General features: G+C 44.3%; 2 protein-coding genes across 2 annotated transcripts; one reads left to right on the forward strand and one right to left on the reverse strand.

Annotated features, from left to right (window-relative positions):
* Positions 1-1,498: 1,498 nt before the first annotated feature.
* mov10l1 (Mov10 like RNA helicase 1) lies at positions 1,499-33,430 on the reverse strand (the record flags this gene model as incomplete). Its single annotated transcript, XM_080002887.1, has 17 exons — positions 1,499-1,504; positions 2,838-2,984; positions 3,393-3,492; positions 4,791-4,912; positions 11,397-11,543; positions 12,965-13,146; positions 15,102-15,279; positions 15,938-16,052; positions 21,329-21,532; positions 21,641-21,943; positions 22,167-22,307; positions 22,654-22,841; positions 23,610-23,722; positions 25,133-25,292; positions 25,862-26,049; positions 31,688-31,790; positions 33,371-33,430. 17 exons carry the CDS (start codon positions 33,428-33,430, stop codon positions 1,499-1,501), a joined length of 2,457 nt encoding a protein of 818 aa, XP_079859013.1.
* Positions 33,431-36,845: 3,415 nt separating this feature from the next.
* nuak1b (NUAK family, SNF1-like kinase, 1b) lies at positions 36,846-58,510 on the forward strand. The gene is made up of 7 exons (XM_080002630.1): positions 36,846-38,014; positions 43,205-43,325; positions 48,324-48,475; positions 49,725-49,790; positions 50,313-50,432; positions 53,042-53,174; positions 53,370-58,510. Exons 1-7 carry the CDS (start codon positions 37,718-37,720, stop codon positions 54,437-54,439), a joined length of 1,959 nt encoding a protein of 652 aa, XP_079858756.1. The 5' UTR covers positions 36,846-37,717; the 3' UTR covers positions 54,440-58,510.
* Positions 58,511-72,089: the final 13,579 nt, after the last annotated feature.

Below are 72,089 nucleotides of genomic sequence, written 5' to 3' on the forward strand. Positions count from 1 at the left end.
ATGGGATGGCCACAAACTCTTGAACCATCCCCATCCTGTGTACCTTGGAGTCACTCTCGACAGGACACTCTTTCAAAACCCACCTTCAGAACACCAAAGCCAAGGTCAACACCCGCAATAACATCCTGCGCAAACTGGTCAACTCAAAGTGGGGCGCTGATCCACCAACCATCCGTGCAACGGCCTTAGCCCTGTGCTTCTCCACAGCTGAGTATGCATGTTCAAGCTGGAGCCGCTCCCACCACACCAAACTGGTGGACACGGCCCTCAACGACACCTGCCGCATCATCACGGGCTGCATAAAGACAACGCCAGTCCTGTGCCTCTATGCACTAGCCGGCATTGCCCCCTCTCCCATCAGACGGTCCACCGTCGCCCGAGATGAGCGGAGAGCACAGGGGTCTGACATGAGGCACCCCCTGTACGGACACACAGCACCCCCATCCAGACTGAAATCCAGAGCCAGTTTCCTGCATATAGTCCCCCCTCTCCAGTCCACCAAAGAAACGGCACAGACCAACATCTGGAGTGTTGAATGGCACCAACTCAACACCCGAGCCCAAGAATGGATGGAGAGAGGAATAACACCAACTCGCCAGCGGACACAACCTCCCATGGAAGACCTGGAAGACCCTCAACAGACTGGGGGTGGAGCAGGGGAGGTGCAAAGCACTGTTGAAGACATGGAACTACCACACAGAGGACATGTGTGGCTGTGGAGCGGTACAGACAATGTCCCACCTGCTGGAATGTGTCGACGCCCCCCAGTGCAGCCCCCAGGACCTAGCTGAACCGACTCCATCAGCTGTGTCCTGCGCCAGATACTGGCAGAATGACATCTAAGATTGCAAAGGACTCGAAGAAGAACAATACAAAGAAGTCCTGAGGGAAGGATCTGAATAACTAGAAAAGAGCAGCAAAATTTAAATAGAAAGCGTTAACTGCATGTATATTTATTGCAGGTTTTTATATATATATATATATATATATATATATATATATATATATATATATATATATATATATATATATATATATATATATATATATATATATATATATATATATATATATATATATATATATATATATATATATATTAGTCGGGACTTTGTGGAAATTGTCAGTGTAAACATTACAAAGAAGTCCCGAGGTATTAAAAGAGATGACACTATCTCCTTCCATGAATTCAACACCATCTGGTTAGACTGATCTCACAGATTGTAGGGGGGTACGGAGGGTGGCACAGAGTGCCCCCATAATGCACGGGCACTAATTACGGATAGCAGGAGACAGGTCCTAATCCATACCTGACCTAAGGTCTCCTATAGCCTTTTCCCCTCTCCTCCCGTGATGGGCACGACACAGCCACTTTCACTTTTGTAGCGTCCGACTAAGTATTGATCTTGATAACACACTTAGTATTTTATAAATCACATTTTTTTTTTTCCATTTGATGAACCTTGGCGCTGCCACATGAAAATGAACTAAATGGGGTTTATTTCTATAGAGAGAAAATCGAAAATAAATGAAGCACAATGACGGTGGGCAAGTAATGAAATCGGTATACGGCCGAACAGCATTTAACCGCGGCGACCCTAGTAAGCAACTAACACAGGGTTTCTGCAGGTTTCAACAAGTTACACTGAAGACTTTTAAAGACCTCTTTAAGGCTATTATAAATGCAATTTAAGACCTATTTCAAGTCCAGACTGGCAAAAAAAGTACGAAGGATATGAAGGAACATCGGAAAATCACTTTCTTCCTGCTGTGGAGCACTTTCAACCACAGTCCTCTAATGTAATACTAGAGAATGACTCCACGTGTTAATCGCTCGCGGATGGCCTCGTTCTCTCTGACGAATAAAAAAAAAACTAAATGGGTGAAAAAAAACAAAAAAACCTCTTTGAATCTGGGCGATTCACATAAGTCACCCAAATTGACATGAAAAATGTAGTTGTTTGCGTCCCTAAACTTCATAATCCAATCAATTTTTAAGACCGGTCAAAATCGTATTTAAGACATTTTAAGGCATAAAATGTGATTATTGGATTTTAGACTTCACACTTCATGAAGGACCGAGGAAACCCTGTAACATTGACAGACCTGCCAACCATAGACCGTGGTGTTTGAGTTACTGCGGGTAGTAAATGACTCCATCAGTTATTCACAGCCTAGCCATCTCGTAACAAGGCCAATCACATCGTATGCAAGCTACTACAGCTTACTATATATAGTCATTTATCTCATTAGGAAATATCCCTTGAAATGTATAATCTCGTAGAGAGACTGAACATGTTTACCAACTAGAGATGCACCGATTGCAATTTTCTTGGCCGACTGCTATTTCCATTTCTAAGTCTGACCTGCAGATTCCGATTTGCTGCACATCGATGACAAATACATCCTGTGATCTGATCACGCTCACATGATTGGAAAGCTGCACATATGGACTTCTGAATAAATGTACAGTATTGTTTTGTGTTGATTGACTTCCGTCATTAAATTACAATAATAATATTTTGTGTGTGTATATATATATATATATATATATACGCGTAGTTTCAGCTGGCATTTCGTACCTGCGTATTTTGACTAAGAATTGTGTAGTTGGTACACAAAATGCATGCAGGATGGCAGGTTTACATTGCACCAGGGAACACAGGTGATGGTGCTTCTAGTCAAAATAACTTTAAGTGCTAACCTTCAACAATTATTCATTCTTGAAAAAAAACAAGTACAGTACAGCAGATATTAAGTAGAGGTGAAGTATTGTACTTATGAGCCATGGAGTGCTTAATATGTATGCATGTACTGTATGTCCACTGTGAACCAACCAGTCTAGGATTGTATCCCCAGTCCTGTCTGGAGTAGAGCGGGCAAGCCATCAGCCTCTCCAGCAGGGACACCCCCAGGCCGAAGGCTGAGGCCAGCTTGGACTTCAGCACAGGCCCCAGCTGACAGGGGTCTCCAGACAAGAGTATCTGTGTAGGGAAGGAAAGGCAACACTTAGACTGTACTGAGGCGTTGAGTCCATCTCAAAGAGAATATTTAGGTTGTCTGCAGGCATCACAGGTTTAAATTACATACTTAAGAGATTTTTTGATAAATCACCTCTCATATTAAATAAGTAGAATTGCATGCAATTACAAAGGTCCAAACGTACAAAGGTAAGGTATATTTTGTATAGAGCAGTAATATTAAGTTTTAGGTACAAACAGGGTCTGTTATGAACTAGATGATTCTACGAGGTATTTAGGATAGGCATTTTTCCAACAGGTTTTCCAACATTTTTCATTTCATTTTTCCACTTTCCAACCTTCAAATGCAAGTCTAGATAATGGCTTGCCATGGAATTACAAGGTAGGTGCATATTTATTGTTTATTCACACCTGTCCGTTTTGCTCTGACACAAGCGTTATGGGGATGAGGGCTTCAGGCTCAGTGGCCTGTCCGGCTTCATCCAGGAACACGTGAGTGAAATGGCCGATTCTGTAAAGTGACACAAATAGTGTTAGCTCCTAAAGAGCAGAGAGCAAAAAATCTTTCTACCTCTACTGTTGCCCCCAGTGGTTCTAAACATGGGGTCCAGAATAGGGATGTAATGGTATACCTTTTTAAGGTATACTGTGGTATCAAGCAACCACGGTTCTTGAGTCTTTCCCTGTAATACTGTGCCCAGGGTATAAATTTGTTGAAAAATTGAAGATGTAAAGTTTAATTGACCCTCACCTTAGCAGATGCGTTCCACCATCTTTGTTTACAGCGGCAGTAGAACTGCTTTACGTCAATTTTTTTACGATGCGGTGCTTGCGTGCATGGGAGCGAGTGTTAACAAACCTGGCAGAACGAGACTTCTGGAAATTACTCATTAGATTATAACAACATTTGCCCGTCTGCTACTGGGCAGCGGCAACATAATGTGAGGTGAATTAATGATTACATCTTAAATTTTGCAAATAAGTCGTATTTTGATATACAAGTCATTATTTTGCCTGCCCTGTGAATTTGAGAGCCCTGACAAGTGCCTTCCTGTGCTGTGCAGTGTCGTTGCCATGTATTTCTTTTTTAATATGAACTTACTATTAATTGAATACACAGAAAACAAAGAGGGAATATTAATACCATGAAATACCGGATATTGCAGTATTTGGTCGATACCGTACTGTACTATCAAATTTCATACCACTACATCTCTAGTCGAGAAATTACAATAAGGATTCAGTAAAGTGGATAGAAGAAACTTACCAGTATTAGTATAGTGTTCCTAATAAAGTGCTGACTGAATATATAATTTATTAACTAAATCAGGGGTCTCGAACTACAGAGTCCAAAACTGGCCTGCAAGACAACTTAATGCGTCCCACTACATGTTTATAAGTTAATATATTGTTAAATCTGGGCGCAAATTCATAAAACAAAAAAATTAGTTTGTTGCCAAGGTTTAGAACAAAGCAGAAAAAAATAGAAAAATAACTATTTTATTCTGATAATTATGTTGTTTAACTGACATTGGGAGGCAATTCAACAATGAATAACAGCTTGTTTTTTTCCCCCTCAGTGTTCAATGCAGCCAACTTAAGAGAATACAACCTGGCCAGGTACTCTCAGGTAATTTGAGTTTGAGACCCCTGAACTAAATGATATCGAACAATAAGGACCTTTTCAGATTGGGATCCCAGAGACAGAGTGTGATTAAATTGGGTCCTTGGCCTAATGCATGTGAAATTGAGGGACCATGATGTGAAAACTTTGAGGATCACGGTCATGTGATGTGGTCCAGGCCTTACTGCAGTCCCACATGGTGAAGCATGCCGGCGCTGGAGCAGGTGCTGACCACAATCCTGTGGAAGGAGGCGAGGCGAATGTCCTCCCCCGCTCTGGAGTACTGCCTCAGCTCTTCTGGAATGGACTGAAGAGAGTAACACCATGTGAGATGGAATTTTTATAGGGCGGGAGGGCATCAAGGAATGAAGAAAACTGCCCTGGCAGCAACTTGTTGGAAAAAATAAGCCTGCACCCTGACTGGAAAGGGGATGTGTCGAATAATATATGTACATACATATATTACAGTGTATATATATATATATATATATTCTCATCTCTGCAGAAATACCAGTTAGAACAGGTTAAGTGAACCAAGACCATGGAAAGAAAGCCAAAGAGAACAAAAAGGACTGGAGTCAAATTACGTTTCAGCCAATTTACAGCACTAGTCAGCACACACATTTGTATCATTACCCCTGGTCATTTTTCTGATGATAGCTTACGTTTTTAGATTTTTAATATTGTCTCTATAGTCAGGTTTTGGAAAAGACGAACACTATGGTAAGTAGGGCTGGGTCGGTCATGAAAGTTCTGCTGCTAATTGACTGTCACCCAATAATCGAATCGAACTGCATTATCGTCTCGCTTGAGGGTGGGGGGTGTTTTTTTTTTTTGGTTTTTTTTTTAAATGGGCATCGAGATTTCATTGGAAACAAACCAGCTGTATATTGACTAAAAGAGGTGTCCCCAACGCGACAGATTTTTTGTCAGGCGGTTGGAAGGATGGGAACGGGCAATTTCTTCCTGAGAGACGTGCAAAGGCAGAGCGGAGTTGAGAGGGAAGCAGTTTTCTTTTTTTTCTTTTTTTTAATTTTTTTTAAATCGGAATCTCAATTGTCAACATTGGATAAAATTCATAATTTAAGCCCAAATAATAGCCATATTTAAGCGGGCTCCCCTGAGGGGTTTCAACAGGGAGAAAAAAAAAAAACAATAAGTACTTTCCCAACATTTGTTTTTAAAATCACGGCAGGAGAATAACATGGCAACAATACTGTTTTAATGAGTCCCATATTCCAGCATAAATAACTTTATTTATGCCGGTAGGAAATAGAACAGGAAGTCCAGACGATGAGCAGGTAGGATATTTATTTTCTGGACAAAATATGAATATTCATGAGCGTACATGGGTACTCGTTCTGAACGCGTACTCATTAGGGATCCAGCCCGCAGACTGCATACTTGGGAAAAATTCAGAATTTTTCAAGCTAATACTATTAGAAACAGAAGAACGGCAGAAGCTACAAACACAGTTAAAGTCTCGTTGGAACCAGTATGTCACATACATCTCGTGGTTTAAGTTTCATCCAAGATGGCGGTGCGCTAGTGGCAGCCTGTTGCAGTAGTTCTGTCAACAACTTGTTTTTTATATTTTCTTGTGTTTATATTGCGCTTTCGTTTCTGTCAAAACACTGCATGCAGTTGATTTTTCAGGCTAATAGGGATACTGTGTGCCTTAACGGATTTCTGCTGATACGCATGGCACTAACCCTAACACACTAGGGTTAGCGTGGATAACACCATTCCCACCAGGATAGATGCGATATTTCCGCAATACCAAGCCCTGGATCACCAGTGACCTGCAAGAGCGGCTGAATAAGAAGAAGAGAGCCTTCAGGGACGGGGACAGCAATTACTGAGGAGCATGCAGGGAGAGCTGAAAGTGAGGCAGAGGGAGAGCAAGGAGGCATATAGGCAAAAGATGGAGGGGCAAGCTCCAGCAAAACATGTGGGATGTGTGGTCAGGAATGAAAAAGATTGCGGGCTTCAAGGTGAAGGGGGATAAGGCTGGGGGAAGCCTAGAAAGAGCCAATGAGTTGAACATGTTCTTCAACAGGCTCAGCACAGGAGCCTCAGCTGCCTTCTCCCCTACCCCCAGCAACACAGGCCCCACAGCTGCTCCTCTCTCACACCTCCCCAGTCATCAAGACCATGGACTCACTGTGCCACCCCTCAACCCCAAAACCCCACTATGGACTGCAATATAGCCTCATCAACGCCCCCCCAGGTCAAGAAACATAGAGCACCCCTCTACCTCCCCCATCCGCCTGTCCGTTTCCTGAAGTCAGGTGAAGAGGCAGCTGGAGAGACTGCACCAGAACAAAGCTGCAGGTCCGGATGGTATCAGCCCCAGGGTTCTAAGGGCCTGCGCGAACCAGCTATGTGGGATTCTACAGCACCTCTTTAACCTCAGCCTGAGCCAGGAAAAGGTTCCAGTGCTGTGGAAGACATCCTGCCTTGTTCAAGTACCTGAGAAGCCTAAGAAGTCTTCTCCATCTGACCTCAAGGACTACAGACCAGTTTCCCTCACATCACAAATCAAAGTCCTGGAGAGACTGATATTGGTCCATCTCACACCTCAGGTGAGCACCGCTGGACGCACTGCAGATTGCCTACCACACGAGGTTGGAGTTGAAGACGCGATCACCTACCGGCTTCAGCAAGCTCACTCTCACCTGAACAAAGCAGCACTGTGAGGATCATGTTTTTTGATTTCTCCAGTGCTTTCAACACGATCCAGCCTGCACTGCTGTGAGAGAAGTTCCAAGAGATGCAGGTGGACGCCTCCACAACCTCCTGGATTATTGACTACCTGACAGACAGACCAGTTTGTGCGGCTGAGGGAATGCGTGTCTGAGCAGTTGGTGAGCAACACAGGAGCACCTCAGAGGACTGTATCCTCACCTTTACTCTTCACCCTGTATAACAGAGGCTTGAAATACAACTTGGAGTCCTGTTATCTGCAGAAATTTTCGGATGACTCTGCAGTTGTGGAGTGCATCACTGGTGGACAGGAGACTGAGTACAGGGAACTTGTGGACTGCTTTGTGGCATAGTGTGGGAACAACCACCTCCTCTTGAATGCGACCAAGACGAAGGAGATGGTTGTGCATCTCGGGAGGACCAGGACTAGGCCGAACACTATTTCCATCCTGGGGTAAAAGGTGGAGGTCTTGGAGGGTTACAGGTACCTGGGTGTTTACCAGGACAACAGACACGACTAGAAATAAAACACTGAGGCGGTCTACAGGAAGGGACAGAGCAGACTCTACTTCTTGAGGAAGCTCAGGTTCTTCAATGTCAGCAGAAAGATGTTGCATATCTTCTACTAGCCTGGTGTGGCTAGTGCAATTTCTTTGCAGTCATCTGTTGGGGCAGCAGCATTAGAGGCAGCAACTCCAAGAAACTGAACAAACTGCTAAGGAAGGCTGGCTCTGTGCTGGGGACTGCTCTGGAGCCCCTAGAGCTGGGTGTGGAGAGAAGGATGTTGCACAAGCTGCTCAGCATAATGGACAACACTGCACACCCCTTACACAACCTACTGGTCAGACAGAGTGTCTTCAGCCAGAGGTTTCTTCAGCCCCACTGCAATAAGGACCGTGACAAGATGTCATTCCTGCCCACCGAAATAGCCACCTACAATGACTCCCCCCCTGTGCTAGGAGAGGAAACTCCTCTTCTGAATGGCAATGCAAGGCACATTTTACATTTACTTCACATTAAGTTTCCACTTTCAAGCTGTACCTTGCACTAAGTTAAATTCTATTTAAATTCTATTTTTATATAGTACAGTAGTTGTTTTATATGTACATACACATGTGTATGTATGAGTGTATCCATCTGTCTATACATCTATCTATCTATCTATCTATATATATATATATATATATATATATATATATAAATATATATATATATATAAATATGTATGTGTATGTATGTATGTATGTATACGTATGTGTATATGCATATATGTATGTATGTATGTATTGTAATTTATTTATAAAAAAAAAACTACTTCATTGTGTGTTTTTGTAAGTTGTGTGTTCTGTCATGTATCTCATTGCTGCTGCAACATTGGAATTTCCCTTTGGGATTAATACAGTTTTTTTTTTATCTTATCGTATCGTATCAAATAGATCCACATACGGAGCAGAAATTTGGGAAAAACAGAGCAAACTTGACCCCAAGTATTCAGGTGGTCGTGCTTGACAAACACACCAGTGCTTGTAAACAAAATGAAGGAGATGAAATTTACAGTAGACGCTTTATGACGTCATCATACCATTTACTATGAATGAAAAGGTTCTGATACAGAATGTACATTGGCACCGTGTCCAGTCCGCGGTGTAGATTGTTGCTCTGGAGTGGGTAGAGATTACAAACAAGGCATTTTTGTGTATGTTTATGTATCTCCTTACCTGATCGGTGTGGATCTGTTCGATTGATATATTATCCATTTGGTCCCCATTACTTTTCTGGATTAATGAAAAATACGAAAAACAGTAGCCCACAAAAACTTGTGACAACGTTGAGTTGTCACAAGTTGTATGACAGTGATGTGTTCAAGATCTAGCAAGGGGTCGAAACAATAGAAGCCGTGATATGGTTATTACTCACGGAACGTTCTTCGTATTTCATGGAAACGTGAGTTATTGAAGATGTAATTCAAGGAAAAATTTCACCAGTAAAATAACATAAGTTCGATTACCTTCATAAATCTCCGTAAACACTTAACCCATGTATATACGTCATAAATTAAGTACATGAGACCCAATTTCACCTGCCGTCACTGAGACTGCACATGTACTCACACACAAGTTGTTAAAAGGTAACAGGGTAAGTAATAACAATGACATGGTTTGGTGTAAATAAATAAAGTAAAAACACATGTTGCACTGTTAACTACAATACTGAACAGAATTAAAAAAAAAAAAAAAAAAAAGACTAAAATATAAAAAAATACAAAAGTGTTTACAATGAAGGGCATGTAGGAAAGAACAAGGAAAAAATAATTATGTAATTAATAAACAAAAGACAATAATTGAAAAAAATAATAAAAAGGAATTACATTTGTTAGAGAACAATTTAGACAAAATATAAGTACTGGTCCAGAATATGTATTTGCAGTCTGCGATCAAGAACTTTCTCAACATCAAAGTTATACATTTCCAAAAGAAGAATATCTTAAAGAAGGAAAAATAATTGCCTCAAACTCTATTGGTTGTATAACAAACATATTTACACAAACGCACAACAATTTGTAAAGACAATTGTTTTTGCAAATTGGACCTTCCGGTCCACTATTGATTTGTTTCACATGTCACAGGAAAATTATTTCAGGTAAAGTTCCAAAGGAAAATACTTTAAACAATTTGACTTTAAATCCTATTACACCAGAAATAAACGGCTTAAACTCAGTGGAACAGCACTTAACTGCAAGAAATATTCCATTCATGACAACACTAGCTTTACCAAAAGGTGGACAAAATGGTATTCCAGGACCAGTCACATGTGTACCTTCAAATATTACCAATGGAACAAATGTACTTCCAAGATCTGTGGATAATGACCTTGTGATTTGTGTCAAATTGAAGAGGAAGTTACCTTACAAAGACATAAATATCAATATGTTCAAACAGATAAAATAAAAACAGCATTAGGGTATTTGAGAATACATAAGTGGTATAAGGATTTAGAATTTAACAATGAATGGTCGTCTTTCAAAAATTGAAGAATTGAAGAATCCGCAAGAATCCAAAAACCACAAACAATAATGAAATTATTAATTGAAAATGCAGATATAAGTTCAGAAGATATAAATACTTATAAAACATTAACTGATGAATACAACATGGAATGTTTATGGGCAGGTTAGGGTTGATATTGTACAGGAAGTATTAGAGCAGCACTTTGATGACATTTTGTCTGTAGCACCAGCAGAAGGGAACAACCTTGCACCAATATTGGCAGATGTTTCTCACTTCTTTTCCCAACAATGGGAAGGTTTCATACATGTTCTCACGCCGATCTACATTTGTATCAGGAAATATTGATAAAACTTTACAAACCCGCCGAAAATTGAAGAACATTGGCGTAACCTTGAGAACAGTCACTTTGTGACATCATGAATCATTGCCATATAAATCCACAGTTCATCTCTGAGTGGTTGTAAAAATTGAAAAATTGTAACTCCTGCTACATTGGACAGAATCGAGAGAACTGTAAGTATCTACCATGACTAAACTAGACCCTGTGTATTGCTGCTTGCAGCTATATTTATTATTATTACATAGTCTTCTGCAAAAGAGAAAAAAAAAACAATGCTTGCTTTGCAATGCATGGTAAACTCCAAACACAGCGCACTTTAGAGACAGCGCGATCGTTGCAGTTTGTTTAAGCATACATACAATTATTTACGTATATTTATAGGAAAGGTACGATTATTTTATATATTTTAGAAAAACAATCGATAGACAGTTTTTTGTGTGTTTTTGTGTGTCGATGACTGCCAATCGCCTGATTATGAAATAACTGGCCCAGTCTCAATGGTGAGGAGCCTACCTTCACCTTAACACAAAATGTGGAAAATTTAAGTAACTTTGAAAAGGGACCGGGGGATCATTTGAAGGTAGATTTATCATATATCATTGAGACAATATGAAAAAAATAAAAAAAATATGAGGTATCATCAGAGGAATGATGTAATTTAAAATTTGACAGTATTCATCCACAAAAGACCTACATCCTGACCTATGTCCTGAGTCGTCACCAATTCTGTACAATACCTCTTCCTGCCTGTTGGAGGCGTTGACACGTGCCAAACTGGCAGTGTGCAAGAAGCCACTATGATGCAGACGGATGCAGATGAGGTCGGCGGCGCTGTTGGAGGGCGTGCACACCAGTAAGCGGCTGCTGGGAACAAAATGGTACACCTTGGAGGTGTAAAATAGGAAATGGGAAGTGGTCACACGAGGTTGGGACATCATGTGGCATGTTAACACTGGTATCAAGCAATGGTGGAGCACAAGACGCACAAGTACTTTGTTACAGTACTTAAAGCAGCACTATGTTACTTGTGGTATTTGGCGCCTCTACAGTTTGCCTTTGAACTGTGGTAAAACTCAGTCCGGTGTCCGAAAATAATTTATTTTACCGGACAAATTTGAACCTTATCAGTCACATTTCAATGACAGTCTGTTAGAAACACGTAATGTACACCTAGGTTACAGCAGCTTTTGCCACTGCAGCGAGCACTCAGCCCACGGGACGACGACGACATGAAAGTGAGGGCCAGCGGGTGCCGGCACTAGGTGCCAATGGCCCGTCTCGCCCACGCCGTCGGGAAGGTGGAGTGGCTACGTTTTGTATGAGCATTATTACCGGACAAGTTTTATTGCCACCAAGTCTTTACTTTGTCGTTTTTTTTTTTGTTTTTGTTTTTTTTTATATATAAATTTTACCAGGCAAAAAACGGCAATTACTAGAGCCCGACATTAAGTAAGTGACGTAGTGCCGACAAGTCAAACGCACTTTTCCCACGGTTTCGGTACCCGAACACAGAAGTGACAGTGCAAGGACAGGTGTTCGGGGAGGTGCGTAGGAATGAAAGAGGTGCCATTCTTCATATTACAAGTAAGTGTAACATCCCAATTATTTTGAAGCTGCTATTTTAAAGGTAAAAAAAGTTCCATAGTGTGGCTTTAAGTATAATTCTAACTGGGTTATAAGAAAAAAATGTGGCTCCAATGACTCCAAACAGATGTCTATGTGCACTGTTTAATAATATTAATGAAATGGAACTCAATATTGGTTGATACAGCATTGGCAGTGAAAATCATGGTTCTGTAATTGCCCTACTGTATACAATGGTGAGTAGGGCTGGTTATAAAAATGTGATAATTTAATGGGATTCATCAAATCACTTCAGTAATGGTGAGCCAAAATGAAATGAATGGTTTGTACAGATGTGAATGAATGTGTAATGTAATTATCTTTCTTATACGCTAGGTTGAGTTCTATTTTAAACTGTGATTGCATGCAAAAATGGATTGAATGATTTATTTTTCAAACCACAAAATTGCAGTTTTAATAATCTGAATTAAAATACCAGGAATTCCTTATTTATCTTATTGTTTCCAAATTAGTTGAATGAAATATTAACATTAAAATATATACAGAATTAGAAATAAAAAATAAAACAAATCTTTAAGTTTGGTAATTTTGGACCCATCAGGGTTAAAACAATATATGGCGTTCCACTCTGTAATCTGCATAAAAAAAGGGATTGTTTAGGAACAATTATTTAAATTGAGGGACTGAAATGAGAACTTGCGCCAACAATATATATGTGTACCTGCAGTATGGCCTCTATGAGGGTGAGGGTCTTCCCGGTGCCGGGGGGTCCATACAGAACATAGGGCGTGGGCCGACACTCCCCAGCCAGGACGGCCTTCACCGCCTCCCTCTGAGACGGGTTGAGTTGGGGGTTGAAGAAGTTCCCCTCACTGGGAATGGCTTTAGAAGGCAACCTGCCACCTGGAAGCACACACACAACTTTCAGTGGTCAAAGAAGCAGAGTGCACGTCCTAAGCAAAGTCCAGATTTAAAGTCAAAATGAGGGGACACCACCATCTCTGGTTGAACATGCGTTACTACAACTGCTTAATCCGCAATATGGCTGTAATGGCTCTGTTTCAGACTGGTTTGCCCACCACTGTAATGACTGGGCTTCTCTGCGTAGATGGCGCTATTATTGATTTGTTACTTTTTAAAATACCTTTGGTTTGTGTCGACTTTGACTTCACGTCAATGGAGATACTTGACTCCTCCAAATTGTCCACGTTCTTCACCTGATGTTCAAATACAAATACTGAATGAAAAGCTCTGAATAATAAATTCCATGTGCCTTCTGTCCCTTATTTTTGCCATCCACCTCGTTGTCCTCATCTGTTGTCCCATCCTTGTGTGTTTCCTTCGTCCAGCTTCCCATCCACTGAGGAGCTTGGAGCGTTATTTTGGTGGGGAACAGAACTAGACAGCACAGGGAAGGAACAATTGTGAAACTTAACATTTAAATCCTCATGAGCGAAATGCTCAATCCCCATTGTGCAGAACGCAATGGAATATTTATTAATATGAATTACCATATTAAATATAACATTCCCCCCAGAGATTCTCAGCCTATGGGGTCACTTGATATGCACACAAAGCTGCAAGTCATTTCTAAGAATGATATATTGATTCAACGGGATATTCACATCAAACGGCTTCCTAATTTGCGTTGTGATTAAGAAAGTTATAAAGTTGCTTATAGTCCTGAATGCAAATTGTACCACATAGAATTAGTAGTTCTGTGTCCAAAATATCAATCAAAGGAAATAAGAAACTCTCCACACTTTCTTATTGCCATTATCAAAAATAAATGCTATTATAGAGAATTTTGGGACCTAAAAACAAGGTCATGGGCTAAAAATGGGTTTAAAAACCCTGCTTCAAGTGATATATAGGCAGGCTGCTGTTACGTAATAAAATGTTAAACTGCATAAACAATTACGATTTGGGCCTAGCCACTCACCGCTTCCCACAATTAAAATACACTTACCATTTCCAAAATGTTTGGCCTGGTCAAGTGCATGGTGAGACCGCCTCATGGTCACCCTGGTAACAGGTATAATTTCATACAGAACATTTCTACTTTCACCACTTGTCATATTTAGCTATTCACATTCAAATAGTCTCCTGCGAAGCGATAAGTGAAATATTAATCACAGCCATCTGCTTTCTTACCTATTGTAAGAGAATTCGACATCCAAAGGCTCCCCCATGTAGCGCTTCTGAAACTCTGCATTGACTCTCAAACTCACTTCGTCATCATTGATCTCAGGGCCAAAAGAAATAATGTAACATTTTATCACATTGTGATGGAAAAAAGAAATAGTTAAACTGTGTAAAATTAATCTTTACCTCTGACACATAGGCAATATACTCCATTACAATTCCCTCAGACTGTGGCCCCCTCAATGAAATTCTGTCACCTGCGAGGTGGGACAAATATTCTCATATGAACCATAAATACAAACATTAAGAGATTTGCAAAAGGCGAAAAGAAACGATTGATGCCTTCAGTTGAGGGGTGAATAGAGATGTTGCAATCGACTGATTTCACTATTAACCGCATCCAAAATGGTATGCAGGGCTCGACCATGCTGTGGTTGCCCAGGTAGACAATGGCCCAGATTTGGGAAACCCTTAGAGTTGACAATCGTATGTTTCCATCCAACTTGAAGGGCAATTTTAAACTGTTGTTTAGGAAATGTGTCAACTAATAAAAAGGGGAATTTGGTGTGTTGAAGGAAAATAACTCACTGTATTTTTAAGTTCCAAAGCTCAATGTCAATAAATATCTGTTCTTCATATAAACCTATTATGAGCTTATCAACTAAAATTAATCGTCACCTAAAATGTCACAAACGTGACCAACACCTCCTCACCGATAAAAAGACTGGGCCTGCCTTCAGCCAGACCAAGCACCTGCAGGTACAAGTAGACGGCTCCTTTCCTGAGCAGTGCTCCGTGGATACTGAACTCTTTCAGCTCCCACACCGCCTGCAGTTCCTCCAGCCACAGAAGAGCAGAGAAACGCGAATGCATGTTTGACGGGGACAGGAGCTGAGAGAGAAGAGAGCATTTTGGGAATAGCAATTTGACTAGCCATCCTCATAGAGCTATTGTTTCTTTTTCTTTACTGCTGGAATTTATTTATTTATTTCTTATGAATAAAGACAACAGTAATCAAAAAATCTGCTACTCAAACAGCATATTATATCAGATATAGATATGTATGTTTGGAAGTTATGTGCACAATTATTTATTTATTTATTTTTTACATGGATATTTACAAAAAATTTAAATGGAAAAAAAAACACTTTTACACAATGTGTAAAAGAGGGTATTGTATTTCAGTTTTATATATTTAAAAATTTCTTATAAAAAGAAAGTTACACACAATGACAATGGGTGAGTAAAAATATGTTCAACTCCCAAAATAAATTGGAATTTAAATATTTAGTGGACTGAATATTTTCTGTGAAATATTTTTGTAATGCACATCAGATCATATACTGAGAAGTTGGTTCCAATTTCCATTATGTATAAAATGTCAATATAACAATATGGAATGGTATCGTGATCATTTGTATCAAAATGTGCAATTATGTAATGTCTGTTCGACAGCTCTTCTCATTGTGACAAAATATTTAGTGTAAGGGGTTTTCTGATGAATTACTTAATGTAATGTAGAGTGCGATGTGCCTCTGCAGCACCTCACCTCTCCAAGGGAGGGCTGGACCACCAGCACATCTCCCTGGGCCTCCACACAGTCCCTTAGAGACTGGGGGACCAAGTAGGATGCCAGGAAATTAGGCAGCCGCCGCTTGGTTACCCTGAGGGTAGAACAGATGCTTCTCAAAACAGAAAATTTCAGCATTCAGAATCTTGGGTTGGAACAGGTGAACAAGAATCAAGATGACAAAGTCAATTGTGGAACAATATATTCTGACAAATTAAAACATTTTTTGCAAACGGGCGTATCGGTGAGATCGGGCGTTTTCAGCGTGGTATGGCCGTAGGCAAATACTGCAGCAAAAACTCTTGGTTAAATACATGCCACTCCCTGGCAAATATATCACAGTTATGGACATTTTTGTCAGTGACGTTTGCCCAACATCTGAGGCCCTGCTCTCAGGTTCCTGACGGGTGTGTCAATGCCGAAGTTGAGGCGATGTCAGTGTTTTCAACAAGCGCTGCCTTACTTGTCCACATGAATACACGCAAACTGAGTTCTGAAAAATCTCCACCATGGAAGGCGTATTCCAAAAGCATTGTTTTCTGTGACCTAAAACGCAGTGTTCTTGGAAACAGGAGGCCAAACAGAGAAAAAAAACAAAACCGTTTTCAAAAACATCAATATATGCTTGGACAGTGCCTGAGTCTGTAATTCATGTGATCCATGCAGTACTTTATCCTGTCGTCATTATCACATGGAACAATGCTGCGGCGCTCTCACTGCCAACAATCCCCAATTCAGTAGTACTGCCAGATAATTGGGCTGGTGGGAAAATAGTTTGCAAGCACTGCTGTATGTTCCGGTCTCCATTTACGTAGCAATAGATAGTGTCTCCCACAGGTCGCAAGAAAAAAAAAAAAAGGCTTACAGCACCTGGTATTCCCAGGCGGTCTCCCATCCAAGTACTAACCAGGCCCGACCCTGCTTAGCTTCCGAGATCAGACGAGATCGGGCGTATTCAGCGTGGTATGGCCGTAAGCAAATACTGCAGCAAAAACTCCCGGTTAAATCCATGCCACTGTCAGTAACGTTTGCCCAACATCTGAGGCCCTGTCCACACATGCAACTTTTCTACAAATGCAATATTCCCCACTCTGTTTGCAGACAGAAATCTCCTTCCACACGAAAATGCAAAAACTGTATGAAATGTTCACATAAGCGTTCCAGGGTAGGGGGCAGTGATATCTCATGAAATTAGATGTCAAACACCACAGAAGAATATTAGGAACATGCGTATTGAGCTTCTTGAGCGCCGCGATCAGAATATTCATAAACAATACTCTAGGTTGCCCTTCCAAAAGTTGGAGAGTCTTAAAACTTTTGATGGCAACACGGAAAACAAAACAATGGTCGTCGGCCATCGCTCTAAGGTTTCTGACGCGTGTGTCAATGCCGAAGTTGAGGCGATGTCAGTGTTTTCAACAAGTGCTGCCTTACCTGTCCACATGAATACACGCAAACTGAGTTCTGAAAAATCTCCACCATGGAAGGCGTATTCCAAAAGCATTGTTTTCTGTGACCTAAAACGCAGTTTTCTTGGAAACGGGAGGCCAAACACACAGGGGAAAAAAAAATACTTTTTCAAAAACATCAATATATGCTTGGACAGTGCCTGAGTCTGAAATTCATGTGATCCATGCAGTACTTTATCCTGTCGTCATTATTACATGGAACAATGCTGCGGCGCTCTCACTGCCAACAATCCCCAATTCAGTTGTATCGCAAGGTACTGTATTTTGGCTGGTGGGAAAGTCGTTTGCAAGCACTGCTGTATGTTCCGGTCTCCATTGATGGAGCAATAGTGTCTCCTACAGGTCGCAAGAAAAAAAGGCTTACAGCACCTGGTATTCCCAGGCGGTCTCCCATCCAAGTACTAACCAGGCCCGACCCTGCTTAGCTTCCGAGATCAGACGAGATCGGGCGTATTCAGCGTGGTATGGCCGTAAGCAAATACTGCAGCAAAAACTCTCGTTTAAATACATGCCACTTCCTGGCAAATATATCACAGTAATGCAAATTTTTGTCAGAAACGTTTGCCCAACATCTGAGGCCCTGACCACACATGCACAGATTTTCTACAAACACAATATTCCCCACTTTGTTTACAAATAGAAATCTCCTTCCACACAAGAATGCAAAAACTGTTTGAAAACGTTCACATAAGCATTACAGGGTCGGGAGCAATATCTCATGAAATTAGATGTCAAACACCAGAACAACAGACAGAAGAACATTAGGAAGATGCATATTGAGCTTCTTAAGCGCCGCGATCAGAATATTCATAAATGCTCGGCGCGCCGCAGGGGTCGCTGGGCACATGCTGCTACGTCTATGGGCACTTGGCACTCACGCCGGGTGGGGCGTCTGATCGGCTGCATGTTCTCCCCGTGCTCACATGGGGTTTCCTCCACCTCACGTCAGTAAGGACCCCCCTCAAAAACATGCACCCATCATCGTCTGACCAGCGATGGACATTTATCACCTGGTCCCCGGGTGCGTCCACGTATGCTGCCCACTGCTCCTGGCTGTGCCCCCGGAGGGAGGACAAGCCAGGATGGGTCAAAAGCAGAGAATCCATTTCACCGGCCACCCTCAAAGCATGTGCATGTGTGTGTGTGTGTGTGCAAGCATGTGTTATAGTGTGGTGTGTTGCGTGATGAATAAAGACTTTCTGTTTTCTTTCTTCCAGTATTCCAGTTGTCTTAACCACTGACAACCGAGTAAACATCGTCTCGGCAGTCCAAGAGCTGAAATGGCCATGGCTCAACTGCTTTGGGCATAATTTGAATGTGGTCATCAATAAAGCCCTGGATGCCGAAAAAGATCGTACTAGCCGTGCTTTTGGATTATGTCTCACCATCAATGGATCTTTTTCACACAGATAGCAAATGAGGGAGCTACACAAAGCTCAGACAGAACAAAACATTACCGAACATTCCCTTATTACGGTAGGCATTATGTGCGGTTTCTTTTTGCCTTACGGGAAATTATTATATTCTTTATTATTACTCATGATCCTATTAGTTTGGAGATTTTATTCTCAAAACAAATCTAAAAGTAATCCACAAGTAACCATCATATTTTAATCATCAGTAAATATTAAAATTTTTTGTTAACTGTAAGTGATTACAGTTAAATCTTTTGTATTTTCAATGCGTAACGCTGGTACATGTATTCCCTTACTCCCCACTCTGTGTTTGGCCTAGGTTATTGTGTTTATATTCAGACGGGGAAATCATCTGAAGGTATTATATGTAATTATTATATTTTAAACAGGACTGTGCAACACGCGGTCTCCTCCCAATCTGATCTGGCAGGATGAATCCGAACTGAGGCTGTGAACGCTGCACTGCGACCCCTCGCTGAATTCACAGACATTCTTTCGAGACCTCTTGCTTGGAGAGTCTTGAACTTTTGATGGCAACACGGAGAACAACACAATGGTCGTCGAGCATCTTGCTTGCTGCCAACCCCCTGCTTGCTTTTCGAGAATGTGTTGGTGGAGGACGAAGGGGATACCCAACTGACAGCAATAATAAAACAAGGGGTTCTTACAGAGCTTGGAAACAAATACTCCAAATAATGCCTCTCAAGAACTGATGCGCATGTCCATGCTGCTTGATATGCAGTACAAGGCTGACTATCTCACCACCAGTCCTGGAGGCAAGCAGAGCCAGAGTGGAGGATGAGATGGTGATGTCTTGGGTAAAGCAAATTGCAGCCACAGAACATGCACCTGTCAGAATTGAAGCCATAAAAGACAACGTGTCTCCCCCTGCCAAGAAAAAAATTCACCCTTGGTCTTCTGCTTGGCAAGGTGAGGCTTCTTGTCTCTGTCTGCCGAATAAAAGGCAAAGTCTGAGGTAGAAAGGTATCCACACAAGGTGACCAATGTTGAAGATGCTGATCCTCTCCTCTGGTCGAAAGTAAATGAGAGCGGCTTCCCCATGATGGCCAGGGTAGCAATTAAATGCCTTTGCATTTGTGCTACAAGTACACTGTCAGAACGTGTGTTTAGAAAAGCAGGGAAAGTTGTCACGCTGCAAAAGCGCCTGCTGAAATCGGAGAAGGTCAATACGTTGGTCTTTTTGGTCAGAAACTTAGTTAAGCTTTCCAACATTTTCTTATATTCATTACCTTATAATACATTTGTTTTAAGTCTTTCTTTGAAATGGGTCTCCAGTAGGAGATATTATTATTAATAACAACTTATAATCATCATCATCATCATCATCAATAATAATAATAACAATTAAATCTCCCTCTGGAAGATTGTATTATTTATCAGCAGGGTGGACAGTTCACGGTTTATGTAATATAGTCCTAATGTATAGTGCTGTATACATATCCTATAGGTTACTGTTGTATATATCTTTCTCTCCAATAAAATGTGATAACAAAAAAAGTGTTTAATATCTTGTCAATCTTTTTTTAATGTCCAGTGTTTTTGTGGGCTACATAATGACTAACCGCAATTGTGTCCATATCAAATGCATATTATCTTCTCCCTGACGTTCCTATGTACCCTAGCGGGTAACTTCCTTGCGTGGTCTTCCTGTTGCTGGTCTCACGTTGTTGTTATGCCAACAAATAAACAACGAGATCAAAATCCCTTCAACTCACAACTGAACTCGCCGTCTCTATCCCTCAACTCCCACACGCAACATGGTTTCAATAGAGTAATTAGCCACAAGCCATTGCGCAGGATAATCTACGCCCCGTAGATGGGGCTAGATGGGGAAAATGAAATTCTGCCCTCGTAAAGGTAGGGTACAGGCCATGAACGTTTGCAATATTTAATATGAAAGTGATATGTTATTATTTCTCGTATTGCTGCAACGCAATGGGTAGTTAAAGTTTGCAAATGTTGAAACGGAACTTAAAATCGAATACACCTCTTTGTTAAACATGGACTATGATTGAACACGGTAAACTGCATTTACACCGTATCAATGCGTGATGGGATTTTTCCTGGCAGATTTTAAAAAATCGTCTGTCGGCCCAAGCCTACTGGAGTAAATTAAAATAAAATGGAGTACATTAAGCACAATAAAAAGTGGAGATATTTTCTTTGAAATGTGGTGAACTAAAAGTCTCAGAAATTCTAAAATAAGTACAGCTATTTGAAAAATGCACTCAAGCACGCTAACAACTACAAGTAATTTGTTACTTTCTGCCACTGGTGAGTACCGAGTTCAGATATTAAAATAATTGGTAGATGCTACTGTACAGAATCAATTAATAAATGTTTACAATAATGCTATACAGTAATCGAAGACAGGTATTAATGATTAATTATTGGTCTGTTAAGTATGGATGTAAATTATTTTAATATATTGCACTTTTGTTGTGGGTTGTCCATGGTGGTCGTACCTCGGAGTGATGCGTGGCGCATTTACGGTGACCACATGCGCTGCTGGTGCAGGGTGCTTGGTGGACAAGGGGTCACGGCTGCTGTAGGGCGCAGAGGGCTGCAACAGGCGCTCCTCCCTGCTGCCCACCGTGACTTCTAGCCGCCTCCCGATGGTGAAGGTGGAGAAGTGCAGCAGCAGCAGCTCAGCGCAGCTGCCCAGGTTCCTGAGTGCAAATCAGAGGTCATAAGGTAAGGGTTTTAAATACCAGCCAATGTGTAGATATATGATTTTTCATGGTAGCATTTATTGGGGGATTTTATTGGGTGCTTACTTGGCTGTGCAGCACACTATGACAGAAAGCCTCTCCCCTGGTGAGATATCCACCTCCTTCACCACTTCAGAGCTGGTCGCACTGTGCAGGTGAGCGCCGCGGTTCTCAGAGTCCAGCTCTTTTTCACTGTCAACTTGTTGTTCTGTGGAACGGATCTCAGAGTCGCCTTTCAAGCAAGCCAAAGATGAGGTGTGCGATTTCTGTCTCAGAGGGACAGTGATATTGTTCAGGGTGAATTGCTCTCCCGAGTCCCAGCCGGCAAACTCGTAGCATTTCAGCCTGTGGGTCTCTGAACTGTTGTTCCTGTTCGAGAGAAAGGGAAATCATTAAAAAAAATTAAAAATAAAAACATCCTGTTACAGAGGAAAAAACACATTTTTTTGCTATAAAATTGCGGGAATTTGTTAAAATTGCAAGTTCAAGAAAAAAGGGAAAAAATTAAAAAAACCTTTCCAGGTGATTATTTCCTAACTCAACACTTGACAAATTGGACTTTCGTCTTCAAAATGACTCTGTTTTTACTCACTGGATCCATACGACAAACTTTTGGCTTTCCCCCAGCTGCAGGTCATCAAAGTGGCCAAAATCTGAGACAACCATTCCTCCTTTGTCCTGCAGGAGACTGTGGAGCTCGGTCTCTGGGAAACACCAGGTAGAGCTGTTCACACTGCGAACAGGTAAACATAACAACGCACTTCCATTAGGTTAAGGAGAAAGTAAAAGAAATTCACTTAAAAGGGTAGATTCACAAGACTTTAAAAATTGGTTCCTGTGTTAATATACATAGCATATTGTTAAAAAAAATGTCTTACATTTTTTTTCTATCTATCCATCCATTTATCAATAGTACCATAATTTTTCCACAATTGCACAGCAAAAAACACTAAATTGCAGATGGTGAAACTTGGGTTAAACTATATGTACTATATGTATCAAAGGAACACAATTTAACCCCTGGTTGTAATGCTAATGCTATCGCTGTCTATGAGCTGCTTCAAAGGCTGGTGGCTAACCAGTTGTTGCTAGGCGCCATGCACAGAGCCCTCCAGCAGTAGAAGGACTGGGTGCTCTCCACCATGACCAGGTTCACCAGGTCCCCCGGGGAGGGCTGATAGTGGGCGGGCAGCATCAGAGAGTCCAGGCTGAAGAACACGTTGTCCTCCACCACCCCGGTTTTTCCGTGGACACCGGACACGTGAACCTGGAAGGAAGGGAGTGCCGCAGAGGAGGAGAGAAGAGTGAGAGACGTTATCAAATTTGGACTACAGTGTGCTACAGATATCTCCACTGGCCTAGCCTCAGAATCCACATTTGTTCTTAATAGTGCTGGGTAATTTTTTTTATTTCAATAAATCCCTATTATGATGTAATTTTATTCTATCATTTAAATTTTTGAATCGATTAGAAAACTTTAATATCGACACTTTTTAAAGTCATGCAACCATTTGGCACTTAAAATAATGTCACCATAGACACCAATAAATTGAAATATTTAATTTCTGTGTAAGAGTGAATTTGTTCAGTGAAATGTTTTTGTAATGCACATCAGACTGAATAGTTGGTGGCAATTCTCATTATGTACAAAATCTCAATATAGATTTGCATTGTGAGCCATCTAATCCATTTTGGATTAAATAGATAATGAATTGAATAGATGGCCCTTGCATTTCAATTAAATTGTAAGATGCTGCCCAATACCCACCCCTAGTCATCATGACCAATAATTTAAGATTTGAACCACTGGTATTTATTTCACAAAATTAATAGCGCAGTAACCCACAATGATGATGTGTAAAGTTAGCTTTGATATGGAGAGAATAAAATTCACTTTGATGACAGCATCAAAAAATTTGGTACACTTTAAGAGACCCAGTTTTGGAATACATATTCGGGAATTAAATGCTGTAAACAATGATCAAGGACAGCAGCCTTTTCGGTGAGCATCTGATGCTACGGGCAAGACCGTTACCTGGTCCAGGCGGCGGTAGCGCAAGGGGGCCACGGACTGAACCTGGCTGCTCCACATGGTGGGATTAACATAATACTGGGCTTGGACCCAGTCTCCCATCATTGGCGTATAACCTAACAGGCAGGAAAATAAACATAAGATAGGTTCAAACTCTAACCATTAGCCAAACGCTTTTCCACATAAAAGCAGCAGTGATATTTTCTAATGAATACTAACCTGATAGAGTATTCAAATGTGTTCTTTTAGCCTTGCGTATTTTATTTTGAATTAACAGTACCTTACCTTTCACGTACCTTCAGGTTATCAGGTATCATGTGATTTCAAAAGGTGCCTTTCAGGCCTGAGCATTTTTTATTAAATATTCTATTTTATTTAATTGTACCGTGTATTTCATGTACATTTAAGTTACCGGGTATCTGGTGAGAATGTGAGAAGGAATTGTGTGTGCCTTGAAAGGTTCATGTGTTCTATCATTAGAAGGTTTAATGGTCTACCAATAATAGCAATGACTGGTAAAAAGTTTAATGTGGAATGATTTCAAACGCTCCGTTAAGAGATTTGGTGCCATATATTAAAATCGAAGGGAAGAGTTCTCAAAAGGATTGTGCAGCTTTTGCAGCTGCAAAACCTGCACAAATAAGACAAAAAGCAATAGTGTCATTTTCAAGGCACCCGCAAAGGGCGAAATGCACCTCTAACCACACAAATAGCATCTTGGCTCACCATATGTGCAGTATTCGTACATTTTTAAATTTGGTTTTATTCATAGATTTCACACAAAATTGGCCCTCAATGCAAATGAGTCTCATTGCAAAAAACATCCAATTCACAAACACCAGCACTAATAGCCGCACAGAGTGAAATTATTTCCGTCTTCAGAGAGCTAGTAGTAACTGCGCAGGGAAAAAAGGCAGCAGTGCCTCTGCTCCCTGTGCAATCAAACCTGTCAACATTGGCATTTTAAATTAAATTAAAATAATCCCAGAGCCGGGCTGCTGCACCCGAAAGGCCGCGGCGCACATTGGCCCACATTGAAATAATGAACTACTACTTACTTTGTGGTAGAGTAAAATATATTAAATTAGCTGCCATAATTTCTACATTGTTATATTAAGATTTGGTGAGAGCTAGAATTTAAGCAAAATTTTTTATATATATATACACATTTTATTCATCTTATAAATGAACTGTTTGGGAAGAGTAAGTTTTGTTATAGATTACTATTTAAATGTTTTATACACATTAACTTAAAAATACTGAGTACATTTCAATTATAAACATAGGGTGTTTAAACCGGTGCATCTCCAAGATCCACAATGAGACTCAAAACAAGGGCAAATTGCACTCAGCAGCAAAACTTTATGGGCATGTTTGCGCTGGCATATCTTTTGTGAATCGGACGTTGAGACGGGGCAGATAGAGGGCGCAATTGATGCACAAGTTATGGTGCTTTTAGCGGCCGCAATCCATTCCTTGTGGATTCGCCCCTAAGTGTGTTCAGTCAGAATCTAGAGAGCCGGTACCTTCCAGAAGACAGTGTTGGGGAAAGAAAGTTGTCTGGTTGATGTAACCCCCCTCTCTGTTAAGTGACGTAACGGTGCCGATGAGAGGGCGGAGTCGCAAACTCTCTGCTTCCACAGATGACGTGTCCTCGCCCTCCCATGTCTCTGCTCTCTTCTCCACCTGAAAAACACAACAAACTCGGGATGCAGTGAAACATATACTTAAAAATAATAATAACTATTTATCAATTTATCAATTTTTATTTATCAATCAAAAAATGTTTTAATAAAAATATAAGTAAACATACTAAATTTCAGTTTTGAGTCATCGATTTAGACCTTGAAGAATAGCAATCATTCCTCAGCAAATGATCAATCATTATTTTCTGGAATAATTAATCAAGCCAAAAAATCCATAGAATAGTTTAACAATTAAAGTTCTATCAGATGTTTGTCTTGTCTGAGTCTAAAGTACAATATCAGAGAATATCCCAGATACAAAAATCCAACACCAAGAGACATTACACTACACATCAGACATAAAGAGACTTGACACAAACAAGCATACAGGTTTCAAATGAAATTAAAATAGTAATAATAAAGGTTTTAGATTTTAGATAGACATTTTAGATTACTGAAATGTGCCATGCAGTTTGGCTTGACTCCCCGTACACACAGAGCATAAATAAAACAACATGTCCAGGGAGTAATGTGTTCTGAAAACATGAGAAAAAGCTTTGATTTTCTCACCCGCAGTGCTTTCCAGCCCCCCTGAGCGCTGTCTCGGACTGCTATGCCGTTAACGGTGTCTCCGACTCTGAGCGGCATCCCACCCAGCACCTCGCTGCTGGTGAAGTAGACGGCGTCGTCGATCATGCCGTAGTCCAAACAGAACTGGGTGACCACGCTGTTCTGCAGGTGCCGGATCTCCTCCAAACCTGTGGCAGAGAGCAGAGATGCGGATAAAGTTTGAAATAAATACACTACAGCACTATTGTAAATGTAGGTGATAATAATATAATTGTATCTATATAGTACCTTTCATACGTGAAATGCAACTCAAAGGGCTTCAAAAAGAATAAAGAACAAATTAGAACAATTACATAACTTCAAATTCAATAGGCGATAGAGCACGACATTTTAAACACTTAAAAGCATATAAGACATAAGATAATGGAGATTAAAAGTATAAGTAAATAATTAAAATTTAAAATAGGAATAAAAGTGCTAATTATAAAAGGTTATGATAGGGCTAACACAATGAAAACAATTTAGTTGGTGGTTCATTGACATACAAATAATTTAAATTAGCAGTTCAATTGTCTTTTTTTGTCCATTTTATTTCCCCTACATTTGGATGGGAGCTAGGGGTGTAATCGTACAAAAGTCACGGTTCGGTAACGTGGGGGGGGGGGACCCAATCCATAAATTAAAGGTATTACAGAACTGAATAACATGTCCTGGTGTGAAAATACAAAATAAATACAATGTAATAAAATATAAGATAAAATAAAATCTGTGCCATAGGAGCAATGTATCACATTTGTGATTACTTTGCTACTGTAGGCCATTACGCACCTCTTAAAGGTACTTAAGCTTCATTCTATTTTCCTCTATGTGGGGACAGATCAGTTGGCGGTAAAGCAGGAGGTACACTTAAAGACGAGACAACAAAAGATGTTCAAACCACCGGTCCCAGATCACCGTCGCCACACACACACACACACACACACACACACACACACACACACACACACACACACACACACACACACACACACACACACACACACACACACACACACACACACACACACACACACACACACACACGGGAAAAGGGAACCCTGCTGTCGTCCGCAGCCAGTGCTTGATCACGCCCCTTTGTCCGCCTCATACCTCCACCTTAACTGTCACCTGCTGTCGAGAAAACCATCTTGCGGGGACTGAGGTGGCAGGTACAGCCAAGTAACAATTTGCCAACATGGCTAGATTAGGATAAACAGACTCACTTTCACCAGGCAAGTGGGTTTCAATCAATTGAAATGCCCTCCTTTGCCATGTAGGAATACACTACGTCCTTAAACTACTGCTTCAAATCTGGCCAGTTTTAAAAAGTGGGCCAAAAAGTTCCAAAAAGTGACCTCTTTGGGTGAGGGGAAGATGCTGCCTCTGACTCTGCTGTAACTGGCAATAGAGTGGCTTGTGAAGATGATGGATTGGCCTCTAGTCTCACTCTGCAGTATTAAATGACAAAAATGAAAAAGTTAATTAGTAAGGTCAGTGAGCATTGTATGTAGGTATTGTATATGTTCAGTTACAGCAGCATTATATAACTTTTGGTATATGCACCCTGAAAGTTTGAGTGCAATTGCACTTTTACACCACTGTCGTAAAACGCGGTCCGGTTTCAAGAGTCACGTTTCAATAACATTTTCAATAACGCTCTGTTACAAATGCAAACTTAATGTACACCTAGGTTACAGCACCCCTTGCACAGACCTCGCCACTTTCCGGAGCTGGGGAGGGACCGGGCCCCCTGCTACCGGCATGACTGTCTACCAGGGAAGCACGCACAAGTAACAAATCATGTGGCGCAGGTGAGGGCCAGCATTTTGTATGAGCATTATTACTGGACATTATGAGCGGCAAGTTAATCATTTATAGTTTTTTTTTAATAATTTTACCAGCCAAAAAAATAGTAAAAAAAAAAGTAATTAACGGCTCACGGAAACCCTGAGCCAAAGATCAAGCAAGTGACGTAGTGCCATAAAGCATAACACACTTTTCATGCGGTTTCGCACCCAAACACAAAAGTTAGATAGTGCAAGAACAGGTGTTTGGGGAGTGGTTTGGAAAGAAAGAGGTGCCAGGCTTCATATTACAAGTCAGCGTACCATCAAAATTACTTTGAAGCTGCCATTTTAAGGTTATGGGGAGGATGCTGTGACCTCGCGAGAAGACAAAGTGAGTCAAGATCGAACATGGCAACATACTTCTCATCCATTCCACAATTTTTATCCCACTCATATTAGCCTAGAACACATACACTCGCACACAAATCCTAGTCCGAACAACACTCCACCGGACCAGGGTCTACGGGGCAGGAGGCCTGTGAGTGATTCGGGTTCGGCTTGCTTGAAGGACTCGCACCCGCAATTTTTAACTTGCCAACAGCATACATTGAGAGCTGGGGTTTCGGGGTGTGCGCCTCAGAGGTGCGGGGCCTCTCGTGCTCCCTGGGACTGGCTTATGCTTCTCGGGATCGGCCATTGCTCCGCGGGCTTCCAACTTCTCTGGGGGCCCGGGGGTCTTCTGTGGCTGCAAGACTGGGTGCTCTGAGCTTTCCTGCAGCCGTGGGACTTTCCGCTGCTTGGAGGCGCCACATTATAATACCGACCTTATACACCAGAACCAATTGGGATAAGACCTGCATACTCACCAGTGGGGAGAGCGCACACACACACACACACACACACACACACACACACACACACACACACACACACACACACACACACACACACACACACACACACACACACACACACACACACACACACACACACACACACACACACACACCAGGAAGAGGCCCAATTCCTGTTCCAGTTTTCCTGACCCTGATTAACTCAGTTTTTCCCGATACAAAAAAAATGTCCAATGTTTGTTTGTCCCATGTACATGTTGTTTGGTTCTATGTTTATTTGTCTCACCCATGGTGTTTCCCCCCCCTCTAGGAGTAGTGATTAGTTGTTTATAGACCCAAACATGGTAAAATAGTTCTCCAAAGAGGGGGGTTGATGGTGGCTCTGTACAACAAGAAAACTGTGCTCTTGTCATTCTACAGTTTGTCCACAGGACAGAGTTATTGCAGCAGTTCTTGATGACTTAAGAATGAAATTGTTTCATTCAATTAGTAAACTGATATTAACAAAATTATAATCTAATACAAAACACTTTCTATATGGTTTGCTTGGAGAAACGGAGAACGCAGACTTCCAGCTGAGAAAATGTGTTGGTTGCGAACCAGTCGGCTTACAATGGGAGCCGGCGCCTGTCTGAAAGCCCGGCCCCCCCCCCATTTCTTTTTTTGTTAATTAATACAAGACAACAATAGGATGATCCTATAAAATATTTGTTAAATACGCACGGCAATATGCACGGCCCAGCTGGGTGATGCCGTCAAATATGCATCAGCATGTTCGATATGTTTCCACGCACATAGCCTATAACTTTTGAACAGCACCGAGAAACCACCACTGCTGTCATAGTTCACTAGGAACCTGAAATGTTCACACACAGCTGATTTAAAGGGGACCTATAATGCTCCTTTTCAACGAGTTAATATACTGTAGGTCTCTGAGCTCTCACTTAGATTATGCATTTGAGCCATTGTAACATTGCCTCACAACCACAGTGTTCCAAAACGTTGGCTTTTTTTGTGGGTGGAGCCACCCTCCTGAGTCCCCCGTTCTGTGAGCCAACGCAAGTTTCGGATTGTGTGAGCCAATAGGGTTTGAGCTTTACTCTGGATTCCGTTGTATTTCTCTGTGAACTTTCACTGATTTCACCTTATCGGTACACTAAAAATCTCTTTCTGAACAAATGGGAGGCAAGAAATAAGAAATCCAGTTGCTGAGTCTTCAGTCATATCAGATCCACAAGACCTTATGTCCAAAAATAAAATATCTAAATAATCGAATAAAATCTACTGTTTCATTTGGAGAAACGTGGAGTGGCTCTCACGCCACAGCCTACAGCAGGGCTGAAGAATTTGTGAATATAATCTAATTGCCATTTTTTTAGACCAATATTTTAATTTAGTATGCCATTTTTTAAGTTCCTTATCTTCTGTTTTATTCAGTAAACATGACCAACACAATATTGGATATAGTCAACATATAAACAGTTTTTTCCTCTAGGCCAAGCCTACGTATTATGATGAAATTAGATTAACTGATGCATGAATTGATATGAATAACATCTTTATTTAACCATTGAATTGTAAAAAGAAAAACCTTCAATCACAGTAGAATATTGACTGATTTATTTAACTTCAAGCATTGCTATTGTTCAAATCTGAAAATAAACATTTGGAAAATATGCAGTGTTTCAGCAGAAATCAATTTTTTTATAAAAATGTTGCACCCATACGTCCACATCCATCCTCTTTTTGCGGGCAAGTGAATGAGCTTTGTCCAAGCACTGCAATGTGTGCTCGTGCGCCAGATGTGGGTGGAGTTACTCAGATGGAGGCCGGTTCTAATTTTACTGAAGCCCAATGTGACGTAGGGCTGGGCTGTAAAGCTGAACGGCTTGTTTCACCACATGTTTTGTGAAATAGACAGCTCAAGAAAACCTGACTGAGTTGTCTTATTTCACAGTTTGTGTGTTAGTAGGCCCATCAAGACCAAAATGTATGTGCACAAGCACTGAAAAGTGAATTTTACATGATAGGTCCCCTTTAGAAGAGTAGGCGAGTCTTCTAACTCCTGTCTGTCTGACTTATTTGCACTCATCACAACGTCACTTATTCAGTAAGATGTCAATGAGCTTCAACTAAGCTTAGCATGTTGCTAACAGCTTCAGGTTCCAGAGTGGAACTCACATTTGTGAAATTTGGTTCCTCAAACCTCGTACAAAGGCTACCGTGTATTCTGCGTATGACTGCATGCACTGAACTAACAGTTTAGGACAAATACACGTATTGTTACACCTCTAATGGGAACACATGATTGCGGAATCCAAAGATTTCACCTCAAATAATTGTGATCAGGGGATTATATAGAGCTGCTTTCACACATGCACAACCGACTGCCCCGATAATCAGGTCCGGACATTGTCCAGAGTTGCCCTTTCACACATGTAGCAAAAAAGGCTAGAGCTAAAGGCAAAAAAGGCTACCGACTTCTCAGTAATTGGGCTTTCTTCTTTTTTTACGTCCAAATACTCCAAGTATTCCGCAATAAAGATGAGTGGAAAGGAATAATAAAGAAAGCAGAAAGGAATAATAAAGAAAGCAGAAAGGAGTTTGCAGCAGCTACAATCTGTGCACGAAGATGAAGGTAATTAACTGGTGCATGATAGAAATGTTATCAACACATGACAAGCCCACTCGCTTGCTGTAAGTGATCCGAATAATTACCTGCTTTGTTCACACATACCGCTCAATCGGACATTACCCGGACTTTGTACTAGGGTGCTGGCTTGGTAAAGTCTGGATAATGTCCAGGTCAAATGATTGATTGACACAACTAATCGTGGTAATGTCCGGTTAAAGCAGCTTAGTACCTGCAAGAGAATTTGCCACGTATATTTTCACATACAAGTAATTTGTTGTGGTAAAGATTGGGACATGGCTGAACATAAAGTTTCCATAGAAAAAAAAGCAGTCTAAACAAAATAAACCCAGAATAGTTACATGTACCAAAACAAGCATATTTTCAAAGAAAAATTGCCAAATAAAAGCAAAAATGAAAATATAACATTATATAAATATAGAAACAGAATATACAAAAAAAAAAGTGCATGCATAGGTAACTTATGCATAGGAAACGTTAACTCAGCTCTTACCTGAACCCAAGAACATGCCTTCCTCTTCGACGTCCACGGCCCTCCACAGTGGGGACAAGAGTTTGGACAAAACACAGCGAACTGCAGTGATCATGGTGACATCCTGCACCCAGCAACACAAGACAGGATGAGAATGGGCTCACACACAACAGCAGCAGCAGTAGCAGCAGCAGAAGTTGACAAAACAGTGAAGGCAAAAAAAAAGAGAAGGAAAACAAACCGGAATGCAATAAAAATAGATGTACACATTTAAACAGAAGAGAAGAGGGAACACCCAGTACAGTCGACTGGACACTTAAAGCAGGATTATATAAATGTGAAAATAAAACGGATTTTTTCCCAAATATATTTTCTAACATTTGTGAAACGGAGCTTGCGATGTGCTAAGGGCATGTGAACACTTTTGTAGGGACGTGCAAGAGACGTTCGGACGACATTCCAATTCCCCACGACATTTTCAGTAGGACGGGTTAGCCGCGCTAGCTTCCACCAACTTGCAGCACGATGAGAGTGATGAAACGCCGGTGATTCACAAATGTGGAGCTTTTACTTCGTTTCAAGGGGTGGCAACGTCGACGTTTACAAATGTTGGGTTTTGTTTTGTTTTGTTTTTTTTACCTTTCGTGCCACAAAAGCCTCGAAGTAGCGCTCCCTCCCGCTTCGCGTTCAACCGAAGACGGCGCGACCGGCAGAACTCCTCACGTGTTGCCAGATGCACAGTAATTAACTTATTGGCGGTGTCGGGTTTTTGTTTTTTTTTGGAGGGTTTTTTTTGTTTTTTCCCCCCGCACGGTCAAGTTCCTAAAAGGGCGGAGACGTTGTCGGATGTGTTCCACAAGTTCTCACACCCCAAATCGCCATCCCTGAGACGACTTTCTCCCCAAAGAAAACATTGGTTGCGTTGATCTCGGCGCGTGATGATTTCGCAGGTTTTCCCATTAACCTGGCCACCCTTCACACGCGCGCTCGAAATGCGCGCGCTCACGTGAGGTTTCCTCCATAAGTCACAATATTCAACAAAGTTATTTGAGTTATTCCAGAGTTATTGTGAAAATGTGATGATCCGTTATTCCTCCTTCACCTGCCCCAATTTCGGAACAAAATGAGCCTAAATTAATAACTAACACCCATTCATCAGAAATACAGGAATGATAAAAACTATACTTTATTATAGTTTGATTTTACTCTGGATTTTTAATGCAAACATTTTAATTTTAGTTGTTTTTAATGTATTTTTTGATTTACAATATCATACAACAAGGGAATTACCTATATATATATATATATATACTGTATATATAAATACCTAAACATATATATGTTTATTTATTTTTCTGTGTGTGTGTGTACATACTGTATTTACATTTTTTTTTTTTTAATTTATGTGTGTGTGTGTGTGTGTGTGTGTGTGTGTGTGTGTGTGTGTGTGTGTGTGTGTGTGCGCGTGTGCGCGTGTGTGTATATATATACAACTACATTACTGAGGCCTATCGCAAACACTTCACTTTACATTGGCCTGTTTCTCTAGGTGTGGTCCCTTCGGCAATTGATGCAGTTCCAATTTGTCTTCCGGTGTCGAAAAGAAGCTAGATGTTGCATTCACAGTCTCATTTTAGAGACATTACTGAACGGGAAGATTTTGTGCACTTGAAAAAAACAAAAAACACCTTTAAACATTCTCACCTGGAAGCCGTAGCAGTACACACCCAGCATTCCACTGTCACCCAACGCCTTCTGAAGCATTCAATTTCAATTGATGTGTTTTGGCAGGGAACCTCTTCGGGGCCTGCTGATGTGATGGAGTAAGGATGAAAGTCCGAATGGTTTCGCTTTTCATCACCTGATGGACCTTTCGTACGCAGCAGCATTATTGCTAAGTTTGATCCCCGCTGCTCTGTATGAGTAATGTATTTCATTTTGAATGCCCACCACATGCCATAAAGGTTTGTTGAACTTCAGGATTTATTTTTCGTGACTGAAATACACCAGCGCCTCGGTGGATTCCAAAATAGTTGAGGGAGGCAATTTAAAGGCATTATAACCCAAGATGTGGAGATGTATTTCAGCCAGTTCCACTTTTTCTGTAAATGTTATGACATTGTATAAGTCACTTTTTATAACTTGGGTGGATAAATAACAGGGATACTGCATTTGGAAAGGAGCAAGTCTCCCTCTTGGGTTTCATGGCTTCCTCTCGTTGAACCCAGTAACATTAAAGCTTGTAAACAAATCGATTCAGGCTGCGGTATTATGTCTCTGATCCACAGTGACCTCCATCAATATCATCCAGAAAATACAGTGTTTCACCCTTGGTTTCCAGCTATTTGAGGAGTGCATTGTTGTCAAATCAGAGTTTTCTACGCGAGCCTGTTGTTGCTTTGTCTCTGAAGTGACTGCCCAGAGCTTTCACTTTACTGACCGGCAGCCGTGGCTCCTGCGGCCGAAAACAAGCCGCTTGTTAGTCGGAGAGTTTGTGGAAAAGTCAGCGAGAGACTTTCCTCCGTAACACTCGTCCTGCCTCCATTAAAACCTGATCCATTCTAATTCAATTTAATTCAAATTCAAACAAAAAAAACCCCAACCACTGTATTTAATAATGGTTCACTTTAAGCAGCTGTCCAATTGTGTGCTTAGATATGTAGATAGATAGATAGATAGATAGATAGAAAGATAGATAGATAGATAGATAGATAGATAGATAGATAGATAGATAGATAGATAGATAGATAGATAGATAGATAGATAGATACTGTACAATACATGTTACTACTGTGCCCACACGAGGGCGGTGGTGTCAATATTTCCATTCCCCACCAGATACCGATGGAGTGCAAATGAGGCCATCAGGTCCCATCTCACACTGCTGCTATAACTGGATACCCCACTGACCCTGTTTAATGAACACGAATGCTCTAAATTTATACCAGCTATCGTGGGGATCAGGGGGAAACTGGCCCAAATCAGATAGTCCTTGACAGTAAACTTCCCCTCTGTAATTAGAGGGTGAAGTGCCTCATCCAGGCACAGTGGAGACAATCTGATTTTAGGACCGGAGCTGGGCTCCATCAGGTCATCTCCTCGGGAGGCCTGGAACCGTTTAGTATCGGAGCGACTGAGGATCCCCACAGGCCCTTCGCTGATCCTAGCTACTGTAGAATGGCATTGCGAGGAGGTCGAGGAGGATTTGTTATTTTCATGGTTTCTCCAAATTAAGGGAAGAGGAAATTCGTTTAGAGGTTGCATTTGAGTTCATATGGATCGTTCCATGCAAAACCATGAAAACCAGAGAAAATCTTCAGAGGTTTTGATTACAATATGTACAGTGCACGGTGTACAAGTGTAGCCCACGGCAAAAAAATGGGATTAATTAGATAATCCCTTCAGAGATTCTTCTGCATTCCGTTTCATTATGGGAACCACATGCAAATATGAATACATTTGGCAAGATGGATGTATATAAAACACTGGCGGGGAGGCTAAGAACATGGACTGGGGCCAGAGTTTTTGTTCAGAATGTATTTATATCTGTTATGCATTATGGTAGAACGGATGCATGCATAACCAAATGTTGTATAACCTTCTTTTAGCCCAGGGTTCCCAAACTGGGGCCCGTAGCCCCCCTAGAGGTCATTGTATGAATTGCAGGGGGGCTGCAGTACATTTATTCCTTTTTTTTTTTTGTTTTCCTTTTTTTCCCCTCACAAAGCATTTATACTCAAACTCGCTGATGATGGTGGATTTTTTGTTGTTTGGTTTGCACTTTTTGTCAGCAAGGTTCAAGTTATATGTTAAACCACGTGGCAGTTTATTTTAAGCGGATAAAATGTGTACACCTTTTTTTGTGGTCCCCATTTCAGAGATCAGTCTACCAAGGGGCCTTGGAATAAAAAAAGGTGGAGAACCTCTGGTTTAGCCTACAAGGTTTCTGTTTTGGAACAGGCTGAATCGCTGAATAGTCACTGAGTCTGTTTTATGATTACAAAAATTGTATCCTTGATTACTACCACTTTTCAAGCTGTATTTTGTTTAACTGTCGAACCATCAAGTATGTTTTATACATTAGGCACAGTTCATAAAAAAATATTGATATTGGCTCAGTACTATTTCATAAGAATGTGTGTGTTGTTCTAATGGGAAGGCATGTTTCCAGGGTGTCTGCAGATATGAGACAGATAAATATAATATGTTTAAGACATTTCTAAGACAAATCTTAGGCATTTTCCATCAGGTAAGTGTAGCAGGTATTGGGTTCCGTGGTGCACTTAGGGTTTTACAACATAATAATTGTATATTTTTACCAGAAATATATGATATTATTTTATTTTACTTTGTACATTTTGAGTGTCATGATAGTAAAATCCAAGGCTCCATTGAAATAAGAAAAAAATTAGCTGAGGAATGCTTATTCTTACCCTGTTTTTTTTATCATGAAATTATTTTACTTGTGCTAATATTCTACTCTGTAAATGCCATTTGCTTTACTTTCATTGTCACTATCTGATGCCTTCTTTAAATGTAATGCACTTTGAGTTACATGTCTTGTATGAAAGGTGCTATACAAATACGTGGTTAATATATTATTATTATTATTATTATTATTATCAAGACCTTGATTTATTTTGACAAAAGAATAAATACATGGTGAAATAAAATCAGAAAATAATTACTGTATGTTGAAATGAAGACCTCATTCATTCAAAATCCTAAGAGGTCCTACGGGTTAGTATAACATCAGACATCAGACAAAAAAAAAATCATGGACAGATAAATTCAGAAAAAAACAAAAACGTTTGTGTTGAGATTACAGTAGGACATCGTCAATCCCAAACCCCAAGAGGTAGTCTTCTTAAAATGTAGAAGAAGAAAAACTCCATCCGTTCAAAGTGAGGACAGCTGAATGGCTTGCTCAGGACCTGCAGACACCCTGCATCCATATTGTGAGTCATATTCTATTGTTTGGAGAGGAAATGCCCCCTTTGACTGACTGACTGATTGGGAGGGGAGAGCGGCCTATAATAGAGACCGAGAGGAGCGCACCAGGAGACGGGGGGGGCGGGCGGGGGTGGGAAGGAGGAGGAGGAGGAGGAGGTCCGTGGCTCCGCGGCTCCGCCTCCTGCGCACCGGATCACCATCTCCCGTTCCCCCCCTTCAGGCTGGAGGACACAGGGGAGAGAAGGAATAAAGAAGACGAACGAGGAGAAGGGCACCAGACGAAGCAGCAGGACCATGGCCGTGTTGAAAGCGCCGCAGCTCGAGGACTCCTCTCCCCCTACTTCCAGGGCTTGGACCCCCCGCACCGGAGACGCAGCCCAGAGGAGCGACGCGGCGGCCGGGCGTGCGAGGCGCACAAAATGAGGGTTGTCTTCATCCAGAACGCCGGTTCGGTCGCTGCTTTCTCGGGTGGGCGACGACACCGAGGGTTCCTTTCCTTTTTTTTTTTTTTGAGCTGTGAGATAAGACGAGAGATAATGTGAACGACCCAGAATACTAGACAGACTACGAGATCACGCCAGTCCACTAACAAGTAAAACAAATATAGATATTTTATTGCTCTTATATGTTATTTTCTACGGAGCTCGCACTAATATTGTCCATAAACGCAGGATAATAGATTTTTTTTTTTTGTGCGACGGTCGACAATCGAATCAATATAATAGTCTACGTCATAGCCCTAGAATTAATATTATATATGGCTGTGTATCATGTTCTTATAATATTAGACCCATGATGTTCTCCTGATGAGCTTTGTAGTTACTGACTATTATTCTGTATTATTATAACAGCCTAATTAGCATTAAATGGTAGAAAACAAAAACATATCTGGTCACTAAAGCATGATCAAAGCAAGTGATCAATCAAGACAATCTGGAAATATACTTTCCATGACTGAATAGTATATTATCTAGTACGTGTTATTCATTGTAATTTATTTATTTATTAATACTATTACTAGGCCTATAGGCGTTATATTATCTTTTTTTATATTTTTTTTTAGTAAGAAATATTTAACAGTGGGGGGTTTTGGTTGAGATGGAAACCGCTTGTCTGTCACCCCACCGGGTGTCATCCCGCCCCGAGTCCAAACAAGCTCTCACCCCAGCGGGCAAACCGATGGGGGGTGACCTCTGCCCTCCGCCGCCAACGCCTGGCAGCAGCTCACCTGCAGAGACGGCTGCGATGGAGCGCAGTGACGGGAGGAGGAACTCGGGCGTGAAGAAACACCACCACAAGCACAACCTGAAGCACCGCTACGAGCTGCTGGAGACGCTCGGCCGGGGGACCTACGGCAAAGTGAAGAAGGCCATCGAGCGGCACTCCGGGAGAGAGGTGAGCCACTTGAGAACCCTCTCCGCGGCATGTAAACATCTGTCAAGGTCCTTGGAGCTCAGTCAAGATGCCTGTAATTCAGGCGTAGCCTTACTCCAGGGGTTGTCTTTTTTTATTGGAGACTAAGTTGTATTTACTTAATCTAACTATAATAAACACAGTGTGGTTTAGCATTTAATATAAACTGACTAAAAGTGGCACATCTTTCTGCAACTCCTTCAAAGACACCGAGGGGGGCCGCCGACCCTAGTTTGCCAACCCTTGGCCTGCTCCTAGCAACACCCAGCATAGGGCTATAATAAGCATCCCGCTGCACAAAGGCGTGTGCGTGTGTTCCCCCGTTGGGATTTCCCCCACTGCTCTCATCAGACCCCAGAGACCAGAGAGTCTGCGCTGCACACGCTCTGCTTTCCCAGTGGTGTCCAGCCACCGGATGCCTGGTGTTTAAACCTCGGCTACTGACTGACTGCTGCAGCTTCAGTGACCCCCACATTAGGCCGTATTAAAGTCGGCCAACGGTCCTTGCCTTCGCCCACGCACATTGTATGGGGGCCAAAGAATACAGTGTACTGTAGGAACGAGCTGCAAGGTTCAGCACTGTTGAACTCTGCACAACGTTGATGGGATCAAGTCCCTGTGCTATTGTTTGTGCTTTGCTACACACTTTGTGTGTGTGTGTGTGTGTGTGTGTGTGTGTGTGTGTGTGTGTGTGTGTGTGTGTGTGTGTGTGTGTGTGTGTGTGTGTGTGTGTGTGTGTGTGTGTGTGTGTGTGTGAGAGAGATAGCAGTCTCTCACTCTCTTTTTGGCGTGCTGCCCATCCAAAACTACATCTGCCATCTGCTGTTTTGCGCCTAACCTCTGAGCTGTTGTTTTGGATGTGCCCGCCTCTTTAAATATGTCCACGTGTGGCAAAATCTGACCCCGGCACCCAACCTGGCAGAACATGAGGAACTTTCCATGTGTTAAGAGTGCCGGGGGGGGGGGGGGGGGGGGGGGGGACTCAGTATGGGTCAGCAATGCACACCTCTGGTTTCATAGCTCCTGGCAAACGCACGCTGGGGGAACACTAACCCCCCCGGCTCAGTCTTACGGCCTCTCCCGCTTAATTCATTGCCGTGCTGCACATTTTATGGCTTATTAATATAGTAATGGCAGGGTTAGTGTTAAGCATTCTCATTTCACAATTAAGATTGAGTTTCATCATGTCTTTGGAAGTTTGGGATATTGTTCCCTAACCCCCCCCCCCGTACTATTAAAAGCAACTAAGTCCCTAACTTATGTGTCCCCTAACTGTATGTGTCCACACATTGGGATAGCAACTTGTAAACACATGCAGTCATCTTCGATTTGGAGATACGTTATGAACCACAAAACCAATATCTGACCTTGAGCTAGAAGGTTGTTTCGGACAGTTTTCCATATTATATTCCACTTGATACGGCTTGATTATAAAACCAAATGTAACTTCTTTCATACACAAATCATCACTCAATACCAAAATGGTGATAGAAAAAATACAACATCGTTCAATCTAGCCCCTACATTTCATCCACAGCAGGACATCTTTCCTCCAGGCCCCAATTCCTAATGAGGCTGAAGCATCTAAAACATGGATGAGTTCATGTGGTTGGTTGTGCGTCTTGCGGCGGCGCTTGAAAGCATCGGTGGACCTTCGTTGGTGCATGAACAGCCGAGCAGAGGTCAGCCGACCCCACGGGGGCAAGTGTGTCCCGCGCTGCGCTGGCAGTTTATCCGACCTCTGACCCTGGGAACAGTGTCCCCGGCGTCCATATCGCAGATACAACAGCTTGTTGAGAGCGTTATGCAATCCAACCAACCTGACTCACTGAAACTTTTTTAAACTAGATGCTCAGAACTGTGTGTGTGTGTGTGTGTGTGTGTGTGTGTGTGTGTGTGTGTGTGTGTGTGTGTGTGTGTGTGTGTGTGTGTGTGTGTGTGTGTGTGTGTGTGTGTGTGTGTGTGTGTGTGTGTGGGCATCGAGCGGCTTGAAAGGGCTGGAGAAAGATTGATTAGATGTAAGCACATTCAGTGTGTCAGTGTAAGCCTGACTAAGTGAGCGCCGCTCTAACCTTTGCAGCTGTGTGTTGTGTTTCTTGGCAGCCGGCTCCGAAAAGCCAGTGCAAGGGAGAAATACTCGGTCATAAAGCTGAAATTATGCAGAGATATCTCTATGTATATATGTCATACGCGAACCATAATTAATTTTGTGATTCCAAGGAGGCGTTTTGATGGATTATATGTAAAGAGTGAATCTGTGGGAAAGAGAGAGAGTGTGTGTGTGTGTGTGTGTGTGTGTGTGTGTGTGTGTGTGTGTGTGTGTGTGTGTGTGTGTGTGTGTGTGTGTGTGTGTGTGTGTGTGTGTGTGTGTGTGTGTGTGTGTGTGTGTGTGTGTGTGTGTGTGTGCCATATGTCATGCCATGTAGGTGCCTTTAGTAAAAAGGTTGTGGTGACAGCAGGGCCTAGAATGGGTAGTGACACATGAAAGGCCATCCGTCGCAGGAAATGAGATTGGAGAGGAAAGTTAATATCCTGTATGGGAGGGAGGGAGGGAGGGAGGGACACAGGGAACCCCATCATAACAAGAGAGGGAGGGAGGCAGGGCGTCACTTAAAGGGGTTAGAGAGTCACGTTAATATGAGTTTAAAGCACTAGATTACATCACTCCCCAACAATGGATTCACTCTGGAGAGCAAAACACTGACATTCCAGCGCCGTGTGCTGTGCGCTTAAAGAGCCGCCAGGTTTTCTGGCCCCGGTCGAGAAGTTGGTTCTCTGGAATCATGGAGGATTCTGCCTCTACACGTACTCTCGCTATTGTCCTCTTGTAATATCTCTCAATCTTTCTATTTCACTCCTCTCTCTCTCTATCTCTCTCTCTCTGATCCACACACACACACACGCTTCACAGGAGATGAACATGATCCCCAAAAGACCAAGGGAGGGTGGGGTGGTTGGGGGTGGTGGGCGGGTGGGTTGAATTGGAGATAGATGCCTCATCTTTTTTTTTTTTTTTTTTTTTAATGGCCCTGAGAATGTGCTAGCCGATGTCAGGCTCTGGTGAAGCGAAATGTGGACTTTGACTTCAAACAGCCTCTGTCGTAAGCAAGCGAAACTTGTACCTGGGAGAAGCCGCGGCGGGCAGCGGGGCGGCGGCAGTTTGCTGTGAGTGACAGTAATGGCCGCTCCACTTGAGGAGAAGCGTAGCTGTGTCAGCCAGCCAAGCCAGCCAAGCCAGCTGGCGGGCGGGCGATCCGCAATCCTGTTTAATGATCCACTACGGGGTCATGGCAGGAGAACATGAGGAGAAAACACAAGAGATATCTGGCTTTATCTCAAGCCCTTTGTGGGAAATGCTTGCTCAGTTAATGAGCCTGCATACAGTGTGGTATTAGGATTGTGGCAGTCAAGGATTGATTGCTGGCTTTTTATAAGAAGGCACTTTTCGTGTGCTCGGGCTACAATCACTCGATGGAAATTTTAACTTGCCTTGTCACTAGTTTTGGGTTGATGTCTCTCATGTTGCTTGGAAAGTTTTTCTCTTGCAGTCAGAATTAAAATGGGATGAATTGGGGAGGTCCATAGTCCATGGTTCATGGTCCATGGAGGTCAGAGGTCATGGAGGGGGTTCATGGTCCTTGGAGGGGGTCCATGATACATGGACCCCCTCCATAGTCCATGGAGGCCCTTCAGGTCACAATAGAAATGTCTACATTTTATAAAATTAAAATTCAATTTACATTATATTCAAGGTACAACTTACATTGTACCTTCAATTTTTTTTAAATTACAACTAGTAAGGACTTCACTTGCACAGTTGTTGCACCGAAGGAAGGGGAGTTCAAACTCTTACAAATCATTTTAAGATCGGAAGCAAAATGTTCCAATTAATCCTATGAGGTAAGCGGTGTCGAAGGCACAAACAACTTTTTTCCAATTAGGAATACCAGCTAACGAAGGCCGCCACGCAGCATGTGGACACACTGGACCCCCTCTTGTTTATGACCAAATCCTTTTCTTTAATTCTATGTAATCAAGACACGCTCTGGATGGGAACTATTCCGGTTTGGGGTTATTTTTATGGATGTACACGGTAATTTGCTTGGCACCCGTTACTGTGGACTGTGGTTTCTTCTGCATGGAATAAAGCAGGGCTCCATGGAATTCAACCGCTTAGCTCCAAGAGGACAAGAGTTTAAACTAACAGAATTCAGAATGAATGGGCCCTATATAAGGCCTGATCAAAGGAAGCTAAGAACTGAATCCAGAATGTTTAGGCTACGATTATAGGGACATGTGCGAGACAGTGTGCTCTTATTGGTTTATTTGGAGTATCCTGGTAACCTTTCATTTGTTAGGAGGGCATTAACTAAACAGTGGGAGTTTGAACGCATCCAGTCGCTGGTGAGTCTAAGCCTGGTGGTGCCTGCAGGACAGTGAGAAATTATCAAACCAAATGTAATTATTTACCAGAGAACCTCTTTAAAAAGCAGCCCTGTTGGGTATGTTAGAACCCTCGACCCGAGACTGCCCTGTTTCCCTGACGGGATGTGAGTGCAACGGTCCTTTGGGAGGGGAGACAGCGTAAAACAGTTTCGACCACAGCCCATTCCAGACAGACCGCTGCCATGGAAACCCTGGTGTAAAACCTTTTCGTGAATCTGCCACTCGATCTCTCCATTAGAGCGGGGTTAGGGGGCCCCAAATTCGAAGGGCAGCCGAAAACATAGACAAAAACACAGGACTAAACGTGGGCTCCGGGCCCTAAGGAATACAAAGGAAGCCTCCATTAGGGCGCCACGTGGCAGGTTATTTTGTCTGAGGGAGAGCACCTTCAGATGCCACCCTGGAGACTGAGGTTGGATTGCACAGTAGGAGAATGAGATGAGACCCCCGACCCCTCCTTTCACAATGAATGGATCGGCCACATGTCCAGTAACAAGGCTCTATCCCATGTTAAGTGTACATTCAAGATAAAGACTATGTACGTGTTGTGGGCACTGATTTCTGTGGAAATCTCTCATAGCCACTCATTACAACGACCCATTAGTCATTCATGCACTCGTCCACTGGTTCCAAATAAAACGTGCCGTGTAACTGAACATGAACTGCAACTGAGTAACTGAACAACATTCTCTTTCTCTCTCTCTCTCTCTCTTTCTTTCCTTCCAGGTGGCCATAAAGTCGATTCGGAAGGAGAAAATCAAGGATGAGCAGGACATGGTTCACATCCGCCGTGAGATTGAGATCATGTCGTCACTTCGCCACCCACACATTATCTCCATCTATGAAGGTGACTCGCGCGCGTATGCGCATGTGAGTGTGTGCGTGCGTGCGCATGCGCGCACACACACACACACACGCACACACACCCACACCCACAGGCTCACACACAGACATAAACACAGTTAGTCACCGATTATCACGCATTCCCATGAATGGTGAAGACTTTTAGGCGAGAACTCTGACAAACATTCATAGAAACTCATATACGCACGCACACACACACACACACACACACACTGAATGAATGAACGACCGAACGAACGAACGAACGAACGAACGAATGAATGAATGAATGAATGCAGTCGTCAAGTTACGTGCACACCTAAAATACTCTCTTCACACCATCTCTGTCTTCCGGCACTGGGGACAAGGCTATGGGCAGTGGCGTAAGTACCGACGGTGCAACCAGTGCAGCTGCACCGGGGCCCAGTGGCCGCTAGGGGCCCATCCCTTCAGCACGCCAGCGATTGGGGCGCCCACCATCTGCGCTCCACTGTGCGTCCCGGTGATAATAATAAAAGAAGACCGCCCCATCGACAGATTGCCTAGAGTGGCAAAATGGCTTGTGTGTGTGTGTGTGTGTGTGTGTGTGTGTGTGTGTGTGTGTGTGTGTGTGTGTGTGTGTGTGTGTGTGTGTGTGTGTGTGTGTGTGTGTGTGTGTGTGTGTGTGTGTGTGTGTGTGTGTGTGTGTTCCAAAAAAATATTTGCATAAGGGCCTATCACCATCATGTTACGCCACTGGCTGTGGGAATATAATGTTGTGACATGGAGATGTCATAATAAGACCTGAACTACACCTCTGGGATGTTCTTCATCTCCTCTGCTCCGTCAGGCCACCTGGGCTGCTCCATGTCTGGATGGCTCTGACAAAGCAGGGATTTTTGTATGTGTGTGTGTGTGTGTGTGTGTGTGTGTGAGCTTGTGTTTCTGAGGGGTTCTGCGAGGGTTGCCTGTCCCCACATCTAAGGGATCTCACCCCGATTCTTCCCTAGTCTTGATCTCAGAGCTAGACATCTGTTGATACTTAAAGACAACTGCAGCTGTGTGTGTGTGTGTGTGTGTGTGTGTGTGTGTGTGTGTGTGTGTGTGTGTGTGTGTGTGTGTGTGTGTGTGTGTGTGTGTGTGTGTGTGTGTGTGTGTGTGTGTGTGTGTGTCTGTCAGCCTGTCTCTTAATGTCTACTGTAAGTGTCTGTTTGAATTGTCAGTGTGATTGTGTGAGATTTGTGTGTGTGTTTAACTTTGTGTGTGTGTGTATCTTTCAGTGTGTGTTCATGTGTGTCTGCCAGAGAGGGATAGCGTGAGAGATCCTTGAACACTCATAACAGATAATAAACTTTATGCAAAACTTAATATATTTCTTGCATGTGGACTCAAATAAAGAACGTGTGTGTGTGTGTGTGTGTGTGTGTGTGTGTGTGTGTGTGTGTGTGTGTGTGTGTGTGTGTGTGTGTGTGTGTGTGTGTGTGTGTGTGTGTGTGTGTGTGTGTGTGTGTGTGTGTGTGTGTGTGTGTGTGCGTGTGTGTGCGCAGTCAGGGAAGCAATAAGCGTTGACCTCTGTCACCCCGGCCTGCCCCCGGTCTCACTCCAGTCCGGCGCTATGCAGATGGAGGAAAGGCCTTAAGCTTCCCCTCGAGCTAATTCCACATCTCTCTGCCAGAGCGAGCGGTTCTTGAAATATCAAAGCCTCCTCAGACAGCATGGCATATTTACTCTTTCGGGGAACTTCCTTCCCTGCCGATATGAGCTCTATTGAATGACTCAAACTCAAACTCGGAAACAAAAACACAACAGGATTGGTTATGGATGGAAATAATGGTTAGCGTAAAGGTTAAACAATTCCCATTGAATTCTTTCAGCGGTATTGCATGCAATTCATCATTTGATAGAATACAGCGGAGGCCTCTGTGCAGGTAATAAAAGTCACAAGGCGCTGCCGTGTGCGAGCGAGTTTTGTGCGATTTGGAACGCGTGACTATTTTTAATGCTATGTCAACACGGCAACGGTTTCTATGGCCCTGCTCGGGACGCCCGCCCCGCCACAGCAGTGGCTGCTTTTGTGTCACTGCCCCAAAAGGACTCGCCCGCTGAGGTCGATGCCATAGTCCGAGGGGCATTATCAGCAGCATGTCGAAGCGACAAACAGAGCTATTTGTCATGGGAACGTGCCAGCAGTCAGCTGGAGGACTGCGGTCGAGCCTGATTTGCTCATTGGCTGGGGCAATGATTAAAAGAACCCCCAGCTTTATAAACTGAGGAGCCTTTATGGTGTTCCTACCTCCCTGCTCAACCACCAAACTCCACAAGCCTCTCTTATTTAGTGCTTTGCCCTCCTTTCTGGTGTTTCTCCCTAAACCCAGTGTTTACTGTTGTGGCCTGGCCACCGCCCAGCCTTGCCTCACAGATGTATAGGAGCACCCCCACCCCCAAATATGTGTATATCCGGCAACACCCTCTGCGACAGATCCCGCTAACTGCCTTGTGTGAAGTAAAGCAGAACCAGATGTGCGTGTGGAGATTGATTTTCACCACTCCCTCGCTCTCCTCCGGGTTTTGCACCCATCAGCATGCTGCGTGAGGCATTCTTTGAGTGCATTTTCCTCGTTGTTCGCCGGGCGTAGCTCACAATCCCGTAACTCCGTCTCCACCCCAACTTTTAAAGTCAAACCCAAAGAATGTTGTAAAAGCTAAAAGTGCTTTGTCCTGATGAAATACTCATGTATTATGTTTCTTTGTGAGACGCCGCTTTGTCCCAGAGCCGGGGGGAGACGAGCCCCGAGTGACTGTGACACGGAGAGAAAAGTAATATCCCTTCATTTTTTCTCAAACCATTGCTCATATCTGCTCCACCCACCATACCAAACTCTCACAATACGAGAACCTGTTAAAAAGAACACTTGAAATGATTCATTAACCACCTTCTAAACATGTCATTCTGAGATAATCTGGTTAAATTTCAGTCCCTCTCAAAACAATAAAAATAAATAAATAAATTTTTAAAAAAAAGATTATCGTGCCTTGCCCTCTACTGGCCTAAAGGGTGCACAACACTTAGCTCCAGCTAACGCTTGCCCAGAATTATACGGACCAGAAGAAAAAAAAAACGGAAAAAAGCCGACTGAGCTACTTGTTCGAAATGAACGAAGCACTAAGTAGACTCAAGCTGCCCCCCCCCCCCCCCCCACGAAAAACAGGCTGTCACTAACCCCGCTTATGTAAGTCAGGTAATTACCCCACCATCAGGGGTGCGAGGTAAATGGGAGCCCACGCTGAGAGCCGGCTGTTCTATTCAAACCTCACTCCTCTGCTGGATCACCCAGGTCATCACTCTGCTCCACCAATCGCAAAGTCCCACCGCACTCTTTCCTGAGATCATGTGTGTTAGTGCCCGAAACCCAAGTCCATTTCAGAGTCTGTAAGATTCTGTTCACTAGTGTTCCGTCCGTAACATGCCCATTCAAAGATACATCCTGCATCTTTGAATGGAGAGCCATCCATATATTTAAGTCCTAAAAATATTTAGATGTGTCCCGATGGACGCTGTTGTCACAGAAAAACATTGTTTTTCAACTTAATGCTTCTATACATGCAGTGCTCCGTGAAAGAATGACATTGAACCTCAACGTGTGATTGGGGGACTTTCTTTCCAATACAAACACAAAGGTGTGTTGATTGGCCGGTTTTGCAATGTTGCCAGTTTTCCACGTCTTACCCCATGCTGCCGTCTTACCCCGTGCTGCCATCTTCGACATTCTCCGCCTCCTGTCTCCTACCATAACACCGTCTCTGCCCGAGAGCAGACGGTCACAATCGGGGAGCATTGCCATCACTCAGCGTGTGTGTGTTTTTGTACGGGGGGGGGGGGGCTATGAAGGTGCTCACTCATGGGTGGAGAAAGCGGAGGCCTTCACCCCCGGTGACCCGACTGTGTGGGAAAGCCAGCGGCCACAGTGAGGAGCGACGCGGTGGACTGTGGTGTTTCCTCTACACTTCTTTGGCCTCTCTCTCTCTCTCTCTCACTCTCTCTCCCTCTCTCTGCCTGACCAACCATTTCCATTCGTTGCTTAAATTGCAAGAACCATGTAGCTTAGTGGAAATGATAGACTGGTAGGCAACATTTTTGCACAAACACAAAACAGAAAGTTTGGTGTTTTGGACAAAAAAAATGCATGGAATCCATTTGCGGAATGTTTCCTCTTTGTGTGTGGTACACCAGGACGAGGGTTAGGTGAGGTTTGGCAAGATAAGGAGTCCACGAGTTGAGTTCCCAAAACCGTGGTGGACTGTATTTATGACTCATCGATCTCTCTCTCTCTCTCTCTCTCTCTCTCCCTTTTCCCCTCTTCTTCTCTCTCTCTCTCTCTGCTCTCCGAGGGGTTGGTTTGATTGAATCCACAGCCTCTCCCTGCAGCAGTCCTGTAAAGGGCTGGAGTTATGAACATGAGGTGGGGTTTAGGTGATGTAACCCGGGGAGCAATACAAAGAGGCTCTGCACTGCGTCGGAATTTGGAATCAAGATGGGGGGGGGGGGGACTCACTTTACTGTGCGTTTTCATAACACTGTCTGCCAGGGATTATGAAATGATTGTAAAAAAAAAAAAAAAGGTCCTGGGACTCTTTGGCTTCAAGATAAGATACAATAAGATAGCATAACATGTGAGATAAGATGAGGTCATTTCAGATAAAATGACATCAACTGTATTCATCCCTAATGAGATTGCTATTCTAGCAGTTGCCCAATGAATTTGCATAAAAACAAAGTAATAATAAAGATAGCAATAATACAAAATAATACAAAAATAAAATTGTATTGAAAATAATTATAATAATAATATTACGGAAATTCGGAAAGTAGTACCAGTAATGTTCTTGTCACATTAATATAATGCATAACTTAGCTGAAGTCTATAAACATAAGAGTTCAGGAGTCCATAAACGCACCAAAGTACGATTTTTAGTTTGTTGTCATCAAAGGTTTCTGTCTCTTTCCCTTTTCCCCTTTCCCCAGTGTTTGAGAATAAGGACAAAATCGTAATTGTGATGGAGTACGCCAGCAAGGGCGAGCTGTACGACTACATCAGCGAGCGGCGGCGTCTGAGCGAGCGGGAGACGCGACGTTTCTTCCGACAGATCGTCTCTGCTGTGCATCACTGTCACAAGGTAACACACACATACACACACACACACACACACACACACTTGGACTTGATTTTCTCATCTAATTACGTGCCTTATACTTTTTCCTCTCATACATTCTGCACATATCCACTTCTTTTGCCGTCCAGGATGGTTCTCGCTGTAACACTAACCATGCGTCTCCGCAGTCGACCACATAGCCGGTCAGTCTGCTGCTGCGCTGCTGCTTTTATTGGCGTCCTGGGCGTAGGGAGTCATCTGTTTCAGAGTGGAGATGGAGCACAGGCCAGTGGAGTGCAGGCTTACGCTCCACTTACTGAGCGTAGTACTCTACTACCGCACTATATCGTACCAGGGGTTTGGGTTGGCTTTGTTTACGCTCTCCCTGGACGCTCTCGTTGCCTCCACCTTCCGTCCAGATGCAAGCACAATCCTCCTCCTCCTCCCCGAGCTTGTCATCCACTGTCCAACCCCCCGCCCCTTCCCCTTGGAACCCAGATCTTGTTTGAGTAAGCACCACCCCTCCAACCCCAACCCAAACCCGAGTCATCGTCTCTCCAGCTGGAGATAGGGATAGGGGTGATGTCATGCTCCTTAGATAGCATGGTGCCTGACAGCCAGGGAAGATGAATCATCACGTAAGCGCCGGGTGGAGGAGTGTGGCTGACTGACACTGGAAGCGCCGCCCAAGCGGGAGCCTCTCGCCAACCAATCGGAGCCGTGTGAACGTGAGCGCCGGTTGCGATCGGGGGGCGCGGGGGGGGGCATACGAAACCAATGGGACGACAGGCCACTGCGCTGAGAAGAAGCCACAGCTGTGAAGAGGGTGAAGTCACTCCTGCTCCTCCCATAACATCTTAAAACAGGCCGGCTTCCACTCTGTGCCACATGTTAACCCACCGGGCCTTTTCAGACGGGACCGGCGCTCCCCTCCCTTCGCGACGAGATGCTGCCGGGGAATCATTGTTCGAGCCGGCGCGCAATTAGAGAGGCCCGTGTTTGTATGACGTGTGTGCGAGTCGGGGGAGAACATGAACGCGGCAGATGTCAGTGGGATCCTCCCAGAGGGGACAGCGCCAGTTAAACACTTACTACACTAACATGCCGCCCTGATTTCCCCTGGAAGTTGCGAGGCCGCCTCTGTCTGTGTACGGTAAATCATCCGTGAGCACACATGGGCTGTTTGTTGCTCGGAATAATCTGCCGTGAGTGATATGGTAATAGCTGCGTGATCACTATTGTATGTTGTCTCTCATTTTTTTCCCTTCTACAGAATGGGGTGGTACACCGGGATCTGAAACTGGAAAATGTGCTACTGGATGAAAACGGTAATATTAAGGTAAAGGACCACCCCGGACTTGATCTGTCATGCAAGTTACTGTATATCCCCTCCACCCTCCAAAGAAACGGCACCTCGCATCATAATCCCCCCCGGACGCCTTAACAAGAAGAGATTCAAGATTCAAGATTCAAGATTTTTTATTTGTCACATACATATACATACTTTCATACATATATGCAGTGAAATGTAATGCAACGCACCCGGTGATAGCACACAATATGTCCTAGGTAAAAAAGAAATAAAAGTAAAGAATTCCTTTCTAATAGACCGACTAACTGACTCCTAAAACATAATACAGTAAGTTGAATACTTATAGAATAAGATAAAAATATATAGAAATAAAATACAATAAAAAATAAAAGGAAATAAAATGGAATAGATAGAGGGAATATGCCTATGTATGTACAGATATGTGCAATTAAAGTGGCATGTGAATTAATTAATCTCGTATAATCTCTTTATGAGGGATTAACAATCACATGCCCGCCTTTGACCATCACACCTGCTTTGCCCCCACAGATCGCTGACTTCGGGCTGTCCAACCTCTACCACAAGGACAAGCTGCTGCAGACGTTCTGTGGCAGTCCGCTGTACGCTTCGCCAGAGATCGTCAACGGGCGCCCGTACCGCGGCCCAGAGGTGAGGGCTCCGAGCGGACGGCGTTTAGGACACGAACGCTCCTTAGTGCGTTTCCTCAGCACGGGGCCGCGAAACCCACTACTGGTCCACGAGCGCCTCCTATGGGGCCGCGCACCGACTGATCTGCAATGGGCCGCAGCCCGTCCACCCTACGCCTTAAGAAATGATTTGCCTTAAATAGTAATTAGCTTGACCTCTGAACCAGCGAAATTTCCCACCTTGGAACTCAAAAGTTGAAAGTTACTTGATTAATAAAGGAGGGAAATATTAGCCGGAAGACTTTTATTTGTCTTAAACTGTTTTTTAACCTTCATCCAACCAGGGTGGCCACTTTGAGATTGAATCTCTTTTCTAAGAGAGCCCTGGCCAATGAATACAGCACATAAAATGAAAACAAATAAAATAAAAACATGAAAACAGCAACACCCACAATGTAAAAACAATTAGCTGCATGAGCCTTGATATTGGAACAGGCTGCAACTGTGTGTTTGAAATCTAAAAATTAAGCTGAATTTCTCAGGTTTAAGGTCGTTCCTGTAATTGATTCGAGCACGATGCGTTAGAACTGAAAGCTGCCGTGCCAAACTCTGATGTGAAGCGTCTGTTCTTGTGAATTGAGGTGGAAAAGGCTGAGAATCCCTGCCTCATACACAACACACACAAGAATCTGATAACCCGTATGACTCGTGTTCTTCTAATGTCTTCATCATCTTCATCAAAGTGGTTGTCATTTGTATCTACACAAAGATAAAAAAAAAAACAACAACCATGAGTCTAGCTCTCTCACATCTTCACAGTGGGAGGCTTGGGTGGGGGTGGAGGCTCAAACACTGTCCGTATCACCCAGACCCCCACGATCCTCCCTTTTGTGGCGCTGAGTGGGCCCCTTTGAACTGCGTGAGATTTCTGTCGCTCCCACTCTCTCCATCTAACGGGATCGGAATGAGCTCCGCAGCCTCCCTGGGAGACCACGGGCACAATCCACGGTGTCTGACTCAGCAATGTCAGTTTAAAAATATCCCAAAGGGTGTCGCCTCCAGACTCCAAAGGTCACGGTAAACAAAGAGAGGGAAAAAAAAAAAAAAACGCTTTTCTTTTTTTTTTTTTTTTTTGTAATACAAATTTCAAACGTTCAATTTCATCGTAATTCACTATAATTTACCCGAGAGCGCTAAAAACGGCGGCCGGCCGATCGCAATCGAAATTACAGAACGACAGTTGAGGTGAAATTACAGCTAAACAAGGAGCTTAAAATAGAAACACATCAACGTGGGACTGGACACGGAGCCGTTGGGCCTCAGGAGCGGACCGACGGCACCGTGGCCGCCGGGGCCAGATAGCCAAACATTCCTCCAGCCGCAAGAGGAAGTTCAGCAGCTCCTTAAATCTCCCTATCTGACTTCCTGTTCCCAGCAGGGCTGGAAAGTGACCAAGCACAAGTACGCTGTTGCTGTACTTCAGTACATTTTCTTTCACCTATTTATTTGTAAATTGTAACCGGGATCTAAAAAACGTCCAGTGGCACTTTATACTTTATTATACACTGTGTTATAACAGGACACTGGACATGACAAACCCTTTTACTTTTAATACATTAAGCACATTTAAGAGTAAGTACTTACTCACTTTTACTTGAATAGAAAATATCTATGGTGGTGGTCGATGGTTTCACTTTTACTTCAGTGATTTTTATGTCACAGTGTTTGTACTTTTACTTAAGTGAAAGGCCTTAAGTACTTCCTCCACCACTGATTCCCAGACAATCTCTAAGCTTCAGCTTCAGCAGTCAGGAGACACATTCCTCCAGATGTCCTGTCCTCCCCTTGCCACGCTTGGCGCACACACACACACACACACACACACACACACACACACATTGATGCAGGTCTGCTAATCAGAGTCAGTTGCAGAGTGTCAAAGACGAGCTGTCAGGAACCAGGTTACGGCAGCTCTGCCATCTCTGTTGGACTTATTACACCCACGGCCTCCACCACCTCCCCGGTCCCCAGACACACACACACACACACACACACACACACACACACACACACACACACACACACACACACACACACACACACACACACATACACACACACACGCTTATGTAACTGCCTACCCAGAAAGCCACATCACATTAGGCGGGTGGTCAGGAAACGCTTGCTTTTGCTTGATAGACTCGAGGAGATGGCTGGGGTGGCTTATTAAGGAGGAGTTACATTTTTTTTCCACCGATGCAGTTAAGAGTATTGACAAAATGTCAGGGTTTCTACAGAAAAGACACCAGCGCAATTTCAGAGGGCCTCCTCGAGTGCATCTGGATATGAAATAAGGATCTTTATTATGGTACAAATAGGGCTCTGCTGCGTAACTCAGTTTTTTTGTCATAATTAGGCGAGCTCAGCTGCTCCGAATGAAGTTACTGAATGAAGTGCCGAGAATCACCAGCCTGAAAAAGACGAGCGATATTGAGTTCCATTGCATAATACCCGGTGTAAAGAAATGCAGCTCTGGTGCATATTTGGGGTGCTGATATCAACGTCTCAGTGGTATGGTAAGACCGTAATGCTGACCCAAATTAATTATTTAACTTTTTGTTTGGCCGACAGGTGGACAGCTGGGCTCTGGGGGTTCTGCTGTACACCCTGGTCTACGGGACGATGCCGTTCGATGGCGGCGACCACAAGAACCTCATCCGCCAGATCAGCAACGGGGAGTACAGGGAGCCCACGCAGTCCTCAGGTACTGATCCTCGCTCTGTGTGTCTTTGTCTCCTTCATTCCACTTCTTAACATGAATGAAGACATTTATCAGGATGTTGACGTATAACATTTTTTGCACATGCTTCACATTTGACGGCAATCTCACGCGACTGGGCTGAGTCGTCTGTGAGTCACTGTTGTACGTGGTGATCTCATCTGTCCCATTCCTTGCCAGATGCCCGAGGTCTCATCCGCTGGATGCTGATGGTGAACCCTGAACGTCGGGCCACAGTGGAGGACATCGCCAACCACTGGTGGGTGAACTGGGGCTGGAAGAACAGTGTGTGCGACTGCGAGACCCAACGTGACCACGGAGGCTCGCCGATGCTGGCCCGCTTCATCGACTGGCAGAACCGCACCGAGCCACGAAGCGCTGCGGGCCTGCCCCAGCTGCTCCGCCAGAGGCCTAAAAAGTCCAAGAAGGAAAACAACGAAGTGGGGGAGCCCCACTGTGGAGTGGAGGACAAGCCAGGGTTGAAGAGGCCCAAGGGAATCTTGAAGACCAGGGTGACGTCGCCCGGCCTGGATGAAGTGGAGCTGGGACAGGAGGCGCTAATGCAGTCGGCGGAGGGGGGAGAAGAAGCCTCCAGTCCAGATCGAGAGGGAGAGGACCCCAGCCTGGCAGGGGGCTCACCGGCCAAGATGGTGCCCACTCTTCCCAAGAAAGGCATCCTGAAGAACAATCAACAGCGAGAATCAGGGTACTACTCCTCCCCGGAGCGCAGCGAGTCCTCCGAGCTGCTAGGGGGTGCCACAATGTCACTGCTTGCTACCTCCCCACCCAAAAGAGCCATGGGTAGAAAGGGCATCCTGAAGCGCAACGGCAAGTACTCCACCTACAGCGGGCCTCCCTCAGCAGCGGCCGTCGCCGGGGCCCTTGGCGAGCCCACCTCCTCGGCCGACTCCGGCCTGTCCCGCAGCCAGAGCCGTCCCTCCAGCATGGTGGGGGAGGACAGCTCCATCCTGTCGCTGTCTCCCAGCTCCCTTGGTGGGGCCGAGTGGCCGCCTTCCAGCCCCCGCCTGCGCCCCAAGATCAGGGCCTGCGTCTCTGCTGAGAACCTGCTGCAGCTCACCAACTTCACAGGCTTCCAGGCAACGCCGCCGCTCCAGGGACCCAAGTTCAGCCGTGGCTCCCGACCGAAGGGCTCGCCGGGGGACAACGGCAGCTTCACCTTGCTGGGCGACCTGGAGGACATGACTCAGGTGTATCAGCAAGCCTTGGACATTAGCAGCAACCTTACCTAACCTAGCAGCAGGGTGGCACAAGGAGTGTGTGTGTGTGTGTGTGTGTGTGTGTGTGTGTGTGTGTGTGTGTGTGTGTGTGTGTGTGTGTGTGTGTGTGTGTGTGTGTGTGTGTGTGTGTGTGTGTGTGTGTGTGTGTGTACGCCAATGCAGGGCCCGACAATAACAGTTGCCCCAGGCAACCACATTTGGGCCATTATCAACGATCTTGTGCGTGTTGTCAACCACAACAGTGAGAGAATGGTCACCAGCTTGGCAACCACTCCTGAAAGTTTGTGTTGGGTCCTGTGTGTGTGTGATATATAGATGTGTATGGGTGACGTTGACGACCGGTGTATTTCTGGGATATACCTTTTTTGGAAGGTAGTGATTTCCCAACTAGGGTGGAAATCTTGATTGGAGTGATAAGTAAACAACACACACCCGCACAGCCACACACACACACACACTATTGTACACACATGCATGCACTTCTCTGGCCGGAAGAAATTCAGTTTGCATGTGTTTGTGAGAATGTGAGAGAAAGTTGCTGGCAGAAGAGAATGCCACCCAGTCTGTCTTGTCGGCCCGCCCAGAGACTTTGCTGTGTTCAAAATGTTTACATATTCAGCAAAAAGGCAAGTTAGAATCACAAACGCAGAGACCAGAAAATGGTTGGCTCTCCTAGAGAGCACCACCCATTTTTATTTTGAGTTTACAATAGCACCTTAAAAACTCAGACGGAGCACATGCTTTTGTGATCTTCACTTCCTGAATTGAGAGAAGAGAAAAAGAAAAAAAAAAGAAAGAAAGAAAACAAACCAGGGTCTTGCTCCAAAATAACTGATGATGTTTATGAATTGATTATTTATTAATGTTTTGTGTAGCTTTTAGTTTTTGATGCCAAACTGGTGGGTGCTGGCTGTTTTACTGGAAGAGTCCAAAGCTCATTGTCTCCGACCCTTCGTTTTGGAATTGACATATATAATTCTGTTACTAAGTGATGGGGAAACGTAACGATATATATATATACTCCGCATATATAAAACTGTGGCTGCGCATGTAAAGCGCACAGACAGGTGTATCTTCATAAAATGCGTATGTCCTATATATGTGTATGATACTAGGGAATATGTAGGAAGTGCCTTTTTTTGGATTTTATAATGAAATTATGTATGTCATTTCCTGAAAGCGGAGAGAGAAGAGGAGCCAGGCCGACCTGTCATCACTTGTGTTGTTCTGAAATTGTTGTTTGTGAATGTGGAGAGGACCCAGGACCCTTAAACACACAAGCCTTTTTACTTTTTTTATTTTTTTATTTTTTTATTTTTTTTATTAGGGGGTGACAGGGGTGGGGGGTGTTCAAAGGTCACGCAAGGACTTTGAGACAGCGCAAGAGATGAGACGGCGTTACCTCCTTGAAATTACAGGCCCGGAGGCATGATGGGGTGGATTATAATATGCGGCCTCGGGAACGAGAAAACGGGTCTTTAATTAGGTTGTCTGTGTTCAGCGTCGCGTGCGCCCTCAAACCCCTCGGCTCGGGCCGTCTGCAGTTTGGGTGGTTTGGTGGAACAAGGGCTCGTTGGCAGCGGTGGCGGAAGAAGAAGAAGGAGAAGAAGGGGAGGGGGAGGAGGAGGACTGGAGGGGCTCACGTAGAGAAACCTTTAGTGAAGGTAGATGTCTCAGACAGCTTCCTCACTGTCCTGGAATGTGCCCGGCAAATAAAGACGCAGCTGGCTCGCTTTTTTTGTTTTAAACTCTCGTTGTGGGGAGCACCTCAGCATTGATTACATGCCGTAACCCGGCCAGCGGGGCGATGGTAAAGTATGTCTGTGTACTTTGCCACAGACATAAAAGGTGGTTCCTACCCCCCCCCCCATCCCCCCGAGCGCATTAATATTTGGCCCAGCCCCCGTTTGAAAAGAGCTCAGTCGGTGGATTTGCTCGTCGCTGATGACACAGCGCATTCCGCAGACAATGGCTGGAGACGTGTTGGTGCTGGGGATCTTATCGGGCCCCGAGCCGACGCAGGCAGCACAGGTGGGATCTGCGGTCTGCGCTCAGCCCTCCAGCTGTGTATACTGGTGCATTATGTCAAGCCGGCACAATTAGCCAGCTATTGTTTTCATTTGAGTGTAAAGAGAGAGTTGGAGTGTGCAGCCATTTGTAGCTCACGGGCCAGAAAGAGTGTGAACAAGTGATGCCTGGAATGGTGGAGAGAGAGAGAGAGAGAGAGCGGGAGAGGGAGAGAGAGAGAGAGAAGGGCTTTCCGGTTCAGAAAAAAATGGAAGGAAAGCATGGAAGGTTGTTGGATTTTTGGAAGGAACAAAGGTTACAGTATGTAGACTAGTGAAAGTAAAGCAAGTCGATAGATAGAAAGTAGATGGAAAGTTAGGTTGTTTTAGGGTTCTTGTTTTGTTTTGTTTTTTTTCTTTTTGCCAAAGACGTGAAAAAGCTTTAAAGCGGTTGACAGCAGGTTGGAGAGATTACAGACTAATGACTAATAATTAATTGTTTTGGGTTTTTTTTTTTTTGTTTTGCTCAGAAACAGGATTCCCCATCAGTGAATGAAGTCACCATTACACTAGCTCATGTTTGTTTTTTCATATTTTTTTCATGTTTATTTTCTTATTATTTCTTCTTTTTCTGCCGGCCATGCACGCTGCAGGCTGTTGATACAGCTTGTGTGAAGGGTCCCTTTTTTGACTTTGTGCATTCTTTTAAGGCCGTAGACCTAGTGTTACACTTTTCAACAGCAGGCGAGTACAAGGAGTTTGAGGACTGACATCACCCAAAATATCAGATGGTGTCGGTGGAAAATCCTGCAGTAGATTGTCCCCGAGGAAGAAAGAAACAATAAACGTGCATTGAATGTTTTCAGTGGTCTGCCCGTGTGAAGAAAAGGTCCTGGGTATTGATTTATATAAGAAACCTGTTGCGTATTATATTGCATTTTATTGTCTTTTGTATTGCATTTTATTGTCAACTGGATTTACAGTGATGAAATTATACTATGTTAGTATTTTGTTTTATTATGCTTCTGTTTTTGATTCTCCAAAATATAAGAAACTTTATATTGCTTTATGTTATGGCAGAAAAACCTTCCTTCCTTCCTTTCTTGAATTTGGACAACAAAACTAAAACATCTGATCTCACATATCAGTTTATTCCGTCTAAGTACACAGGCGGAGTCAGAGAAATTGTTCTCGGTCATATTTAATTCTTAGTCAAACTTACTGAAAATATAGACAAACTGATTCACTGATTGGAATCCATAATATTGAAACGATGTCCTGTTAATGTAACCTCATACTGTATGAAGGCGAACACACATATAAGGCCAGCCGCCCTGAAAGCGGTGGTTTGTTTGTCTATACAAAAGTAGGGGAGTGCCAAAATGCTGGAACATCATCAGTAGAAAAGTATATAAAGCAGTGGAAAGAATCTGATGATACAACGCTCACTTTGCCAAACTGGAAATAACTGGCGCATATCCGTTAGTTTGCAATAACAGCTAATCATAGGAAAACTTGACTGGATATTGTTATGACAATAATAATAAATTAGTATTATTTTGTTATTTAAGTATTATTTTTATTAGGGCTCATTACTATTGTTGGCTACTGCCTTTTGTTTTCTTCTGGTGTCTCTGATGATCATGGACTGCCAAGGTGGATTACGAGTGCCTTTGCTATCTTTTATGATTTATTTTCTTTTATTTTTGATAACAAAAAAATTATTAACATTGTGTTGTTTTTTTTTATACGTGTATTTATTGGTGATCAAGCCATTGCATTTGAAAAATTGTCAATTTACTCCATGTTTATGCCTTGGCCTGCTTTGGAGTGTGTGTGTGTGCGTGTGTGTGCGTGTGTGTGCGTGTGTGCGCGTGTGTGCGTGTGTGTGGGCGACACACTGTAAAGAGAGATTCTTTGGGATTCAGCCTTGTTCAAGTACACATTTCATGAAAACCAAACCATAAGATTTGCCAAAATCCTGTAAAATGTCTTAATTCATTTGTTTGGGTGTTACTCCATTCAACATCATGCCTCTGTAAGTACTCAAACAACTCTAATAAATGAATCAAGAGAAGGTTGTGTGTGTGTTTCCTTTTTTTATCTTTCAATTAAATTCTTTGCCTTATTTGAAAAGTATGCAAAATATACAAATAGGACAAACATTTCAATGTTACTGTTTCAATAAACCGCTTCAGTTTGTGGAAACAACCTAACAGCTGCCTTTTAGTCATTCTGCAAAGATTTCCACCCTCAAACAAGCCACAGTAGAAAAAAAGAACCTGGAGTTCTTGTCTGGCTCGGCGGAGACATGAGTGTCTGTTTTTAGTACTTGTAGAGCTAATTAATTGTCAAGAGAGAACATTGCTGCTGCATTAATTTAATCCACATTTTGCAGAAAGGAGTGAGTGGTTGGATGGTTGGATGGGTGGATGATGGGTGGATGGATGGATGGATTTTGTGATCGATAGAAGACTGGGTGGATGGACGGTTGGATGGATGAATGCCTGGATGGATAGAGGCATGAATAGCTGGCTGGATGGATGGTTGGGTGGATGAATGACTGGATAGATGGTTGGATGGATGGCTCACTGGGTGGGTCGACGGGTGATAGATGACTGGGTGGATGGATGGCTGGATGACTAGGTGGATTAATGGATGAATGGTGGGACAGCTAGGTGGCTGGATGTTTGGGTTGATGTATGAGTGGATTGTTGGATGAATGGGTGGATAGATGGTTGGGATGGTGGATGTCTGGGTAGATGGATGGATGTTGGGAGGATGGATGCCTGGATGGTTGGATTAATGGCTGGATGGATGGATGCTTGGCTGGTTAGCTGGGTGGATGGTTGGGTGGATGGATGGGTGTATGGGTAGATTGTTGGTGGATGGTTTGATGGCTAGATTAATGTCTGGCTGGACGTATGGGTGGATGGTTGGTGGATAGATGGATGTATGCGTGGATTGTTGGATGGCTGTATGGATAGATAGATGGCTGGGTGGATGATGGGTTAGCAGGGTGGATGGTTCTGTGGGTGGATGGATGGTTTGATGGCGGGGTGGATGGATGGTTTGATGGCGGGGTGGATGACTGGACGGCTGGGTGGATAGGTGGATGACTGGATGGTCAAATGGCCGGCTGGCTGGATGGACGTCCAGTGGATGGAGTGGCTAGGTGGATAGGCGGTTGGATGTCCTGGACGGATGGTTGGACGGCTGGGTGGATGCCGTTAAGCAGGACAGCAGTGCTGGCTCGCGCTGGCAGCACACAGAGGCAGCAGGACTTGGGGGGGACAGATGCGTAGCAGGATATAAAATACCTCACTCACATACCTTAGCTATTACCTCTGGTTTAGTGTTACTTAAAAAGGGACTGCAGTGCCTGTAAACCCCATCTGTCTTGACATCCCATTCAATTACAGTTTCACTTCACACTTACAGTATTGCTGGGAATAATCCCCCCAATCATTATACTGTAGCAATTGGCCAAATCAGTTGAAGTGAAGAACAAAGCTGGGAATAGTTCAATTATCCAGAGGAATGCAAAGACTAATATTAATAGTGTAATTATGTAACAATTTGGCAGTACACGGAATAACTCATTGTCCGCCAAATGTGAGGGTCAATGCAGACCGTGCTAATGAGAAGTTAACATGAAGTTCTGTGAAGTTCCACGGAGTGAAATTCATCACTGACACCGATGTGACCTGAGTTTCAAAGGGGTTTTTTTTCGTTTTTTTTTAATGTCCTCTGAACAATCTGGTTCACTTTTCAACCCTCGCACGATGCACAGCCGCCAGACCTTTCCGATCTCTCCCGCTTTGCTTCCATCTCCTCCACCCATCTGCAGAAGGTCAGCTTGTCTGCCCCCCACCCCAAAGGTTATGGTATGAAGGGTTGACGGAGGCTGGATTCACGTTCCGAACACCCAACCTTTCCCATCCGGTCCTCCGGCGTGACCTCGGCTTCGCGGCCTCTCAGGAAGTCTGCGTAATGTTGGAGGATATAAGCCACATTCTGCTTTCAGCCCCGGAGCGAGAATCCCTTTCCCCACAGTACCCATGAGCCGCAAAATGGATAGAAGCCATCACACGCAGAGGGCTTTGCAACATGAAAGCAGGGGGATTTATATGCTCTTCAAATCAGTTTTGAGGGCTCTTCCAGTCCTTTGTCTGGGGGGAGAAAAAAACCCCACTTTGTATGAAGAAAGATGGGGGAGTATTCTCCAGTAGGGGGCAGAGGATTTGGTCGGGCCGGTGCTGACTTGGCACGGCCCGCCGCTGTAGCGGGCAAGGCGTGGTGAAGGTCTAGGGTGGAGGCTGTAAAACTGTGTGGCCCGGACCTCGGCAGGAAAAATAAATTAAATGAGGCCGCGAGCGAAGGAAGTTCTGAGCGGAGTGGAGAGTGTGTTAGCTGAGACAGTGTTTTAGAAGCGGGACTCTGAGACGGCCAGGCTCCGCACAGTCACACACACGCACGCGCACACACACACACACACACACACACACACACATACACACACACACACAGACACATACACTCGCGCGCACAGGAAAGAGTGCGCACGTGAAAAAGCGCACACACTTTTACAAGCCGCCCATTTCTTTTTCCACTTTTCCCCTTTCACGCACTCAACACACACATACACACACACACACAAACACACACACACACACATACACACACACACACACACACACCTAACACCCATCACGGCAGGATTCCTTTTCCTCCCTGCCGCTGTGATAACATTGTGAATGGATATGGAAAAGAATAAACCATTCTCCTCTCCTCCTCTTGCACTCCATCCAGCGCTCTATCCCGCCAGATCTCCACCTCCCTCTCCTGTCCAGAGGACTATTTTTAGCGTCTGTCCTACTATTCTGGAATTCACTGCTGACTGGCTGCCCGTGGGTGTCTGGGCAGCCCTCTCTCCTCCTGGAATGTCTGGCCGGCTCTCAAACCACTCCAGAGTCTCGGCGCAGGGCGGACCGCTTGGAGCTCTGATTACAGGCCCACGGCCCGCTGGAGCTGGAGCTGGAGCTGGAGCTGGAGCTGGAGCTGGAGCTGGAGCTGCAGATCTGGTTCTGGCTGTAGATTCGACTCCTTCTGCTAGAACAATGGAGAAGGAGCACGGAAACCTACTGTTTTGTTTGTCGTCATTTTCTCACATGTCTGTCAGTTTTTTTCTTTTATGTTCTGTGTCATAGTTCAATTTTTTCTTGGATCCCAGGAAGACAAGCTGTTTGTCAAGACAGGCTTGGAGATCCTTATAATAGGCAATTAACAGGATTACAATTTGGATGTGGCTGTGCATCGCCACCAGGGTTCTTAGTATATGCCAAATCTATATTTGTGGATTTGTGATTCCAGTTGTGTACATGCATGTATGTCAATTTGTTGTGTGTGTGTGTGTGTGTGTGTGTGTGTGTGTGTGTGTGTGTGTGTGTGTGTGTTTGTGTTTGTGTGTGTGTTTGTTTGTGTGTGGTGCAGAGCCCTGCCTTTGTCCCCATATGTCGGGACACTTGTGTGTGTGGTCTGTGGAGAGCAAATAAGCGTCCCTAATGGGAGTTTTTCCTGCCTTGGATCAGGCTTTCGGGGTTTCAAAGCAAATTGTTTGCAGTGGGGGGAACACCGTCCAAGCCCACCTGTTGCTCATGATTGCAGAGATCCGCTAAATCTGGGTCCTTGTCCAAAGACATGCTGCAGTTTGCCACTTGGAGCCGTTTACTCCACGGGATAACCCAAGCAAACCAGAGACACGTTTAAAAAGAGCTGCATTATACATACACTGTATATAGACGTGTTTGGACCACTGAGTAAGAGGAGATATGAGTCATTATTATTTTTATTTTCACATTTATGCGTCTATACAAGTGACAGGATCTTCAGAACAATGTGGCCGCTTGTCGTCCTGATAAATCATTGCTACGCAGACGTTTGCCCTCGGGCCAAAATCCAATACCGAGTCTCCTTCATATTTAATGAAATAAACGAGCCCTTCCAAGTGGCAATGAGAGTTCATCTGCTGAGAGGAAGGGGTGGGGGTTCCCTGGGTTAAGGCCACAAAACAAATTGGTGTAAAGATAACATGATGGGACAGGGCCAAGCCTTTTAAAAGCATGTTTCAAAACATGCCTCTGCCTCCTCAGAAGCCAAAATGAGGGCCATATAGCGCCTAACACAATATTCTAACGGCAGTGAACTCTGCATCCTATGGATCCTTGTGCCGCTGATAAGAATTCCCCTCGTTAAAACATCTTGTACTTGTTAGCCTTAGCATATACACAAGCAAATATTAAAAGTGAATAGTCAGCGGCGTTTGCACGGATGGAGCTAATTGGCTCTGGCTCCGAGAGAGGGGATGTGGCTTTAGCTTAGCAGGACAGTGGCGCTGGGGCTGGGGCTAAGACTGGGGCTGGGGCAGGGGCAGGGGCCGAGGCTGAGGCAGGGGCTGGGGCAGGGGCTGGGGCAGGGGCTGGGGCTAAGACTGGGGCTGGGGCAGGGGCTGGGGCAGGGGCAGGGGCTGGGGCAGGGGCAGGGTAGGGGCTGAGACTGGGGCTGGTGCTGGGGCTGGGGCGTGGAGAGCAGGGCGGGGGGGTGGGGGAGACGGGGGAGGAAGCCTGTCAGACTGTGGCCCCGCCGTCCAGCGAGAGCCGTCCAGCCAGGTAATTAAACAGCCTTCAGCCTGCCGTCTGCAGACTCTGTCTCCCAGGAGTGTGAAGGGCGGAGGGGCTGGGAAGTGAAGTGGTTCTTGGCCCCGGCTCAGGGATGTGTGGCCTGGCTCTTCCAGGACACAGGGGTTTAGCACTGCTGGTTTTAGCTCATCCTTCAATTTGGTTTTTGTTTCGGAGGATTTTTTTTTTTTTTGAATGTGTCCCCTCCTCCCCATCTCACCCTTCTGGTTTTAAGTAGAAATGCAGCAGAAATGGATGGATGGATGGATCCCACAGCTGGCTCGCATTCCTCTGGTTTCCACTTGTGTCTGCTGCTGCTGTTGCTGCTGCTGCTGCTGCTGCTGCTGCTGCTGCTTTTTTTCTGGGTTAGTGTTTCTGTGATTAAAGTTTATTTTTTTATTTTTTCCTCCCTCTGCTTTTCCTCTTTCATTCCATTCACAGCCATTTTCCTCTCTCTTTTTCCGCGTCTCAATTTTTCATATAAGGTTAGATTGTCCCGGTTCACATTAGGGAAACTCCCGTCCATCTCTGCTCTGTAACACACACACACACACACACACACACACACACACACACACACACACACACACACACATACACAAGGAAAGTATAAAAGTATTCATATCTCTGAATATGCTATTATCATATCAGCTTTACCATTGTTTGCAGTAGCAAAAGAGATATTCTCAACCTTGGGGTCGTAAAGAATCTAGAAAACCGATAAATTGATGTTTAATTGATATTTTTTAAATCAAATATTTAGTTCAATAAGTTTGGAATATACCATAATTTCTATATAATCAATTTGTAGCTCCGGCCATGCTCTATAATATAATGAAAGTAGCTCATGTGAAACCTAATATGCAATGTGCAATAATCTGCACTTTGACAAATAATTCATGGGTCAGTTCTGAAAGAACAGTGAGAGAGATTCTTATTGAACCTCAGTCTCTTGGCAAATGTGAACTGTAACACAGAAATTGAGTAGCGCTGGATCCAAAATAATAATAAAATGTGGAAAAAATAAGAACATTTGTCACACTCTCAGACTGCTGTTGTCTCTGTGTCCAGTACAACAGCCATCCACGGTGTCATCAGCATCGCCGTCACCCTTTCTCACGCTCTGCCACCCGAAAACAATGGGGTCTGTTTCACATGGTCTTATCATGGCCGCCAAACGACTGGCCATCCTCAAACTGACGTTGCAGAGATTGATACGGTACGAGCTTGGGGTGTGGACGCAATGTTTGACTTCCTCTTCCTCCTGCGCTCACTCTAAGTGGCCGTTTCACACGGGGGGTGGGGAGTGGGGATGGGGGCGACGATCTGATGAGAGGCACCCACAGAGATGTTCACCAAAGATGCGTTGTCTCCGCAGCTTCGGAGGTTCAGGGATACACAAGGGTGCGGGACAAGTTGTAAGTAGGTTTCGCAAAAAAAGCCAGCAGCCGTGTTTATCTTGCGACAACCGTTTCCTTGTTGCAAAACAGCCAGACATTGTGTTTCATCTGATTAGCCAGTGCCACGCCTTTCAGGAATTCCTCTCGAAAATACAATTTCGAAAATGAGCTTCATGGTGAATGAGATTAAGCGCATTTTTCTACATTAAATAAATTTGGGTTGTCAAACAGTAAGCTTAGATGGTTTTGACAGGAACAGTACATTGTGCAGATAATCTGAAAAGCTACTGTACATATCGGTGTTTATCACCAGACCTCACCTTTCACCCGGATCAGATAGTCAGGTTGTAAAATCCGGTGGCCCCCATCAACAAGAAGCCCGACCCGGGTGGTCCACCTACCGTTGGAGACTTTCTAAAAGATTCCCAGGAGGACTTGGGGCCTGACATTCACTATCCCATTACAGCCCACCTAAGCCACGGCCGTGCACATAAAACAACGTGAGACACAAGGTAATGAAGTGCTAACCGCCGAGGTAATCCCTCACGAAGCGCCGACCCTTCCCCTCATCGTTTTCACCCCCCCGTCTGACCCCTCACCCCCTCGGCCTCATCCGCCCCCGCGATTCATGCCTCTGCGCTCGCAAAACACTACATTGTGGAGAGGAGGCTTCCCGAGATCGTCGGCGTCCAACCGCGCGCCGGTAAAGGGCCGAGGGTATGCAGGTTTCCATTGCAACGGAACTACAGCAGCTGATTTCACTTAATAACCCCCGCCCCCCCTTATTGTTGGATGTGTGCTAATCAGTCAAATCAGCTCGTGTAGTGTTTGGTTGGAATGAAAACCCGCATAATCTTGGCCCTTCGCAGCGCGTATTGAACACCGGCTTCTCGAGATAAATGAACGTGCACTTTTGTCCCGAGCGGGCTTGTGGGATTCAGACAGCTATGTGGGGGTTTGCGGTTCCCCTCGTGATGAGGGAAAACGAAAAGCATTCCCCCGGGTTTGATTTTAAGCATCATAGGGAACGATGGGAGACAGATATCAGCCTTGCGAACGCCTGCCAAGAGGAGAGGGGGCGGGTGGATACGCTCTTCTTGGGGTTGAGTTTCAAACAAAAACGCCTGTGCGAGTTCAGGTGAGTCCCGTTTGATGCTCACGTTGGGCAACGCTGGGATGGGAGTGCTGGGCGTCTCTCCCAGGCTCAGATACGGATCTCCACTTGGAGGCTGGAGTTTATTGAAGTGGATGTTGGAGGGTTGAGTGGGGGTGGGGGGGGGGGCTTGTGGATGTCTTGTCTTAACGTGGGGGTGAGTCGTTCCTGAAATATTCCTTTAAAGAGTGATGGCCATCTGGACCCTTTCCGCTTGTGTTTTAGTGTGTGCGCGCATGCATGTCTTTGTACGTTTTCACTTTACTTTAGCTTTTTTTTTTTTTTTTTTTTTCAGCCATGTTTTCCATCCTAAATAGCAATGAAACGTTGGAGGGAAACAAATGAAGATAGCCCCCCTTTGAAAATGGATCCATCCCGGCAGCCTTTTGCCCCCCTCCCGCTGCTTCCCAATCCTCCCCCCAACCCCTCTTCACTTGTGCAGGCTTGACGAAAGACTATACTTCTCCTCGTCGCACGCAACGCTCTCAACCTGTCTGGGGTTTGGCAGGGTGGGGGCGGCAAGGGGCGGGGGTGGAGGGAGGTTATGGGCTGGAGTGAGTGCATTTAAAAAGGGGGGAAAAAAAAAAAAGAGTTGAGGCGAGGGAACGGAATGGCGGGGGAGAACAGAGAGCAGAGTTAAAAGGGAGATCCCTTTGAAAGAGGGACGGAAGGTATTTAAATTTAGCCGAGGAGGAGACGGAGAAAGTTCCAGTGGGAGAGCGATCAGCGATGACAGGGAACTCCCTCCTCCACCTCCTCCACCCAGCCGCGCAACCCTGAAGAGAGAGTGGGGGGGGGTGGAGGGAGGGAGAGACAGACAGACGGAAAGATAAAGAGAGGGAGAGAGAGAGAGAGAGAATAAAAGGGGAAAGATGAGGAGCAGGAGACTGGAGGAAAAATGTATGGGATGAGATGAAATCAAAAGATGGGGCTCTTTGTTCCGGGCAGCTGAAGGACATTAGGAGTTTCAAATGGCTGGAGCGCCAGGGGCGGCGGGTGGAGGGGAGTCACAGGGCGCACAGCAGATGAGAGGCCTGTCTCTGCGGTTAACTGCGGAGTGAAAAGAGGAAAAGCACGGCAAACAAAGGGGGCGGCGCGGGCAAACACGACAAATTGTTTAAAGGAGTTTGAAAGAAGCAGGAGCCAAGTTTCACGGGGAAATGAGAAGGGCACGATCTCAAGACGCCCCCAGGACTGAGGGCCCGTTTCTAAAAAATAAACAATATTTTCCAAGGCACAATAACGTGAGCGTAAAAAAAAAACAAAAAAACAAAAAAACGTGATCATGTTTCATTGTTTCCAAAAGCAGAAAAATCGCTTTGAAAGCTCAAGCATATTTCATGAATGCATGTTCTCACCGGGTTTAGGAACCATGGGCTGGGGGGTGGAAGGATGAACGCCAAAAAAAAAAATAATAATAATAATCCCGTTTTCATCATCTACGGCCTTTCTTTCCGATTTTATAAACAATTCTCTTGCCGGGGGCCCGCATCACTTCTCCTGCAGTTTTAAATCTTTCACCTCTGAGTTGAAGTGCAAACAGTTTCTCTGGAGGCCTCACTTTCATCCCGTTGAGAACCCAGCTGTTATCATCTCTGCCAAAGCCATTATTCTAACATTAGCGCGGACTCTGCCGCGTCTTGTAACCCCTGACCACCGTAACCATTTATACCGACATATCCGAGATGCGACTACCGTACATCAAAGACCGCAAGTGTCTCTTCTCCAAACACAAATCTTTCAAGCACTTAATGATACTTTTGTTGTGAACTGCGCAGGGAGACGGGTGGGAAAGAGGATTGCACTGACAGACATTCCTCGCGGCTGATGTCAATGAGCTATCACCAAATACGACTCGATATGACCTCTCGAACCAAAATATGAGCTCCTTGAACTACGTGAGAACTGATATGTTTGGACTGGGATGGTCCCCGTCACCAATAACAGAACTCCTGAGGTCGGGGGTTCCTCCAGACTCGGGTCCAGTGTGTGAAACCCCCAAAGGTGAGAGGCGACGAGACGCCTTTGTTGTCTTAAACTCTGGAAGCAATATCAAGCAGCTGGCGGCTCTGCCGTCCCACCGACCACAGGAGCGCATTCCGCGGATTCCCTGCGCTGTCAGAGGGGTCGCCGGTGGGCCGGCTGAGGACAGATGTCCTGATGTCACAACCCCCCACCCCCTGCGGCAGAGTGGACGTGGGAGAATGAGCATGAGACTGAGAACAATCGTCTGTCTGTAGTCTGGTCGGCCGCTGGTTTTCCGTAGTCCGTCAACATTGTTTCCTTCACCGAGACCTACTTTGACACGAATGTATACACGTTTTTTTTTTTGCAGGTTTCTTTTTGCCCGTGGGCGGGGAATCTCCACGGGGCCCGTTTTGATTCTGACCAACCGCCGCGCTATCCAGGTTCACCTCTTGAGGATTGGTAACTTGTTTAACTTGTGTGAGCAGAATTCAGTGATCAGATGCTCTATCGTTTGTCAAAGACGTTTTAGTCTGTGAAAAAATGAAAAATTGTAGTATTGGAGGATCCCGTCGGGAGGTCGATGCTTGGCGCCCCACGAGCCTGCAGATTTGCGTAACCTTACTCTGATTGTTTCCATTTCAGTTTTCTGATCCTTTTGAAGGTGGTCAGCTCAGAGGCAGGGGATAATAGGTGGTGTGTGACCTCGTACCGACCTTGGAAGACCTCATCAGAACAATGTCAAGAAGATACACACCAAAACACACGAAATGTAAGAAAGTTTAAGAACTCTCCGCCTCACCACCCTCATCTCATCCACCTCCACTCAAACCCCGGTGTCCGAGCTTTTGATTGAGCAGGACCAGATGCAGCTCAAACTGCATCGAGATCTTAGATCTTCCTCCTCATTATTCACCGTGCTGAGTGGCCGTTGGAAATTTGGAAATTCATCCGAATAAGGCAGCTGCGTAAACAGGAAAAGCCATTTGTGCGCATGTGATGCTGAATGCTGAGTTTTCCTGCGAAACACTCCACTCTCTGCAAATTGTCAGCAACAGTTTATAGACCTGGTGTGATGAGGAAAGACCTGACTCGGTTTCCCTTCCGCAGAGAGCAAACTTTGACCATGATGGCTCGACCAGGGAAAGACGATCTCCGTCCTAATTAACCCCCGGACTCGTGTGGGTGGAGACAACAGCTCTGGCGCAGAATGTGCAAACGACACACACTCGCCCCCCCAACATCAACACTGCAATTACCGGTAGACTACTCCACACACTACAAAGGGTTTTGTCTTTGGTTCTGGTTTTTGTGTTTGACTGCCCTTCCATGCCCCGTCTCTCGGTCAGGCACGAATTGCGGGGGCGGGGGTGGAGGGTGGAGGTGCAGGTTCTTCTTCCTGGAGGACGGATGGATGGAGGATAAAATGACTGAAGGGGTTAAAACGAAGCCCACTGACCCGCATAAACACCCACGGCCTCGCACCCTCCCTCCCTCATTGCTGAGCCTTGACTCATAGACGTTCAAACACCACTTAAATGACCTGACAACCTCAACCTGCCCCCCTGCCCCCCGTCCTCCCCCCTACCACTCCGACTCCCCTCTCCCTCCCACACAATTTAAGCACTCCAGCAAAGCTCTCTCCCTCTCTATCGCCACCAAAAACCTTATCAGTCTCCACACCCAACACACTCAGACGAGCACCCACACACATGTACACGTGTGTGCACGTGCATGGATGAGTGTCTGTGCAGATACACAGATACCGTTTCCTTTACCTCCCACTCCACACACACAGACACACTCACACACGTGCACACAAACGCGCACACACACGCACACACGCACACACACACACACACACACACACACACACACAGACAGTGGTGTCCTCTAACACACTGGGAGAGAGAGGTCAACATAACTCTTCTCCCAAGAATGCAGCGGAGGTTTATGTTGCCGTTGGAAAGGAGAGAGGCATCTTGGGTGAGCTCAGATGAGCAATTATCCTTTTCAACACAAAAAAAGGCCCCTGTTTTCTGGGAACGTGCCTCCCACCGACTTTTCTCCAGGCAGCGGCGGGAGTACAGCAACATTTGCACTAAATGGGCAAAAGGCAATCTGTCAGACTGTCACACACTAGGAATGTGTTGTTTTTAGCGTGGCTATTTTTACTTTACTTTATTTTCATGGCGCCATGTAGTGACATTTGGGTTTAAGAACTTGAAAGCAGTGCCATTTCTACCATTTTTCTTTTCTGGGGTTTTCATGATATTACACTTGCTGTGTTTTGCGTGCGCCACAAGTTACACGATGTTCCCGACTTTGCTGCTGGATATTGCACATTGAATAATGGGTATTGAAGTTTATATGAGTTCTGGTTCCATCTCTCCATGATGTGGTGTGAACACTTTCAAGGCTTTTAAAACACACAGTTAATAAGTAATAAACTGCTGATATGAGAAAGGTCCCGGCAGATAAAAGTGAGACGCCGAGCTGTGATCTTGTGTACGAGCGTGATCACTCTGCTTTATGGCTGCGGTGTGTGTGTGTGTTTGTGTGTGTGTGTGTTTGGGGGGGTTTTGTGATCATGATGTGAATTCAAATAAACCAGCTTTTTAATCTAAAATCGGTTTAAAGCTTATAGACACACCTCAAAACGGCTGCCACTTCAAAACGATACGCTCACACACACACACACACACACACACACACACACACACACACACACACACACACACACACACACACTTCCTCGTATCGGTATCCATCGGAATCCAAGTACACATAGTCAGTGAGGATCAATGTTTCTGGTGAAGTTCTAAACCAAAAAATTGTCAATTAGGGGACCGGTCCACACAAATATTGTAAAAGAAAAAACTCACACATGCATGCACACATGCACACGCACACACACGCACACACTTTCCTTTCCTTTTGTTGTTGGCAGATATTTTCCCACACTTTATTATTTTTATTCTTTTCTCTGCTTCAGGTTATCGGACGTTTCCATCGCGCTCTCTCCATCTCTTCGCTCTCCCTTTCTCTCTTATTCTCTTCCTCTTAACTTTGTGTTTATTTTTTTCTACCTCTCTCTCTCTCTCTCTCTCTCTCTCTCTCTCTCTCTCTCTCTCTCTCTTATTGTCTATGTCTCTCACTCTGTGTTTATCCTGTCCTCCAACACAATCTTCCCCTCCTTCGCCAGAGATTAATTGAATTGTTTTCTGGCATCTCCGCTCTGGACATGAAGAAATGAGAGGCATGTGAGTGTTTACAATTCATTTCTCCAGTTGGCAACTCTAGCGGCCGCTGTGTTTTGCTTTTCCTTTCCAGTCCCTGGTAGGAAAACAAAGGAACAGACACGGCAAATAAATCACCCCGGGTGCCCTCACCCTGACTGGGCAGCGGGTTGGGCCCTCGTCGTCCCGTGGCATCCTGTGTGCTGTCTGCGAATATGTGTCAACAGAGAAACCGTGTGAAAATCCCAAATCGTTTCCTCCAGAGAGTCCAGGCCGCAACACCGGAACCTCACCCAAAACATGGCAGACTCGACGGATACTGAGGTGGAATCTGAAGAAAGATGATTCGGTTACAGAGGCTGTCTGTTGAATGATCATGTCGCAAAAAGGGTTCCTGGACGATATATTTAAAATGTTTTTGTCCACATTTTGTTCATGGAGACCAACCAAAAAAAACATTTGAATAAATGAAAGAAAATAACATTAATATTCTCACAGTTTTAATCAAAATCCAATGGCCTGCTGTAGACATCATAAGCATGATTTTTCTTTAAATAATGAGTCATATTCAAGCCATCCTCCTCATATTCATATTGAGATGTATATTCATATTCATATTCATATTCATATTCATATTCAAGCTCTCGCTGTCTTGAAGTAGTCGTCCATACAATGGATTATCCGCTTGGCTACAGGAGATTCAGCTTTCAGATTAAATGTTTTATGAGCTTTAAATGAACTTTGCTAATGTCTGGCTTTTTGATGTTTTTCCCCTTGATCCAATGGTTCCCTGGTTGAATCCCTTTTATCATAGGCAGCAACTTAAAGGATGGCGTGGGGATGGTGTGGTTTGAGCAGCCACACCTGTCCTGGGTCTAGGTAATTGGGGCCCAGAATCAGAATGGCTGCATACCTGTTGCTCTTGGTTAGTCTAACCAGCAACAGGTAAAACCCCCATCCCCACACACACTCAGGAGAGGAGCCCTTGTCATGACACATGTCTGTCTGCTCCTGGGCTTATTCCACCTAGACCACTCTCTACAATAAACTGTGTCTGAAACCCCATCTTCTATGTCTCTGGGCCGGAGGTCCCTGAAAATGCCACTGGGTGGCGTGTGGCAGGCGAAACTGCCACAGATAGGTTTGCCATTTTTCAACCCAGGCCTTATAAAAATGTCAATCATTTGTAACTGTCACGTCATCACAACCAGTTAACATTCTC

The sequence above is a fragment of the Zeus faber genome (genome assembly GCF_960531495.2).
Source record: "Zeus faber genome assembly, chromosome: 6".
Classification (NCBI taxonomy): domain Eukaryota; kingdom Metazoa; phylum Chordata; class Actinopteri; order Zeiformes; family Zeidae; genus Zeus; species Zeus faber.

Coding starts and splice junctions, on each gene's coding strand:
- nuak1b (XM_080002630.1), top strand. CDS start 37,718: ATGGAAACCGCTTGTCTGTCACCCCACCGGGTGTCATCCCGCCCCGAG. Junction 38,015..43,204: donor AGCGGCACTCCGGGAGAGAG/GTGAGCCACTTG, acceptor CTTTCCTTCCAG/GTGGCCATAAAGTCGATTCG. Junction 49,791..50,312: donor ATGAAAACGGTAATATTAAG/GTAAAGGACCAC, acceptor TTGCCCCCACAG/ATCGCTGACTTCGGGCTGTC.